The sequence below is a fragment of the Maylandia zebra genome, linkage group LG3 (genome assembly GCF_041146795.1).
Source record: "Maylandia zebra isolate NMK-2024a linkage group LG3, Mzebra_GT3a, whole genome shotgun sequence".
NCBI lineage: Eukaryota > Metazoa > Chordata > Actinopteri > Cichliformes > Cichlidae > Maylandia > Maylandia zebra.
Window position 1 is genome coordinate 40,176,558 of NC_135169.1, and position 72,089 is coordinate 40,248,646.

Genomic DNA, 72,089 nt, shown 5'->3' on the forward strand with positions numbered 1-72,089 from the left:
TCCTTCTGGGATCTCTCTTTCTCTCCCATTGCTCCCAGTAGCCAATCAGTCCTGGACAAATGAGCAGGATCAATCTTTCCACTAACCCTTGAACTGTCACTTAAACTGCTTCTGTCTGTGGAACATTGTATGATAGCTGTTCTAGAAATAAAATGGGTGAAATACCTGCCCAGCACCAGACAACAAAGAATGTTAGCATCTACACTCATGTGGAAAAAAGAAAAAGCTTAAAAGCAGAATTTTGTTGATCTGAAGCATTCAGGTGTGTGTTAACACAATGCCACAATCTTCCCAAGAGTGGACGTCCCAGCAAATTCACTCCAAGGTCAGACTGTGCACTGCTCCAAGAAACTGCTAAATCCCAAGAGCTATATGTCATTATACAGACCTCAGATAACATGTTAAATGTTAAAGTTCATGGCAGCACAATTAGTAACAGACTCAATAAGTATGGCTTGCTTGGAGAGATTTTTCTCTCTAAAAAAACATGGTAGCAAAGATTATGTTTGCAAAATTGCAGCTGCACAAACCACAAGACCCCTGGAACAATGTCCCTGGGACAGACATACAAACATGGAGATGTTTGACCATAATGCACACCACCATATTTAGTGAAAACCAAACACAGCGTATGAGCATAAATGCCTATCGAGCATGGTGGTGGGAGGGTAATGATTTGGTTGTTTTGTAGCCACGGGATATGGGAATCTTGCAGTCACCGAGTTGACCATGAACTCCTGAAGATTTGAGGCCATCTGTCCAACAGCTAACGTAGGACAACATAATGATCCTAAAAACAGCAGTAAATGTACAACAGAATGTTTGGGGGAAACAAAAAGGAAATATGCTGTTGTCCAGTTAAAGTCCAGACTTCAGCCTGATTGATATACTGTGGTGGGTCCTCTAGAGAAACTGTACATAAATGAATACCCACAAATATCAATGACATGAACCAACACTGTAAAGAAGAGCGGGTCAAAATTCCCCCACAACAGTGTGAGATACTGATAAAGTCATACAGAAGATGGCTACTACAAGTTATTGCTGCTAAGATGGTTATACAAGTTATTGAATTGTGGTGTACTTAGTTTTTCACAGACCTGCATAAAGTCCTGTGAAAACTAGGCATCTGTTTGCTAGCACATCTGGCTTTGATTTAGAAGCTGATGAAATTCAGTGTATTGTGTTTCTATAGGCTCATACTCAAAATGTAAGTGGCTGTCTAGAAATGTTGCCGTACTGTAAGCAGGTGGTCATGTTTATCGCTACATCAAAGATCAGTTAAAAAGCAGTTTTCTTAGAGATTCTTGACAAGAACCATTTTTTATACCCTGTCACACATGCAACATGGCAGCTACTTCCTCAGCTTTTCAACAAACAACACTACATTATTTATTATCATCGTGACAGGCAACTCCTTGATCATCTCCCTTAAAAGTGTGGTGTGAAAATGCTGATAAAATAAGATGCTGACAAAGTGATTTAGATGCAAATACAAGCCACGTCAGTGTAACTTGGCTTTAAAAATTATGACAAATATTCAAACGCCTGTACCCACAGTATTTTTACTTACCTTAAAAGGTAACATTATTAGCTTAACTCTCTCATCTTCTCCAGGGAGATACTAGCTGTGTCCCAAAACCTAGGCCGCATCCTTCGGAGGATCGAGAAGGCTGGAAGTGCAAGGCTGTGAAATGGGGCGGTCTAGGCTTCAGATTTCAGCCAAACCGATTTACTCCGGAACAAATAAAACACCAAAAAAAGCCAAACAATAACATTTTTCAGTTATCTGAGTAACTTATATATCATGTTTAACCTGAGCAGTGAAAGACCGCGGGGGTCTGAAAATGATTAAGCCGGGAGTCTGCTGTTCTCGCCGCTGTTCTAGTGACCCTTGAACCCCCAGCTCACTATGGATCTGGTGGGTAACAGACGTCTCTGAAAACGTCTGAGCACTTGTGCAAATATGTGACGTCTTGATAAACCAAGCAGATATTTGAAGTTTACACAGCTACTTTTCCCCCTGAAAATATGTTAAAAGTTTATTTTGTAACACACAAAGAGTAATAAGAGTAATATTAAAACTTAGTAGCAGCCGCCATTGTCGGAAACTGGAATTGGCTAGGCTGCACTATGAATTCTGGGATATGGTGGGCCACGAAGGATACACCCGACCCATCCTTCAAATCTGGGGAAAAGGAGGATGCATTTGCCGGCCAGATTCGGAGCAGTCTACGAATTGGTACAACATTCGTCGCATCGCTGTGACGTAATCGGTCTAAAAAAGTGGGCTCCGGAGGATGCAGCCTACGTTTTGGGACACAGCTACTGTATGCTAGTCATGTCTCAGCTAGCACACAGCTACATTAGAGCCATAAATACTTAATAAATTTCCAATGTATTGGGTTCTTTTTTTAAAGGTCACATTTCAAAATCAACTGTACTTTTTGTTTAGTGCTAATTCACATACATATTAAATATGGTCAACCAAGAAGCAAAGCTAAACATGCTAAAAAAATTTACTATCAACAAGTTAGCATGCTAACTAGCCTCCTCACACAGCTGTTAGCATGGCTACTATTCATTTTAAGGTTCTTCAAGAAACAAATTGGGTTTAAATTCTTATAATCTGAGTTATAATAGAAGAAATATGTGAAAATCTTTCTTAAGACAAAGGCTAAAACTATTACCCAAGAGTTATCAACCTAAAGTTGAACACTTAAATTCAGTTTTAAAGGCAACATTATATAATGTGTCACAGTCGGATAGAGTCTGTATGACATGCCTTCATAACAGCAGTGAATGTAGTCAAACCACCTGTAGAGTTGTTCAAAGAAGACTTGCAATTTAACACAGTGAAAAGCATGCTGTGACGGTGTCAATCAAATACAATAATAGGTGAAGACTCAAATATAAAGACATTTGGTGAAAGGAGCAGTTTGGTCATATATAAATTAACCAAAGTTTTTTTTTTCCCTCTTCGAAACAGAGCAACGCTAGCCTTTAAAGACTGAATGGACATTTAATACATCATTCATTCAACGTTATAGCTGCTCACCTCACCTGCTGTGACTCACAGTGCATTCAGAAGCCCTTCAGTGCTATATAATGAAACCGAGAGCAGTACTCACTGTGAAATATGAGCTTTAAGGCCCTAATTTCAGCTGTCAGATTCCCTGAGGTCAGATATTGAGGACTTGTCTGTCTGTTACCTTCTCTCACAGCTTTTTCACATAATGCAGGTTGTAATTTCCTTTTAGTGTAGCGTTACAGAAAGCTGAAAAGACGGTGGAGGCAATAAATTGTCGGTAATAAGCTAGCAGGTCGGGTTAGCAATCAACGACTTATACCTGTTAGGATGCCTGGGTCGTTGACCCAGGGTTTTTGAGTTTACGATATTATTTATACTGTCTAGTTTTTGGTTTCTTTGAGTTCTGTCTTATGGCTTATGTCTATGTCTTCTTTAGTTGCTCTGTCTCCCTTATCACCTGCATCCCCTTGTCTAGTTCGCGTCTATGTGTATCCTAAGTTCCTATATCCCCGTGTTCAGTCAGTGTTTGTGTCTGCCCTGGTCCCACGTCTCTGTTCCCTCTGTAGTGCCTGCATGTGAGTCTGTTATGTGTTTCCTGTTTTACTTTGAAGGTCTCTGTCTTATCTCAGTGTGTTCAGTTTACGCTTCCTTTTGTCTCGTCAGTTCTGATTTGCCCCAGCTGTGTTTCCCTCCTGTTATTCATTCCCTGATTGCTCCTTCTGTGTATTTAAGCCCAGTGTTTCTCTGTGTCTGTGTCACGATCTACCGTTTTCTTAGCTGTGTGTTCTGTCATTTCTCTAGTTTAAGTTTGTTTTGAGTTTTTTTAGTTTTGTTATATTTTGAGTATTAAATTAAAGCCTTTTTTGAGTTCACGTCTGTCTCCGGAGTCTGCACCTTGGGTCCTATTCCTGCCTGCACACAGCCACACCTAACAGAAGATCGCGACCAGAACATGGACCCCGCAGACTGTTCCAACTCGGATTTTGAGGCTGAGATGAAGGGGTTGGTTGATTTGCTGGACCGCACCGCTCAGGCCGATAGCTTGCAGGCTATGGCTGTGAGACTGAGCGCGGTCGAGGCAATGATTACAACCAACCCCCGGCTTCATCAGTTCTCCGTGGACACATATCTGAGCCACACCATAGCCGCGTGGAGGGAGCATGTCAGAGCCAGTGAGCAGGCTATCTCTCTCTCCGCACCAACGCAGCAGCAGCAGACGGAGCTCGCTGTAAAGCAACTGCGTTTGCCACAGCAGGACAGTGTTTCTGGTGGAGGTTCTGGAGAACTGCTCCTGTGTGGTGAGCCAGAGGATCTGCAGCCCAGTCAGCTGGAGGCTTCGCGTCTCGGTTCGCCTGCTCCCCCTTCCCGGAGTAAACAGCGTTCACGCCACTGCCACTCCAGAACGACTGAGCATACTCCAGTTTTGGGAGAAAGTGACTGCTTAGTGTTCCGGCCAGCCCCTGTGGCTGCTGTTATGTCTAGGACTCCTTTTGTTTCTCTGGCAGATTCTCAGCCTATGACTTTTTCCGTGCCTCAGCTGGCAAAAAGAACAGCCACCTGTCTCCGCTGGAGGGTCCGAGGGGCCCGTTCAGCCACCTGTCTCCGCTGGAGGGTCCGAGGGGCCCGTTCAGCCACCTGTCTCCGCTGGAGGGTCCGAGGGGCCCGTTCAGCCACCTGTCTCCGCTGGAGGGTCCGAGGGGCCCGTTCAGCCTCTTGCCTCGTCAGCTGGGGGTCCGGGAGGACCCAGCCAGCACGTCCCAGTGTCTGCTGATGGTTTTGGCGAAGCCGTTCAGCCACCACCGGCTCCACCGCCTGGTCCGGCCTCTGCTGCTCCGCCTGGTCCGGCCTCCGAGTGTTCAGCTTCGTCTGCTCCTGAGGTCTCCATGCTGTCTGTTCCTGCACATCTTGTCCGTCCTGCTCGTCCTGCACGTCCTGTCCGGCCTGCTCGTCCTGCACGTCCTGTCCGGCCTGCACGTTCTGTCCGGCCGATGACTGGACGTCATTGCCATCATGGACAGCCCCCTGACCTACGCCGCCGTCGGTGCCTCCCGCCCGGCCGGCCTCCTGAACTGTTTTCTGGGCTCTTTGACCATCAGCCTCCGGGCCGCCCCCCTGACCTACCCGGGTTTGGACTGTTGTGCCGTCAGCCTCCGGGCCGGCCCCCTGAACTTTTTTGAGACTATTGCTTGGGCCTCTGCGCCTTTCGTGAGCTCTTTTGTTTGTTTGCTTTTGGACTTTGCCTGGGCCTTGGTGCTGTTGTTTTGGACTTTGTTTCTGTGTTTTGTTCTGTTGCTTTCCGGGCTCCAGTGTTTGCACTTTTTTGTTTTGTTGTTTCTGGCTCCTTGTTTTGTTTCGAGCCCTCCATCCTGTTTCCCCTGCCGCCCACCCTGGTTGGGTTGTTTTTGTTTTTTTTGATTTTGATGTTTTGGTTTGGGCTGTCTGGAAGCCAGCCCTTAAGGGGGGGGTACTGTTAGGATGCCTGGGTCGTTGACCCAGGGTTTTTGAGTTTACGATATTTATACTGTCTAGTTTTTGGTTTGAGTTCTGTCTTATGGCTTATGTCTATGTCTTCTTTAGTTGCTCTGTCTCCCTTATCACCTGCATCCCCTTGTCTAGTTCGCGTCTATGTGTATCCTAAGTTCCTATATCCCCGTGTTCAGTCAGTGTTTGTGTCTGCCCTGGTCCCACGTCTCTGTTCCCTCTGTAGTGCCTGCATGTGAGTCTGTTATGTGTTTCCTGTTTTACTTTGAAGGTCTCTGTCTTATCTCAGTGTGTTCAGTTTACGCTTCCTTTTGTCTCGTCAGTTCTGATTTGCCCCAGCTGTGTTTCCCTCCTGTTATTCATTCCCTGATTGCTCCTTCTGTGTATTTAAGCCCAGTGTTTCTCTGTGTCTGTGTCACGATCTACCGTTTTCTTAGCTGTGTGTTCTGGCATTTCTCTAGTTTAAGTTTGTTTTGAGTTTTTTTAGTTTTGTTATATTTTGAGTATTAAATTAAAGCCTTTTTTGAGTTCACGTCTGTCTCCGGAGTCTGCACCTTGGGTCCTATTCCTGCCTGCACACAGCCACACCTAACAATACCAAGTAATGGCACAGATGCCAACGCTCACACATTTAAGATACTTGATGACTAATCACGTTCACTCATATCACAACTGTTGGTTATTGCACATTGAAATTCTGAAATAATATACTCTAATCTTTCATAGCACGTAAAGCTCTTTATTGATTATACTGTACTTGCAATATACCACCATTGTCTTGTAAACTCGTTTTTCTTACTTTAGTATTGCATGTCTGACCCGGATCTGTGCTGAGTACCAGAGAAAAGCAAGGGTTGCAGTTCAGCAGTCATTTAAAAAAAAAAAAAAACTCTTTTCATTTGATTTTATTTTTGTCTCGATTGGCTTGACATTTGCCACGGACATTCATGCTCTCAAGTGGCAGAGGGTGATTGATTTTTGGGTGACCCTATGACTTCCCTTCTGACTAAAGCCTCCAAGACACAAAACGACCTCTCAAAGTGTCTTAAAATCTTCAAAAGTAGCCCCGAGACCGGCATTAAATTCCATCTGCACATTCACATTCCCAACAGGACCAGGCTTATTGATTTCCTACGATTCATGTGACCTTTGCTCGACGACAATATCAGGCCAAACTTTCAATTTTCAGTTTACTGACCCTGAGGAACCACTGATACAAGACTAGAAATACCTACTGTAAGGCCGCTATCAAGACAACCTTCTAGTTTTAAAACTCTTAAATCTTCTAGTCTTTTCCTTTTGTTTTGCCATTTACTAGCACTGACCCAACACGCACTCCCACAGTGGTCAAGAAGCTGTATTATAGAGTGCTGCACAAGTACTTAGTGAATTATTCAGGCTAGACCTTTTAATATGAAAAATAAAAGTACGACTTTCAGATCTTTCCGTGAGCTTTTTTATACCATTTGGGAAAATTTTGTTCCAAAGGCTATTTGAATGTTGATGGATTTATTGGCAATAAATCAAGACAGTCAGACAATACCAGCATTCACTCTGCCAATATGATTCAGACACTGAATTTGTGATTCCTTCAGGTTGTTTTTTTTTTATTACACCATATGACTTCATATAGCAAGTGTGTTTCCAACAAAACATAATATCTAGAAAGCTGTACTTTTCATGAAAATGTGTAGTTTTCGTGCAGTGTAGAGGAAGTAACTGATTTTTTAAAATGTTGTTGTATTGCGGAATCACAGCGCCCTTGAATAATCACTCGTCGGATTAATCTCCACAGTCAATTGCAATCAGGCTGTGTGAACGTAAGTGGTGCAAAGTACTGTGTATTAGCTTTCCGCACACTATTCACACAACATATATGTTGGTAATAGTGTTAATCATGTTAACATGGATATTAAGTGTGCCAGTCCCTTTGTTACTGTTAGCACAGTCACATATAGTCACATAGAAAGACTTTGGTCCCAACAGAACTGGGAGTTTATTGTTATATGTGTAAGGTGCAGAGTTAGATTGTTGTACTAGAAATTACACCAACTCTAATATTGGACACATATGAGTATCAAATTTGAAATACTGACACATTTTACTTTCTTATATTCATATTTTTGAACACTTGGAAATTTAAATCATAATAAATTGTATAAAATGTAGAACTGAACAACTAACTTGAACTTTCCTTTGCTCAGAAAATGTGAAATAATAATAATTTCTTTCAGCAGTCTTCAGGAATAGTTCTCCAGGCTTCTTGAATGACATTCAAAGCTCTTCTTTGGCTCCCTTTTGTTCTGTTCCCTGTCAAGAGGATCCCACATGACTTTAATAACGTTGAGATCCAGGCTCTGAGGAGGCCAATCCATGACTGATAATGTTCCACTGTGTGTTTTTCTATCCAGGTATAATATTAATGCAACGGCAGTGTGTTTGGGATCATTGTCATGTTAAAAAATGAAGTCAGTCAGTCGTTTCCAGATGGTATTGCATGGTGGATCCAAATCTGACTGTACATTTCTGTGTAATTATGTTTCCAATTCATTGTTTCTGTAAATAATATTTGAATCCCTGAACATTACTGACTGAAATGCAGCTCCAACCCATCATAGTGCCTCTGTTGACAATGATTTGAACCCAAAATTTCAAATGTGGATTAATTGCTCCATGAGACTTGTTGGCACTGATTTTCAGTCCAGTTGCTGTGTAATTTGGCATATCTCAGGCTTGTCTCCCTGTTTCCCTTTCTTAAGAAAGGCTTCTTGACAGCCACTCTTCCACTGAGACTATTTCTGATGAGGCTTCAGTAACAGTAAACGGATCAACTGAAGGTCCAGTAGCATCTCTCATGTCCTGTGTCAACTCTTTGCTGTCTTTTTCCCACCTTTTTCTTAAGGACATTGCTTTCACATACTGTTCATTTGCAACAGATAACGTTTTAGGTCTGCTACTTTTTCTTCTATACTTCACTTGCCCAGTTTCTGAGGTGCTGTGCCGAAATATGCCAAGTTTTCAGCTAATATCTCTTTGAATGAGTAAAAAGCAGCCCGTGACCAAAGATAAACTTTGACAGACCTTCAGAAACCCTGGAGAACTACTGCTCAAGAGCAATAAAACCTGACTCCTTGGAAGCAAAATATAAGGACATAAGGGATGATTTGTGACTTTTGCAAAGCTTTGTACATCAAATGCTGAATTGGTCCAAAAAACAGTTAAATGCAGCTAAAATAATCCTTTTTCAGAGTATTGAGAAAAGAGATCTGAATCCATTTATGACAGATTTAACTAGGCTGTCTCAAACAATGACTAATGCTGAAGGCCTGTGACAGGCAGGTATAAAAATATAAAATGCTGAAGCTGCTTAACACTGAGCTAAGATGTTTTTTTCCACCTCTCTTCCTTTCTATCTTGTTTCAATCTCTTGTCTTTCTCAGCATTTGGCTGAGTCAGACCTCCCACATAAAAGTGGCTTATTGTCAGAGTAAGAGGGGAGTTACAGGGTGGATAAGCAGGGAGGTGGAAGTAAAGATATAAATGGTGAAGGGATTTAGTCAGTATCAGCTCCCTGAAAGCAGCTTGTATCCCTCTCCCCGTTGGTGAAATGACTTCTTACAGACTGACCCTGTTCTTTCCTGCTCTCCTCTGAGGTCTTGATCCATAAAAATAAAAGCAATTCTGGAGAGGGCAGAAATAGTATTAAGAGGCTTTCTTGACCAGCCAGTGCCTAATAGTTGCTTTTCCTTTGCAACAATGTGGAAAACAATGCAAATTACAGCACTGCTACATTTCTGTTGTGCTGCTAGATCTGAGTCACAATTAACAGATGACAAGTTCTTTTCTCGTGTCTACTAAATGTTCTGCATTTTGAGTTAAAATCACATCATCTTGTGAAGTAATAAAAGCACAGAGTATACTGTTCATTACACTTAAATGCATATTAGACAAATATCTAGCTTTTCCATGAACTTGTGTGGGTGGCAGCATGAAGTATTCATGCATAAGTGTGTGGGTGAGCTGTATGTGGTTAACAAGCTAGCAGTGCATGGGAGTCATATTTAATTAGAAGCATAAACTGCCCTGTTGATTGGACTCTCACACAAATGCTTTGGATTGACTGAAAACCGTTCCAACAATTCGCTGAATTGTTTATAATTAGTGCAGCATATAAAAAAAATGCAGAGAAAACATGAATTATTAAAACAAATACATCCCCGGGCTCCAGCCATGGTAGGCATGGGCCTCACGGTAACTTCAATATATCTAATATGAATGAGCGCAATATTACTCTTCCTTTATAGTGTATTTTATGCATTTTAGAGACTGTGTGTTTGCTCAAGGGCACTTAAACAAATACACTTCTGCACCTGTGATTCACGTTCGGTTCGCTGAGGTCAGGTGTTCCTCAAAAGTAATAATTTTAAGGGCCAAGTTTAACTGCCTCAGACAAAATCGCTGGGCTGTGTGTGTTTGTCTCCCAGACCAACTTTTTTCAGGTAATAACCTTCTGTGAAGGTTTTGCTGTGATTTATCTGTAATTTCCTGTTGTTTGCCCCATGAAAGCAGTTGGAAAGCTGTTTTCTGCTGTCTTTTCTCCACTTAAATGTCGGTTTATAGGCAGGGTAGGTTAACCCCTCATGCCCCTCTGTCTCTCTTGTTACAGCATCTATTAAGTCGGGTAGCACTTTGGCAGGAGAAGGCATAGACTGGTAAAGAGGGCCAGCTCCATCCTGGCCAGCCCCTAGACTCCATAGAGGTGATGGGTGAGAGGATACTAGCCAAGATAATGTCCATTACAGACATTACCTCTCACCCTCTCCCAAATGCCACCCAGCGAAGGCTCTGATCTGGCTCACTGGACAGCTTTGGAAAATTTGAGGGAGGCCATAACTTTTTTACTTTAAAATGTATTTTGAAAAGTTTTACAGCTCTTCCTAGTGATAAAGAAATCCCTTGTTTTCATTAATAATACACCAAACTAACAAATAAGCAAATAAATAACAGAAAGATTCATGTTTTTAAAAAATCTATATAAATTTCTGGGTTTTTTCTAACAGTAATTTAAACAAGATCCTTTTCTATTAAATAACCCCCCCCCAAAAAAAAGTGTTATAATCACAGTTTAATCTGAGAAATTAGATAATTTTACACATTTATTTCTTACAATTTATGCACAAATAGTTATTTCATTTACAGGAGCAGGATTTCTCTGTTCTGCAGACAAACTTAATTGTACTGTTGAAATTGCACTTCTTTTTAAGTGTGCATTTAAAGTTTATGTGAGTTTGCTTTGTTTTTGGGACTTTAGCTCTGGCCCTACACGGCAGCCAGGCCTTCTTCCATGTATGTAGGGCCTAGTTGTCAGGGCAGCCAGCAAGCGGCGCCTCAGCCCCAGCTGAACTGTCGGTGCGGCTATCGCTGGAAGTGTCCACATAGGATCGAGTTACTCTACGCCCCATCTTTAAGCCCCAGTCAGTGCGCCGTTAGCCGCAGGACAACAGAGGATAGCTCAAGATCCTGGCCGCCGGGAAAGCAGAGCGTCCACACTCATGTAAGTGACTCTCTTTAAACGGGATTCGCTTAAGGAAACGTTACTGAAGTCTTCGGTGTGTACTAACTTCAGCTTTTCTCAAGCTAGACACCCCCTTTGTTAGCTTTAATGTCGCTAATTAGAGGAAAACATTGTGAGACGTCTTCTGTAGCGGTTGGTCACATAATCACACCAGACTGCCTTTAAATAGATCCAAGAGGCTTTTTTTTTCAAGTAAAAGTGTTTATATATACTGCAAGAAGCCAGCTTGGGCGATTTTCTGTGGCCATACAGAGCCCTGATAGTGTGTAACTTCTTTCCCGTCCCCGCGTCGGGAAGCCTGTTGCTTTCTTGCTAGATGAGATGGGGAAAGAGGAGGAGGAGGAGGGGTTGAGAAAATCGGATTGTCCCGAGTGCCTTGTCGACTGTATTCAAAACACCACCGAACCTGGGCAGGATATACCAGCTTTAAACAAATACGACGTACTAAACGCTTTATTAAGCAAGAAATAACACGGGTATAGTGCTAATTTCTTTGATTTTTGGTGGGTAGGAACTCCGCGATAAAATAACTGCGTTTTCTTATTAGCTAACTATACTCGCCACAAACCTCACTAATGATTATTTTCGCAAGGAAATGCTACCCGCGGAGCTAAACGACTTTTTTGGAGGCTGATATCTAGTGTGTAATAGCGGCTAATGAGCTCCTCCGGCCTTCTGTGATTCATTACATACCACTATAGTGTGTGCATCCTTAAGCGATTCACTTAAGGAATGGTAAAGCTACTTTCAGACACTGAACCACATATGTCATTGAAAAAAACCCACATATAGTATACTACTGTTGCCACAAGTGACTGTAAGGTGCGTGTGAAGGCAGATTTATTACATAAATACACCACTACATGAGTGAAATACACGGCTAACATACTAGCTCATCACTCAGCATAAAAGGTAGGACACATGCAGTAATGAGTGAAGCAAATGCATAAACAAACCAGAGCTGTGGTGATCCTTTTGCCACAGATACTGCAGCTATTCTGAGAGTCTATACAGGGCTTTTAATTGTCTGAGCAATCTCCTTTAATCGTGTAACGTCTCCCTGAGTCATATCATGCTTGCTTACAAAGCCACTCTCTGCAGCCAAGTGCCATGTTCCCTGCATGGGCTCTGTTAGCAAGCACCCCTTAAAAGAATTAGGTAAATATAAACAACATGATCACCTTCATCATGCATTACTGTTAGCTTTTAAAGCTTTAAAGGTACTGAGAGTCTTTATGAGCTTATTGGCACTGTCTTTTTTTTTTTTTTACACAGTAGAGGAGTCACTGCTCCTTCTCTTGCCTTTCTGATCTGATTGCATGCACTTTGAAGGTAACAGTTTTTTTTCCAAGGCAGCATTTGGAGTCAGTTTCACAAAGATATATTGTTTTGACAGATTCGATAGAACAAATAGCCAGACTTCACATAGATGTTTGAATCCACCCATTGTGCAAAATGAGACTTTGATTTCAAGCACAATGGTACAATGAAATATTGGTAAATTAAGACTTTTTCCAGGTAAAATAGTCAGAAAATATGTGTCTGAAAGGAACAGTGAGCAGGATGACACCAGTCAATAGCAAGGGTGATTTACTGAAGCAGCTTTTAGGGAATTTAAAATAATAACTATAAATTCCTGAGCTGATTACTTCATAATCAGGTATCCCTTTAGGTATTTTTTTGTGCAGAATATAAGCGCTTTTTTCCTCTTTTGCTGTGTGTTACCATAGACATTATAAAAGCCAGTGGTAACCATCATAATGTTGTTGTTCAATGATAATGAAAAGGCAAATGACAATTAAACACACCAGCACTGTCACTAAAACCTGACATTAATGTTGCCATAAGACCAGCTCACTGTGCTATAATATCAATCTACGATTGATTGGGGTCAGTTTGACAATTACATGTAATCTGTCTGCATAACTATTACATTTACACTCAGCAGCCTTCCGGCTCTACGGGAATATAACCAGAATACAAACAACTGGCAGCCAGTGGAGTTGAGTCCTCTCGCGTTGTGCTCATTGACAAAGACTCAATCTATCTGTAAATTAGACAGCAATTATTTGCAAACCTTTGACAATCTCCCTGAGAGCGATTGCAGTCATTCCAAGTCAGTCTGCAACTATTTGCAGAAAGGTTACCTCGTATCAGGTGACCTGTGCTATCACCTTACCTTACCCTCAAGCTCTGGACAATCACAAGTTTGGTCGAGCCAGTGTAAAGTAAGTTTGCACACTTACCATTATCTCAGATTGGTGTTGCACGAGATGATCCATCTTGTTTGTAGTAGTACCCAACGAATTTTAATTTAGCTAATAAAAATGTATTTTTTGGTGTCGCAGAACTAATACAATATCACCACCTAAATTAGTGCGATACTGTGCTCTATCTGCTCGCCCACCCCCCACTCCTAATATTGACCAACAGTTTAAACACTCATTTATGAGCTAAGTAACACTGCAAATAAAAAGTCAGTGTAAACTTGTAATTTATAAGGAAAAAAATGAACAACAATTAAATACGAAAATTGTCATGTTAGCAGGGTGTTGTGTTAGTTTTAAGGCAGCTTATAAGATTGTTGTATGAGAGGATAATTAATTATCATTGTTGTATGAAGTGAGGTGATATTTATCTGATAAAAGCAAAATGGATACTCAAGCTTCATCTAATACCGGCTGTATGAAATTTCAGTAATGTAAATTACTTGGTATTTATTCATCAATAAGAGCATTAGTGGAATACAAGGGAACTAAGAAGCTTGAGTAGAAGCGCTTTTCTGGCAGCCGGTTTGTCGAGAGACTCGACAAACTGGGACAGTTATTCAGCACAATGGTGCTCTGATGCACACAGTGAAGCATTCTTCAGAGATAAATATGGACCTAACAGAAATGAAATAAATCTAGTTTCTTTTTAATGTTAATCTTTTGAACAGAAAATGTGTAAGTTGGGAGGAGAACCCAGGAGGAGCATGAGCCATTTTTCTTGCTCTGAGAGCTTTGTGGAAGTTAAAAATAAAAGGAAACAGCGTGAATTAGTGGTCTAATATTTAGTTCTCTGATTGCTCACAAAAAGACATTAAATACTGAATTTGTCATTTTCAGGCCTTGATGAAGGGAACACTACACATTCATCCGACGCTCTAAAAATGATAGAAACAATGGGTAAGTGTTTGGTTTTTTAATTGTTTTATGCCAGGCATCTATAAAATATTCATGATTTCATCCATGATTGAACCAGCTTTAGGGTTGAGTGTGGTCATGATAGCAGACTGCTGAATCCAGTACCAGTACTCGGTTTAATTAAGATTCAACACTGCCATAATCAAAAAAAAAGAAAATCTTCTTTTAAAAATGAGCAGTTTTTGCACGGGGGTTTGGGTGTCCGTCTCTGCTGGCTGTGCTTTGCACATTTGGCTTAAGCTGAGAGTTTTCTCAACCAGCGTAAGAGGCCCTGGATTCAGTTCAATGTCCATGGGCTGCCAATGTTGCCATATCTGATAATGTTGCCATAAATTTGATTGTTTGTTTGTGCCCATAGAGATTTATTTGCCCAACTGTCAAGCATGACGCCAAATTGGTGCTGCCAGCTTCTTTCTTTAAAACAGCAATCTGTGGTCACTCTCAGGACGCGAATGTTGACTGTGTGTTTGTCAGCTGCAAATGATGAACTGTGATGAATACGTGTGCTCCAGGCACTGCTCTGCTGGAAAAACTGATAACACTAATTCTAAATTAGCTTAAGCATCGTTTCTGCGTTATTATTAAAAAACAAAATCAGAGTTTTCATATAGCTCCAGATCTTTAATAAGTCCATTTTGGCTGAAAATACAGATTTATTGGTTGGGTTTCACAAAAAAAGAAGCTTGTTTTAACGTATTTCAACTCTTTATCACTCTACAGTTAAACATTTAGTCAGCTCATTATTCCTGCCATTGGTAAATGTATCTGTGACTCCTTAGGCTTTGCTCAAGGACCACCTTTTCTTCTGCAAACTCACACATAGTTAGGTCCTTAGGTTTCTGGACAGTGACGCATTATTTGTGATTTTGCCTCTGTACACAGTCACAGTGGATTTCTAATTAAATTAGTCAAGATGTGACTGAAGTGCAGACTTTTAACTTTAATTCAAGGGGTTTTGCAACAGTTTTGCATTAACTGTTTAGGAATTACCGTCATTTTTATACATAGCACCCCATTTTCAGACGTTCAAATGTAGTTGGACATTTGACTGACAAGTAGTTTCATTGGCAGGTGAGGTCGATTCCCTCATTACTCATTTATGAGGGAAGTAATGAGTCCAAATGTTGAACTTTATGCCAGCATTAGCAGTTCAATAGAACTCTCAATCTGAGGTTTTAAAGAGACAATGATGCAAATGAGGGACGCTATCATTAAGCTGAAAAACCCAAATAAACCTGTCAGAGAGTTCGTCAGTCTGGTGCATTCAACATCGAAAGAAAACTAAAGTGGGTAGTTACAGAATTACTTCAACGACTAATCAAAACAACTTTGCAACAACATATATCCAAGTCAAGACTACACTCCAGGATGTAGGCATATCATACAATCAAGAGACGCCTTCATGCAACAAGGTACAAACTCCTGGTTACCCCCAACACCAGGAAGGACAGATTAGACTTTGACTAGACCAGAAATAATCGAAAAGAGCCGGCACAGTTTTGAAAAAAGTCTTTTGAGAGATGAAACCAAGGTTAACTTAGACCAGAATTATGGGAAGAGAGAAGCATGAGAGAAGGCAAGGAACAGTTCACGATCCAAAGCATACGTGAAGCCAATGTTATTCTATGGGTATGTAAGGCTACAGGTAGACCTAGGTCACACGTGTTTATTGTTGATGTGGATGCTGGTAAAAGCAGCAGGATACATTCTGAAGTATAAAGAGCTATACACTTCTCAGATTCAGCCAAATGCAAAACTGGTTGGATGGTGTTTCAGAGTGTAAATGGAAAATGACCCAAAGAATACTACAGAATCAATTCAATGAACATGTAAGGGAACTAGTGTTCAACAGAGCATGCTTTTCAGTTACTAAAGACAAAACTAATTGCAGCAAAGGGCTTCAAACAAGCAGCACATGAAGGTGACTGCAGTAAACACCTAGCAGCATCTACACAGGCGAAAAACAGCATTAACTTATGCTAATGGGTTCTTACAGTCCTTATATTAAAAATTATGTTAGCTTGACTGCAATTCGTAAACAGTTAATGCAATACTTTTGTGGAAAAGTGTCTTTGTTCAGACACTTATGGACCTAACTGTCCATGCCACATTGATTTAGTATTCCTAATTATCCACATGGAGGGAAGGACAGTGGAAATTTTACATTTGTCTGGACTGAGCCAGTGGTGAGCAGAAAAAAATCTTACAGGGCTCAAGTGTTATTGGCCTATTTACAACTTTTTGTTCAAACAACAAAGCTTTTCAGTGCAAAAAGTGTTTTGGACCTCGTGCACGGCCTATTAGGTGTTAGTCACAGTTGGTGAGCTTCTGAAATTGCTTCATTTTTGCTCAGATGACGTCTGGCTGGCCCATCCTTACTAACAAGCCACTCTGGAGTTACTCGGTTGTAGGGCTTATAGAGGATCCAGCAAACAAAGCGTGGAGGTCCCAGTCCTTTTATCTTTTCCTCCTGATAACCATTCATTCTACGCTCCTGTGTAACCCACCATTTGACCCTAAAGTCAAGAAAAGGAAACATTGCTATTCCAAAAACAAGCAGTGCATTGAAAATTGAGTTTTTTTCTTCTGTGCAAAAGCTTGTGGCTACATGATTTTGATATAGGCCTGTTGAGAGTCAACCGGCCTTAACTAAGCCTAGCCTATACATTTACAAGTCATTGAGTTATTGTTAAACATAAATATGTTAAAGTCATGTTTCAAATGGTTGTGGAGGCTTTTTTTTAAAAGAATCCTCTCAATAATTAAATCAGGATGCCTAAATGAATAAATGAGGTAATATCCAAACACTCTTCCCACCCTCGCTATCTTCACCCATGAACTGATGAAGTCTTTGTCCTCGCCACCTCTCTCCACCTCTGTCACTCCCACACCTCCGGCTGCCTGCATCGTCGCCTTCACTCTGGCGCTGTCACTGAAACATGCGACGGTTTGCAGACACGCAGCGTGCCTTGCAGGCGGTGGAGCGACTCCAGGCCAAACTCAAGGAGCGGGGAGAAGTGCCCACTGAGGAGAAGCTCAGCCTGCTCAAGTCAGTGCTCCAGAGCCCCCTCTTCCATCAGATCCTGGCCTTGCAGAAGTCTGTCCAGCATCTCAGAGATCAGGTAAACCCCAAACCTTTTTGCTTAAAGGTTTTATATTTCCTCCAATTTGGCTCTCATTTCTTATGCCATGTTTTTCTTAGACTGTGTGTCTTAAGGATAGAGATTATATGATGTCACAGATGGTTAAAAACACTTTCTACTTACTTTAAATGTAATATTTATACATTAATATAACTTATCAATAGTTGTCTCAAAATGGCTTCACACTGGCGACAGTTGTGGCAGGACTCATTTTGGATACTGCCGTTAGTTACATGTCGTACACTGTGTGCACTAAATGCCTTCTTGAGTGTTGAAGTTGTGTATGCAGTGGAAGTGATGCTGGAGTTATTGGGCTGACTGGTGTGTTTTGAGAATATTTGGCTTCTGACCACTGAAATTATGCTAAATTCTAATATTTAACACATAAACTCCAGACAGCAACCATTTAAGGGATGGTCAGTGCCTTAAACACGTATTTATTGTAATTCTATGTTGAGTGTTTTCCGTCATCACGTCTCATTTTGAAGATTAGCTCCTCATACGGCCTCCTGTGCTTTTACTTCCCTCCTTTGTTCTTTTCCCAATCTCATTAGCGTTTGATTGACTTCACCTTTTGCACCTTGACCAGCCTGCTGTTGTGGCTAAAGTGTCTGTTCTTACAGGTCAGCTATTGTCTATTTCTACATGTCTGTGGGACAATCTGAATTCGTTCACTCTGACCGGCCTGTAACAGTATTCAGTGAACCTGCAGTGGGATTTTGTCAGTGGTTTTTTCAGCATCATGACAAAAAAAGAAGGAATTTCTAAGATAAAACTGGAACTCCTGCTTTAGCTCTACCTCAGCTAGGCTGGAATGTTTCTGATATCCTTATTCAGGTTTTTATCTCTCCCTGCTTCCTTGGTGACCTCACTGATTCTACTTCTGGCTTATGTCAAGACATCCTCCCCTCACCCTTTCAATCCCCATTCCCAGTAGTGTTTGCCGCTATGGCCAAATTGCTGTCAGGGTCCACACAAGCCAGATATAATATGGGTACATGAGCAGAGATACTTTTTTCTGGCTGATTCTCCCCATTGAGAATTAAACATCTGAGTGGAAGGAAAGCGCTCTCAAGTCACAGAGGAAAGGGGCCAGGGTAAGCGTTTCAGAGAAAGAGACGAAAGTATGCGAGCTATGCACTGGGAGGAAGGGATGTTCGCTTTTTTACCCCTTGTGGAATTTAGATTTAAAAAGCCCCGTGGCATTTTTGTGCGCCAGCGATTTGACTTATTTCAAGAATAGGTACCTTCTTTTGTGTGTGTGTGTGTGTGTGTGCAGATTCCTCTGTTTTATAATAGAAAACTTAAGAAGCAGCCATTCAACTTAAAGTTCGTTCAAACCAAAGGATGGACCTTTTCTGTGTTATAACAATAGTAATATTTTTGAGAAATGAATAGATAAAAAAGCAACAACTATAAGTGTGTTATGTTTCTTTGGGGCTTTCAGACCCAAGCTGTGTTTGTGTGGCCGTGTAAATCAGAACCAATTTGGGGAGATGGTTTGTTTTTGTGTTTTGAGGCTGACACGCAAACACACACACACAGTCACTGCCCATCTTCTGGCTCTGCTAGTTAGGCCTTGCTTAGCCCACGTCGCTATGGCGACAAGGCCCTACTCTCCAATGAGAAAGAGGCCGCTGCCACTGTGTGAAGTGGGGCAGAAACAATTTCTTAAATGTTCAAGAACCAAACTGGAACTTTAATCCTCTTAGCTGGGCCCCAGCTAACAAAGCTCATGCATGAGCACGGCAACTTAGCAGCATGCTACGCTAACTTAGCCGGGCCCACGGGGTTTTGTTTGCTGTGTGCGGCACTAATGCATCCTGTCCAATGGAGTTTTGTTTCTGAGTGCTAATCTGGGACTGTATTTAAAGGAAGCGTGATGTACAGTACATGTTCTCGAAGCTCTGAAAGTCGCACAGTCCAACTTCCTAATGCAAATTTCACAAGTTCACAAGGACAGCTTTAGCCTGGCAGCGCCATATGCCAAATGGAGTGTTTATAGAATTATTGCCGTGCATTACGTCCGTCCTTTTGAATCCAATTCGGAAAGTCATAAACATTACACCCTTTGGCTAATGAAATCGGGAAAACACTGTTTTATGTAGTTGTCGCCTTCATGTAATTCATCTGTCACACAAGTAAAGTCATTGCAGTAATTAAGAGCCGAGCATATTAAAGCATCCAGATGGCCAGCGATGCTTCTCCCTGGCCCCGATAAAAATATTGTATTTGGAGCCTCATCACTGTTGGAACATCAGCTAAGAGCTATTATCTCCTGAAGGATTAGAGTGCCATAGATGCAGCTAATCATGGAGGGATAACAAACTGTCTGCCATCTCGGTGGTTTTTTTAGACACTCAGATCCAGAGTTTTGGTGTCTAAAATTTAATTTGCAAGATCTTTATGTTCAGAGTACAAATGAGGCATAATGGGCCTTTTTTTGTTTTGTCCCTTAAAACTTTTAATTGTCTTTGGTTGGATTAAAGCCAGCAACTGCTGCTGTGTACAGGATCGCTTTGGAGATTTTCTGAGCTGTTATGCCCCATTCAAACTGAAAGCCCAGCAGTTTTGGATTTGATTCAATAGCATTCATGTGTTTGAATGTGGACCTATTATGCTTTTCTTTATGTTTTGTCTATATACTACAGCACTGTATGCCAGCCAATCAGGAGAAAGATGGGTAAACTTTTATATATGTAGTGTTTCATGTTCACTTTAAAGGAATGTAGAAGGAAGATCCAAAATCCAGGAGTAAACATAGAAGTGTCAGGGAGGTATCTGTAGTTTTCACATTTCTGTTTTATCATTTCAGGGGAGTGTCCCTTTATCACGAGGGAGTGATCTCACAGCAGCCAAGCCCAATGGCAGCCATGTTTCCTGCTCAGACACCCCAGCTCCCACGCACGCCAATGGGAAGACGTCATCCGAAGAATTTGAACATATTATCCACTCCATGGCGCAGGTACAAACAGCTAGAAGGGAGGCAGTTATTGTAATGCGTGCTAACATTTTGTTAATTTATTGTCGGTTTAAGCTAGATGGCATATATTGACAAAGCGTGTGGAATCTGCATGTCGTCCCCGTGACTGTGTGGGTACTCAGGCTCTCTCCCACAGTCCAAAGTGTCTCTCTGTGTGACTGCCCAGGGTGTACCTTGTGTTTCGCCCTACGACAGCTGGGATAGGCTTATGAATAGAATAGAACTGGATATGCAGAAGAAAAGGGATGCGCATAAGCTAAAATAATGCTATTGTGGCAAGTCTATTTTGAAACCCCAGTAGACTTTTTTTGTCAATCTTTTAACATTTTACTGATTTTTTACACAAAAATAGGCAAGATTACTTTTTAATAAGTCCTATAACTCAAACCAAACATTCAAAGAGAGTCAAAAAAAGAAGAAAACTCTGCAGTGCTCCTCTCTCTTGAGGCACTTCAAATAGACTTCTAAAGGCTGCCTGTAGCTTTGATGCTTTAGTGAATCAGCACAAGGCCAATGTGTGTGTATATATATATATATATATATATATATATATATATATATATGTAATACAAGGTTTGTGTGTGTATTACGCAGGGACGTTATGTGACGCATGTGGATCTGCAGAAGCCAGTGTCCGGAGGTCTTGGCTTCAGCGTGGTGGGCCTAAAGAGCGAGAACCGCGGAGAGCTCGGCATCTTCATCCAGGAAATTCAACCAGGAAGTGTCGCTCACTGGTATGCAGGAAAAACATGCTGCTATGCAGTCTTCCAGACATTCTTTCAGCATCTGGTTAATTGTTGATTTCTAATTTGAAATTTCTAGGACTTTGTTTCAGACAGTCAGGTGGGTGCGTTTACAGATTGTCTTGGGAGATTAGAGATACTTTTATACTTGCCAGGAAATACCAGAGTAAAGCTGTTGTGAGCTGTTGCAACACATGTTGCGTCACACCAATCCTAAAAGAGTGGAAGCTGCATTTTTCATGTTTCAGATATAAACACCCTTAAATGTATTCACCCAAAGACAAATTCAAAGTTACAGGTACAAAGATTAAAGCTATAATGTGGTATCTGGTGACTATAAGGGTTCTCATTCTGTGTCCTTGCCTCTGCTGCATGCTTCTTCCCCGTTACAGCGATGGGAAACTCAAAGAAGCCGACCAGATATTGGCCATTAATGGCCAGCCTCTGGACAAGACAGTGACCCACCAGCAGGCTATAGGCATCCTGCAGAGTGCTTCAGACAGGGTGCAGCTCACAGTGGCCAGAGGGCCAATACCTCAGCTGGCCAGTCCTGCAGTGTCCCGCACGCCCTCTGCTGCCAGCACATTATCAGCCAACTCCAGCGCGGTAATGAGTACACTGACACACCAGTGGGGCCTCTGCAAGGAGCGTGTTGTGATCTGACACAGTTTCCATGTGGGGACTTAAGAAACTACATGCACTTTGCTCTTTGCTCTGCAATCCCCATCCAGCACCACGACACAGAAAACAAACATACCTGTTAAGTGATGTACATTTTTCCTAATAAGACACTGGGTAACATTGTGTTTCACTTCTGTTACTGTCTCAGTGGCAACATGTGGAGACGATTGAGCTTGTCAACGATGGCACCGGTCTTGGCTTTGGTATTGTTGGAGGAAAAACCACCGGGGTTATAGTCAAAACTATACTTCCTGGAGGCATTGCTGATCAGGTGACTCTTTAGCTGTGTCTGTCACTTCTTTAGGACATGTCTTTTTTCATCGCTCACAGCCAATGACACTTTCAGTGTTCTAGACAGATGACTCCTGTCAGTTATGTGTAATGAGTAATTGCAGGAAAGCACAGAATTACCTGTCACTTAGGAGTGACAATGCCATAATGAGCGCAGAGTTAATATAGAAATCATTTCTTGCCACAGGATGGCCGCCTGCGCAGCGGGGACCACATCCTGAGAATCGGAGACACCGACCTGCTCGGCATGGGCAGCGACCAGGTGGCCCAGGTCCTGAGGCAGTGCGGGAACAGGGTGAAGCTGGTTGTTACCAGAGGTCCTTTGGAAGAGACTCCCTCTGCTTCTGTCATGCCTGTGGTGCTCCCCACTGTCAGCGAACAGCAGGTAAGGGCATCTGTTCCTCTGTAAACCCAAATACCTCTTTTAAATTTTTTTTTACATCACAGAGACGCGTGTCTCATTCAAATTGATTTTATGACTCGCACTATCCTCGCAATAAAGCGTTTTCTGGAGAACCCGTCATCCTGATGGTAATTGCCTGCCATGCAAGACACACCATACACAGTTATATATATAAAAAACTTCACACATAAACTTCAGGTCCTTCATATCCAGTTTTATCTTTTCTTCCTGCTTGACAAGCCAGTACAAATGCAATTAAAGAAAATTGCAGGTTGCATCACCTGTGACTCACACTTTGCTTTACGTTCCCAGAAAAAGAAGGAAAAAAAAAGCTCAGAGCCTCCTACAAACAGCAATTTCATGGCCATTTTCAGCACTCGCTTCTATTTTGACTTGATTGAATGATTAGTGACTCACAATGTGAATGACAAACATCATATCCCTGTGATCACACACAGTAACTGTGAGTCTTATTTTTGGCTGACAGGTACTGAGCGCTCATTAATCAAAGTTAAACAATGTATTTTGATGTGCCGCAATTTTCCTTTCTTCTGTTCCAAAGTAAAACATCGCTTTCATTTGGTTTCTGCTGTGATGCTGACTCATTTCTCTGCGTCTACACGCAGGGCTACGAGGAAGAGGATGCTGAGGCATTTGATGTGAGCCTTACTAAGAACACCCAAGGACTCGGGATCACTATTGCTGGTTATGTTGGAGATAAGAATTCAGGTGAAAAACTGATTTTTTTTAAAAATAATATGGAGATTTTATATTTCTATTATATATGCCAGTTTTTAAATTGTGTTGATAGGCCACGTAAAACCAGAGTAGAAACCAGGTAGAAACAGGAGCAGTGATACGCCTGCTGCTGTCAGGCCTGCAGGTATCAGGCTGTGACGTTCTCCTTTATAGTGGAGTGGTACAAATAATTTGTGTGGCATCTTATTGAATGCCGAACACCTGATCGTTCTGTAAATAGTTTGAAATTTCTGATTATATTCAGGGATCTGTAATTTGTAAAGTTAGTAAAAAGTGCCCTCCGTTTATTGAAACACAAATTGAAACACATTTAATGTCTTCACCCATTTATGTGTCTCAACTGTTCTGATTCCTCAGAGCCCTCTGGTATCTTTGTTAAGAGCATAACAAAAGACAGCACTGTAGACCAAGATGGCCGTATTCACATTGGAGACCAGATTATAGCAGTAAGTACACTAATTATGCTCTTTTGGTTACGGCTGGCTTCTGTTTTCAGCAGAACGAGATCAAACATGCAGCAAATGTTTCATATTATCATTGATTGTGATCAAATTTACACATTTAGGCAATGGAGGGAAATTATGAGATGCATGAATTTGAATAATTCCCAATTATGCTTTTTATTTGTTCTTCTTGCGACTCTGAATATAAAAGAGTTTTGAAACAGGACACCGAGCAGTTGAGTCTGTAATTTCATTACTGTAGGTCATTAACAGTGAAGCCATGAGTGGATGTTTTTACATGTTTTCTTGAAGAAGTTCTGACTTACTTGTGTGCTGGTGTGTGAGGATGGACTTGCTTTGGGAGTTCACCTAAACGCTCATGATTGTGAGGGATTTAAAACTATCTACTTCCTACCTGCCCTGAATGACCTAAATGAATGAAGTCGTGGATTAGACGACACTCGGGTGCAGAAATCAGTCTTTAGTTAATGCCATTGCAGTTCATCTCTTTCCAGCAAGAACATAGATGGCGCTTCAGCACACTCATATTGTGCAAGCAAGCCGTTCTGCCTCTCCTTTAATCCACCGGCTCACGAGAGATCGCCCTCTGCAGGTCGACGGCGTGAACATCCAGGAATACACCAATCAACAGGCAGTTGAAGTGCTGAGACACACGGGCCAGACGGTCCACCTTAAGCTGATCCGGCGGGGCTTCAGGCCCGATGAGATCCCCCCTGTCACAGCCCCCGTTGTCACCGTCCTCCCCCCTTCCACCACCATCCCCACAACCACCACCGTCATGAAGGAGCTGGAGCTGGAGAGAAAGAAAGCTGAGGAGGCTGCTGAAGGTAGGATGGATTAAGTGAGAGAAATTTAATGAGGATAGATTAAAAAAAAAAATCCCTTACTTCTCATCATCCTGTCAAAAAAGGTGTCATTTGATGTGTAAATTTGGCTCAGACAGGAGCTTCATGATGCAGTGAGGAGTCATTTCCATGTGACTCCAAAAGGAAATTTCAGACACTTTTATGGTGTTGTAAACAGATGCAAACAGAACTTACTACTGCCACACACAAATGTTGTTGGCTGGAGTTATGGCCTAAAACAACATCATATGCATAGAGTGAGGAAGCTGAAGCCTGAACACAGGATCATTCAGTTGCAGAGAAATCGACTTTTTCATATTGCGAGTAACCATTTTACACCAATTCCTAATATTGAAAAATAATTGCTTATTGCAGGTTAAAAGGTTCCTCCTCATAATAGCAGCAGAATACTCCCACGTTACAGCCCCGTCGCTCCTAATTAGAGGTTGAAATATGCTAATTAACGCTGCTGACAAATGCCAAGAGGACAAAAACTATTTTCTCAGATATGGCAATATAGTTACGTGTACGGAATCCAAAACTTAGCATCATGTTGGTTGAGAGTTGAAGTAGATCAACTTTCAGAATAGTAAAATAGTGCACAATGCATAACATCCCAACCAAGGAGAAACCTGCATTTATCTTCGTTCTTGTGTGTTTTTCTAATACCTTTGCATTTATGTAATATTGGCATTAAATAAGAAGAAACTTATTTAATGCCAGGACCTCTGGGCTGTTGCAGAAGAAAGTCAAGCAACTTGCACAAGTTGTTTAGTGTCGGCAGTAATAGATGGAGACTGAAAGTGATTATTTTTAGCACTAGGAAGTTGAAACATGAAGAAAACCAGAAAGGGAAGAAGGGTAGAGTAGTTTTTGGCTGCTTTGAAAACCCTGAGTATAGGAGAAACAGGAGTGTGTGTGTGTATGTGCACAGTGTGCTTTTTGCTCAATTATTAAATGAATGAAACAACAGAAAGAAATCGAACCATTAACTTAAACTGTTGTCACATCCTTCCATAACAATCTGCTGAGTCGTATTTGTATGCTGGAACTTAAAAGACTTTAATATAAAATTCACTTCATGGCAAGTATTCATTTCATGGGTGACCAGTTCTGTGCCTTGCGGAACCCCAAAGACAAAAATGAGTCCCAGGCTCATTAAACGTGTATTAAAAGTCCTGGTATTTTTATGGATTAGCAAACATTAGCAAAGGCGCTTTATGTGTTTTTGATATAAAGGGAAAAGAGAGAAGGTCCTCTTTCAAAGCAAGAGTGATTAGGCACTAACAGATTCTGTGTCAGTGTTGAGGGTTTTTTGTGCTGTGCGTGTGCTGCTGGTGGAAGGTCGATGGCTCCTTTGTGCGTCTCACTGTCCGTTGTGTGTTTACCGTCTCCACAGATGAAAAGCAGCTCCACACAAAGAGTGAAGGATCTGATGTCAGCCCTGCCACGGATCAGCTAACAGAAGACAAACATGGTAGGAGGCTGAGATGCTTTTTCCGTGTGCTTTAGCAGTGATATTGGGCCCAAATCTGACAGATAAGGGCTTCTATTGACAGGACCGCACCGACTAGCAGCACACAATGTGAGGACATGCTGAGACGGCTGCTGTTGCTAGGTTCAGACATTTAAATGGTAGCAGATAAGGGTTTATTTGATCTTCCACGACACATTTTCAAGTACTTTGCTTATACTTGGAAGTTTATGGTGCAGTGCCACCTGTGAATGGCTTATGACAACACCGTCTTAATTTTTGTGTGTTATTGCATAACATATTGTGTTTTTGAAGAACCGAGCTTAACACCTTTTGAAGAGGAGGAGTTAATGAAGAAGTGGCAGGAAATTCTGGGCCCAAGTAATGAAGTTGTGGTAAGTTTACTGTTTAGATTCATAGCAGATATTGTAAAAAATAACAGTGACCTGGGTCATCAAACAAAAGGGTCTGAATCATTGACAGACTTCACATAAAGAGATGTGATTTACTGTTACCCTGACAGGTGGCTCAGGTGGAGAAGTTTACCGAGAACAGCGGTCTGGGCATCAGTCTAGAAGCCAACAGCGGACATCATTACATCCGATCTGTCCTTCCTGAGGGACCGGTCGGTCGCTGTGGCAAGCTGTTCAGTGGAGATGAGCTTCTTGAGGTATAATACTCGAAAATTACATTTGTTATTAGTATTTACAGAAGGTTGGTTGGTTGGTTCATGGAGCTCAGTTTTAGTGCAGTACATATTGTCATACAGCAACTCTGGAAGTACTTACATTGATTATAATGGTCTTTGTGGTGTTTCCTTTGTAGTTATAACACAGTGCCTGACAACTGCTGTATATGCCAATAAGGGATGTATGGGCTTCACTTATTAGGAATGATTCCTACCTAAAAATTCACCAACAGAGGATAAGCTTCTGATACAACTTCACCTAATTCAAGGATGCTTGGGGAAGAGGGTGAAGTCTGAGGAGGTTACGCTCCATATATTTCCCCAAATATAGTTCCCCCAAAGAAAGTAATAAAAATCACTCCACATAGAGCTGAAAGCTGGATTAATCAGTGGTGTATCAGCTGTTTAAGTATGTTTCCAAATGAGTTATTTGGAGTTATGGTAAATAAATTCCTGGTTTTACATTTGTTTTTGCTACTTTTAGGTCTTTGTTTTGTATTCATGGCTTGCCTTTTAGCTGTTCCGGTTTATTCTCACCACTCTCATTTCCATCTCTGGCAGGAGGCCGTTTCAGTACAAAGGTCTAAAAACCTCCTGTTTTCTGCAAGAGTGGCGCCAACCTGCAGATTAATGCTAATGTTGCTATGTTGCTCCCTTTCTGCTGGGCAACTGTTGCCACAATAACTTAAGTCAGTGGTTTGCAAACTGTGCAGCGTAGTAGGCTACTGGGAAAATATGGGGTGAATCAATGTTAAATGAATCTGATTTAGCTGGAGAAAATAAACAGGGATTTGCTACTGCAGCTGTGTTAAGCTTTTTTAAAATGAACTGGATTCTTTCGTATGGTTAATGATCCCTTCTCTCTTTTTGAGGAGGGTTGAGGTGCCAAAATAAGTTTGAGAACTGCAAACGTAGGTTGAAAAGGTGTCAGTACTGAGTTTACAACTTTTTCCACTTCCCACACATAAATAAAATAAATAAGTAAATAAATAAATATAAGAAGTGCTTCTTGGGATTACTAAAATTATTCTTTGGCATTTTGCCTTTTTTTTTTAGGAGGAATAGTAAGAAAATGTCCACAAAGATCTGCAGCAGAGATCCGTTTAGCTAAGGCTCAGCTGCTGAGAGGCACTTTATCCCACGTGACATGTACTGTAACCACTTGGTCCTGATTTTAAATTCATATTATGATTAGTTTTAAGTTTTAACCTTTCCTTTCTTAGGTCAATGGCATTTCCTTGATTGGTGAGAGCCACAAAGAAGTAGTGAGAATCTTGAAGGAGCTTCCGCTCCACGTGTACGTGACATGCTGCAGGCCGGCCCCCGACCTTCAGCCTGAGGTGGATGCTGAGCAGAGAGAATCAGAGGCTTTGTCCACAACATCGAAATTGAAGGTACCTGCACTCATGATGCTGCAGTCCGTTTAATACTTAATACTACGAAAAACATCCAAGTAAAAGGGTACAAACTTGCAGTCTGCACTTACAGGACACTTTATTAGGTACACCTAGCTAGTACTGGGTTGGACCTCCTTTTGCCTGCAGAGCTGCTTTATTTCTTCATGGCACAGATTCAACAAGGTTCTGATGCTCTGTTTGAACAGCACATCGTGTTGACCCTGTCCACATACCTAAATGCATTGAGTTTCTGCCATGTGATTGGCTGGTTAGATATCTGTGTTAACACTCAGATAATCAGTTGTCCGGTGTATATTACTAAGAAAGTACTGTTGCAGACGATGCATATGCAGGCCTCCTTTTGAAAGCATTACCACATCATAGAATATGTTTTCCTGCCTGTGCATATAAAGCAATTTGAGAATGATGCTCTTTAAGTCTTCCTTCTCTGTTCTAACCCATCAACCATTATTAGCTTGCTGTCAATTGCTCTATCGGGTTTCCACACTGCCATCCATGATGGATTAAGACTTAGTGATAAGCAGGGAAGGCTGAGTGTTTATTAAGACCAATTCTAGCAATACCTCAGCAGTAGCCAGCAACATTTGCTAGAGATATGAGACATCAAAAGCAGCTTTCCTTTGGGTAAGGGGGTTTTCATCTCTCTCGCCTTATCTGTGATAATGTACTAAGGCCCGAGCATCCCAAAGATATTTCCCTTTCATCTGCTGCCAGAAACCTGAGCCAGAAACAGAACTAGAGGGGAGCAGCCTATGGGTTGAGAGTCAAAGCGACGAAGGCATGGGGTTACATAGTGATTTTGGGTTTTTCCTTTCTGTGCAGAATCAAATAGACCTCAGCGGTGTAGTGGTTGCTGAACACCCAGAGGTGAATACAATAGCGGCGACACAGGGCAACGTGAGCGAGGAGGCGATAGGATCCCCTTTGGCTATGTGGGAGTTGGAGATCCAGAATATCGAGCTCGAAAAAGGAGAAGGGGGATTGGGATTCAGCATTTTGGATTACCAGGTGGGATTATGTTCTAGGGTTTAATGGAAATGTAACAAATATCAATATTCAGGTAACAGATCCTTTTTTAACATGTTTAGATGATGAGTTTTTTTCTTTAGTTTTTTAAACGTGTCTACATTGTGCGTATTTCTGTATTATAGGATATTTAAACGTGGCCATATTCACAATATGGGCTACTTTTATTAGATGGAAAAAGCTCGGTGGTGTGTGTGTGTCTGAGTGTGTATTCATATCTTTGTGGAGGCCAAAAATTGGAAGTTTATTTGTGGGGACCAGGATTATGGTCGCCTCAAGTTTGAAGGCATTTTTGAGACTCAAAATGTGGTTTCAGTGACAATATGTTAGGTTTAGGCTAAGGGTTAGGCATTCATTTTTCATGGTTAGGGTTGGGGTAAGGGGCTAGAGAAAGCATTATGTCAATTAGATGTCCCCACAAGAAATGAATACCCCACGTGTGTGTGTGGGAGTGGTTAAGAAAACGACCTGATTTCGATGTGATCTCCATATGAGGCTGTGATAATTTACTCATTGACTTGTGCTGGCTTAACATCACCACAGGACCCACTGGACCCGGCCAAAACGGTGATTGTGATTCGCTCTCTGGTTCCCAATGGTGTCGCAGAGAAGGATGGCAGGCTGTTGCCAGGAGACCGACTCATGTACGTTAACAGCAGCAACCTGGAGAACGCCAGCCTGGAGGATGCCGTCCAGGCCCTTAAGGGGGCCAAGCTCGGCAAGGTCCAGATCGGAGTCGCCAAACCACTGCCTGTAAGAATTGTTATTAGAAAGCATTTGCTTTTCCCCCCTCTACTTTAAATCGCTTTGAAAATCAAAGTTCAAATGTGTTTTGCGTGATTGTAGTATTAAGTGTACGTGTACCTGTCAGAGTTACTGAGATTTACTCTGTGCTTTTGTGAATTTTCTGCAGTATTTGTCAGGGATCTGTCCCTCTACGTATGCAGGGTTTTAAATCCAGCAGTCCATATATCACACAAGTTAGTCTCCAGTCATGACAGCTCAGCTTACAAGGGCTTGAATTTTTCATGCAGGAAACAGTGTGGAGGTAGGCTGCATGGTTTAGCATTCCACCCACTATTCTTTCAGGGGAGGTGACCAGCCTAAAATGCCCTGGACCCTTTGTTTTATATTATTATGTTATCGAATTCTCCAGTAGCACATCCCCTCTTGTACATTTAAACATACAAGGGCACCTGTCAAGATATTAGGTCCGTCCAACGGCATATTCATTGCTCCAGGCAGCTGTGCTCCTTGTACAGGATGTTTCTCTCCCTGCAAAAACAGCTTGCATTCTTTCAGCTGTAGAGCCGCAGTTCTCTTGTATTGAATCTGTTGTTGGATTACTCAGCGAGACCTCTGGGCTGCCAGGGTTAGCTGGATTACAGAGCTGCTGGAAGCCTCTGTGGAGTTATCCTGCTCTGCTGCAGGACGTGGAATGGACTTCTGAGAAGTATTTTGTTGTGTTGCCTCTCAAAATTGAGTCTTACTAGTGTAATCCTGCAATATGCCATCTTGGTTTTCATACATTTCTAGGGTGCACGCTACTCACAGTAAATTGCAAAAGTTCTTTTGCTTTCCATAGAATGCATGTAAAAAACATGAAATTCAGAACGTCGAGATGATTGAACTCTATAGTTAAATAACAGCATCCTCAAAAATGTAACATCGCTTTCCATCATCATTCCATGTTAATTTATTTGCTCTAGGTTTTGGTTAATGTAGTGTAATTCCATAAAGCCGGGGACACTGAAAGAATTTCTCCACTTTCTTAGGGAATATGTGGATATTCCCACTCTCCACACCCATATGGTGAGCAGGAAATAACTTCATCACCCACCATCCAATCATTTGACTTCAACAGTATTTTGGTTGAAGAAGGAGAGGAAGAAGGACTGACTGAGGGCATCCTTTACCGAGCAGAGCCTGCATTGGTTAGTTAGCTTCTGGGAAAACTGAAAAAAATCAATCAATCAATCACAGCTCATGAAAAGGGAAACACAACTTATACTTTTGCTTCCTTCTCGTAATTTTGAAGCGTACCATGCTTGTAATCATGCAACAGTTAGCTTATATGAATGGTATTCTAATAAATACACGCAGTCGATTGAGGGTTTTATTGTTAAGGCTTCATTAGCTGTAGCTACATCAATTCTGATTGACTTGCATTACATTCCTACAATAGCATGATTAGTGATTCTTCCTAAGTGTCCCAGCTATTTGTATTTTGATCCATTACGGCAGATTGATACCAGTGATGCAGACCTGCCTGATGAAAAGATGTTAGGTCATTCTTACTCCGGGATCGAGGACGACACTTTCCAAGCTTCCATGATCGCTCTCCATGGTAGCACCTGTAGCACAGACCTGGATTACCTACACTCATCCACACCTAAGGTAAGGACCTTTATTTATAAAATGTAACTGAAATGAGAAGCACAGCTTGATATTGTTTTCCTCATTTCATTAAATGTTACCGCACCATCTCGTGCCCTTTGTCACAATGAGCTTTACAGCATGTAGTCATTATTCTTTGGGGTTTTTTGCTATGGAGGGCCAAAATGTCATGAGACATGTTTTCTGTTCTTTGTTAGGGCAGTAACTACATTACTGAACTCGGTGTTATATCCACAGCCCCAAGAACTGAAACTCTCCAAATGGATATTAAATTATAAGGAAAATAACCCCGCAAAAAAAGAGTAAGGAGCAGACAAACTATTTTCCTAAGGGTATCTGTGTGTTTCCAGTTTTCCCAAAGGCCACAGCCGACCTTATTTGTAGGGCCTCGCTGCGTAATTTATCGTATAATAGGGCGGCCCAGAGGGACGAACGTGGGGCAGGACGACTCGTGGCAATTTATAGTACTGGGGGATTTCACAAAATACATTTCAGCTGTTTGTACCAAGCCCGACAGCTCAGCCTCAGCGTGATCATGTGCTCCAGAGGAAAGCAACAAGTCTCTTGATAAATTTACATCAGTGACCGTAAGAAATGCACCAGCTTTTCCGGACTGTGAGGCTGGATGTTTTTTTTAACCTTTCACTCCGTGCCTGTTTCCTGAACAACAATGTAAAGTTCACCACATTGTAACTCGCCTCAAGAATGTCTCTGCCTTTAAGTTAGTGAGTTCTCTGTTTACCTGACTATCAGCTTGTTCGTTTGGATGGGGAATGATTTGTAACTTTAATTAGAAAATTGGGACATTCTGCATTCATTTTCTTCAGCATATATCTTATCTCTTTGGCACGTGTTGGTTACAAGTAACGCGTTACTGTAATCTGATTACTTTTTTCAAGTAACGAGTAAAGTAAGGGATTACTATTGCAAAAACGGTAATTAGATTACAGTTACTTTCCCGTAGGAACGCTGCGTTACTAAAACCGTGATTTTTTGCGAGAATGTCTCACGACAGTGACGTAAGCGAGTGCGCCGTTAGTGACAACAGCTGTGTGCAGATCAACAGTGGATCACATATCGATTGTGGGAGAGAGTATGAGCGTGCAGCGTTTAAAGCGTGGAAGTACTGACCTTACTTTGAGTTTGATTCCACAAAAAGTGACAAAAACATTAGCGTCCATCGTGCGTGGGAAGAAAACTTCTTTTTACAGCGAAAAAAACCCCTAAACTTCCAAGCAAGCACCGAGTGGCAACGACGTAATGGGAAACTCAGAGAAACTCGCGGATTCTTCCACTGACCGCGGCACACCTGCACCAGTGTAAACCTCCGCCTACCTCAGTCCTGCTTTACAGGTGAAAATAGAGCAACAGGACCGCTGAGTCTTTGACTTTATTTATTTTCTGCTGTGTTTTACTTGCATCTATTTGAAAGAGTGAGTGTAAACACAAAAAATATTTTATTTTATGTGCTGGAATGTGCAGAAAATAGGTTTAAATGTTAAACTAATTTATTCAAGTCAGAGAATGTTGCATATAATTAAATTTTTGCTTGATGCATAAAGTTAAAAGATTAAAACTGATAAAACAAGTTAAAAAAAGAGACTTTTCCATTTGATTACATTTTGTATGATGGATTATGTAGAAAAAGTAGAATTGGGCTGAAAGATCTATCACTTTATCACCTCTTCAGGTTGTAAATCGTGTTTTAAAAAAGTAACTAAGTAATTAATTACTTTTGAAAATAAGTAATCAGTAAAGTAATGGGATTACTTTTTTGGGGAAGTGATCAGTAATTAGTTACTGATTACTTTTTTCAAGTAACTTGACCAACACTGTTAACGACATCAGGTGAACTAGAGGGGCAACAATGAGACAACCTCCACAACAGGAATGCTTTTGCATTTGATTAGGGTCAGTGTCACAAGAGCTAGCATGAGGCAATACCTGGACCCTACAGAGGTTGCACAGGTAGTTCAACTCATCCAGGGTGGCACATCAATATGTGCCACTGTCTCCCAGCACAGAGCATGGAGTAGATTTCAGGAGACAGGTAGTTTCTCTAGGAGAGAATTGATACCATTGATTGCTCCCCATGCTTGCCCGACCTAAATCAAAAGAACACCTCTGGGACATTATGTTTCTGCCCATCCAGCAGAAACATAATGGTTGCAGGTTGCATCTCAGGAGCTTGTCCAGGAGCTCAGTGATGCCCTGGTCCAGACCTGGAACCATCCATCGTCTCATTTGGAGCCATACAAGCACATGAGGGTCATACAAACGTCTGAGTACCATTTGGAGTTGGAGTGCAATGAAATTTCAGCCAAATGGACTCGCCTGCCGCATCATTATTTGACGTTGATTTTCAGAGTCTCTTTGATTTCTTCCCTCTGTAGTTGATCATTTTCATTTCCATCAAACGAGGTGGAATCCTTTCATCCCTAACACATTATCCAGTCCAAATCAGTGTAGCTATCCAGCAGGTTTCCCCACATAGATCTCATGTGTTTTCAAAGTGTTCCTGTGCATTTTTTGAGCAGTATATTTATAAATTTGAAACAGTTTGGTCCTGTCTATTCTGACTGAGGTGTGTATATAGTGATTCTTACTGAACTATTAGTTTGTAGTACTGCTTTGCATGCCAAAAAATTACTTATTTAATATTTTGTACATCCATGAGGGGGTTCTGACCTCAAGCTTTGAAACAACTGGTGTAATAAATGACCCCTAATAATAACAACAGTTTAATCCCTAACTTTGGAAGCTGCCTTTAGTAAAACCATCTCACTTTCCTCCATTTGTCAAAGCCCAGTTCAGTGCTGTCTTATTTCAAATTACACTTCATATTTCCTGTTTTAAGTACATGTTTAAGTCTCATGTTTTATATATTTGCACATTTGCATTTTTTTTAACTTCTGTTCAGACTCCCAGAAGGATTTTTTGCTGAGAACCATTACTATTCAGCCTGGTTCTAATAAAGTCTTAAACGCTGTTATAATAAAACTGCATAATGCACTCGGCTCTCAAGATCTTCAGTAATTTATGCCACTTTCTACTGGCCTCCGATGGCTTTTCTGTGGCTCATTACAAGGAGGGCACGGCAGCGATGGAGGGAGATGAATTGTCCCTGTTGGGCAGTTGTCTAACTAACAGAGTGGGAATGTTCACTCAATCTGCTCTACTTTGTTTTACTCCAGCTTACAGCACGACTGAACTTGCTGGAGGAGCATCCCTGCTTTGCAGACAATAGTCAAGTCTTCTCTCCGGAGGAGTCGGCCTCTTACGCTCCTCCGAGTCTGACCAGCCACATCCCGGCTTTTAATGCTATTCTGAGCAGCTCCGACCAGTACCTGGGACAGCTCCCGAGCAAAGAAGACCCAGAGGACGGCACAAATTCATACAGCCCGTTTGCTGAAATTGGGAGCAGATCGAATGTGCTGGAGGAACCTGTGGAGAGCCTTAACTATCAGAAGGAGCCTGCTATCTCTTTCGGAGAGATTGTAGACATAAGAGTTTTGATGAAGGTAAGAATTTAACAAGTCTAAATTTTTGCTCGCGATAAGATCAGGAGATAAGATTAAAATGGATATTCTATGCTGTGCACATGTGACAAGGTGCGTTATAACAGCGAGGAAATAATCCTCCATCATTTCTCTTTTAAAGTCTCTCCACTCAGAGGCTGCCTTCAAACGCGAGATAAAAAAGGTTCTAAGCTGATTTGTTTAAAATGATTTTCACAGTCAAATCGCTGCCTTTTTCTCCAGAGACCCTGCTTTGTTTTGGAATCCGGCCTTATTAATATATTTATTTACTGTCATGACTAAGTGTGCTGAATTATCACCTTAAAGGACGAGGAGGCTGGTGCGAAAGAATCTGCAGAAGACGGAGACAAAGCAACGTTGACCTCAGGGAGCAATTTTGAAAGGACTATCACAGTCGTCAAGGGCAACTCCAGCCTGGGTTTGTGCTCATTTCTTTACAATCGTTAATTTGTTCTTTTTATTTGTTTTCTTCTCATTTTCCACAGAAGTGTTAATGAGGTTTCAGGATTGAAAGGTGCATTTGGCCTTTACTTTTATCTCCTGTTTTCTAAATCCAGTTTTATGGAAAAATGATAGAAGCAATTTTTGACTGTTTTCCACTCAGAAAGTCTAATCCCATCGCCATACTCATTATTTGCATTTCAAAACCTGCCCAAGGGGCTGCTACTGGCTCCAAGAATATTAAGTATGAACTTCTAAAACAAATAGGTGTTATGAAGTTACAGTTTAAAATCTTCAATTCCTCAGTGAAAATCGTCTCTTATTTTGCTCGTTTGTGCTCTTTCAAGGTTTTTATTGGGTGGAGAATATTCGGCATATTTTGCTCTCAATTTGCAGCTTACTTAGACCGAATTCATTCTTAAATAGAGCACACTAATCGTATTTTTAAACAGTTTGTAAATGAACTCTCACACATCAAGCTGTTGCAAAAGGGAGTTTAAAATGTAGTCGAAGGCTTTAGCCGGAGTGTCTCCCATCTGGATAAAAAGAATGATGGACAGTATGTGCAGATGAAGACGAGCCTTCAGAGATATTATGTCACACTCCATTGAGACAGATGTGAAAATTAAATTTATCAACATGTTGACAGTTTCTAGAATGAATGGATTTTCTTGTAGAAGAGAATCAAAAATATAGTCTAACTGTGTTCCTGAGGTAACTAAATGTTGGGATATTTTCTCTCACTGATGTTTTACAGAGCCAAGAGTAGGCACAGTATAAAAACACAAAGTGTAAAAATGGCTCAGAGTGTGCCAAGAAAATATCCCCACACCATTAAACCACAAAAAAGGCCGATACAAGGCAACATGCATCCATGCTTTCGTGTTCTTTATACTAAACTGTGACCCTACCATCCGAATGAGACTCCTTGGTGAGCTGGCGTGAACTGTAGCCTCCGTTTCCTTTTGTTAGCTAACAGGAGTGGCAGCTAATGGTGTGGTCTTCTGCCTCAAGGTCCGATGTGCTGTTGGTCTTGGTTATGATGAGTGGTAGTTTGAGTTACTGTTGCCTTTAGCTCAAAGCCATCTGGCCATTCTCCTCTGACCTCTGACATCAACAAGGCGTTTTCTTTGGATATTTTCCCTTGTTAAAGCTAGTTGTGTGGGAAAATCCCAGCAGATCAACAGTTTCTGAAATACTCAAGTCACTTAAATCAAACAGTTGCTCATCTTCTTCAAAGGGATGACAGTGAGCGCCTTGAAAGACGGTTTGGGGATGTTGATCCGCAGCATAATCCACGGAGGATCCATTAGCCGGGATGGACGTCTCGGAGTTGGCGATCTCATCCTGGCTATCAACGGAGAGCCCACTGCCAACCTGACCAACGCCCAGGCCCGCGCCATGCTCAGGAGGCACTCTCTCATTGGGCCAGATATGGGGTAAAGGCTATAATCTATATACACGTTTATGCGAAACAATAGCATGCATTATGATTTCAATGAGACCATTATTGTGGCCAAAAATAACAGATTGCGGTTTGCAGTAATTCATTTGACTTAAATGTGAAGCTTATGCCTGTATCATTTTAAATTCAAGCGGTTAGTTTTCATTTAGCCCATATGCACATAATTAGTAATGTCTGGCATTACCGAGTGCATGAAATGATTATTAGCTCCTCTCAGCTATTTCTATGTAAGCCGCGTGGTAGAGTCCGTTTAAATGAGCCTATAAATGCAGAATACAGCAGGCTCAGTAGTTACTGACAGATTATTTTTTTAAAGAAATGAGCACTACTAAAGTTACACTGTTGGCCTGAAACCCTGCCCTGTGAAGGACTTGCCTTACAGGTAAATCGAATGTTGTATTTGACAAGTTCTGCTTGCTGAACTAAACTTGGCAGTTTGTTAGCTTCGGTGCATAAAAAAGCCAACTCTTCACATTCTAGATCTGCTTGTGCACCCGAGGACGATCTGTGCCCATTTTATGTGTGAGTATGACTAACTTCCATGCTGGTGGTCTTTCTGCAACAACAACAACAACAACAACAAACTCTCTTTCTTTCCATCTGCTGCCGACCTTCATGACAGTCTATTAGAGTTTTATCCAGACAGTTACTTACAGCAGAGTGCCAAAGCAACAGCGAAATATGACTATAGCTGCTAAAGATGCTGTTTTTAATGTCCGTCAGATACACCGAGTAGCATTTAAATAATAATACTGTGAAGCTGCGCACCAGCTTTAACAAATGTTTTAATTTTTATTCCTGTGACAACAGATCTGGATAAATCTTGATTGACTACCACTTTTTTTTTAGCACCTAACCTGCTGTACGTCTTCTTCTTGCTTCCATTGTGACTAACATGTTTAAACACCATAACGCACTGTTTTTCCTGTTTTCCCCTCCACTCATCATTCCTTTATAAGCTCTGCCACGTCTCTCACCGCCTGTTGTGATGTTCTTAATGAACTGACTCATCCGTTTCATTATTTCATTCATTTTCCTCTGTCTGCATGCCATGTATTTTTTTAAAAAAACACACACACAAATCAAAATCAACCCATCTGCTGAAGATCTGTTAGCTTCACTCAGATGTGCTAATGCGCCCCTGAGAATCAGCCTCACTCTGAATTGTTGTGAAACGTCAGTTTGTCAGCTTTCTTTTGTTTCATTTCCTAAAGGGAGTTTGTTTGTGTTAATAATAGAGCCATCAAATTTGTTCCACGTCGGTCACGCAGTAGGTGATGCAGGACTTCGAAAGCGTCTCAACCTCGTCACAGGGAAGTTTTTTGCAAATAGACTGAGGTCAGTTTTGCTGCAGTCTCGTTCGTGAAGTAAAATCTGATGCAGGGACAACGGCTTCTAAATGTAAATGAGCAGGTTTAAAAGTAGCTGTTTTGTTTAATGAAAAGGTGGCGGCGGGGGGTAGCTGTAACGATTTGGTTCCAGTTTGCACTTGACTGCGTGTTCTCCTCTATTTTTGTTAAATTACTTTGTGCTTTTGCAATGAATGGGGGCATAATTGCCAATAACGGTGAGTAATAGGGTTTATAAATATGGAGGCCAGGTTGTTGTGTAGTTTGTGAATATCCACTCATTCATGTGTGTGTGTGCTTATGTTTATGTGTGTGGTGGGGGGGGTTCAGCATTACGTATGTCCCAGCTGAGTATCTGGAGGAGTACAAGGCCAGCCTGGAGCAGCCTAAAGACGACATCTTCACTGACGCAGCTCCAGTGGCAGCTCCAGCGCTGAAGTACGTCCCCCTGCCACAGTGATACTTGTTATGCAATTTGCAGGCAAACCTAAAGGTGAACAGACAAATGTTTATATGCGGAGCCTCTTTTCTATTTTTAGAGAAATTCCCAACCTCCCCGAGCGCGAAGACGGAGAAGGAGAAGAAAGCGCATCTTATAACATCTGGAACCAACCGAGGAAGTGTGTGAACACAGACACATACACATGTGTACCTGACCTTTTGATTCAATTTTGTACACGTATCAAATGTCACAAGGTTTAAAGTGAAAACTCTTGCAATCCCTTATTGGTACCTTCCTCAGAGTGGAGCTTTTCCGAGAGCCGGGCAAGTCCCTGGGGATCAGTATCGTCGGTGGCCGAGGGATGGGCAGCCGGCTGAGCTCTGGAGAGGTGATGCGGGGCATTTTTATCAAGCACATCCTGGAGGACAGTCCTGCTGGACAGAACGGGACTCTGAAGACTGGGGATCGAATTGTAGAGGTAAAGGGACTTTTTGTGTCACAGAACAATCGATGTAATTTATTCGTTTGGACTAAAGTGCTCAAATGTTTGAAATAAATGGCTAGAATTTTTTTTTTTTATGCTTCCTTCAGGTGGACGGAGTAAACCTAAGAGATGCTAGTCATGAGGAGGCAGTGGAGGCCATACGGAGGGCAGGGAACCCTGTCTCCTTCCTGGTCCAGAGTATTATCCAGAGGCCCAGGGTAAGTCTGTATATTAGCGTCTGCTTCCCAGTAACTACCTCGTAATGTAAAGGTCACAATATCCTCACTCTGCAGCTTCTTTTTTGTTACCTCGTGTAAAACTTTTGTGTTTCAGCACAGGCCGTTTAGGGCACTTTCAAAAAGCTAACAGGTACCGTATACGACCCCTTTATTGTCCTGGGTTGTCTGTACGTTGAAAGTAAATGTGAACTCTTTTATGGAGCGACAGCAAACCCTGCCTGGCATATTAAATGTATTAGCGTGTTTTAACCTTTAAGAGCAGCGCTGAAACAGTGTATCAACAACACCGTTTGTTGCTTGAAAGTGCCCTCAGGCCTTTAAAGCATGACTAAATCGTTTCCTGCTGAGGCTGCTACTGGCGTGGCTCCAGTGTCAGATCTCCCTGCTTTCATCACCTTTCACACATTAGGAGATAGTCCCTCATGCTTTCCTAAACATTCTGGTTACTCATTAAGCATACAACAAACCATAATCTTATGTAAAACAGGGGAAGGACACGAGGAGGGCAAGAATGATATTAAAGCTGCTATGATCAGTGTTTTTGGAACAATGGCATAAGGGCCATTGACCGAACCTGACTTTGCAGTTCCCCTGAGCTCTGCGTGGATTTGTAGCATCATTTGATTTATTCTTTTGGTTTTCCAAACAGTAACTGTAGTATTTTGGGTAAGAGGTTCTCGGCCTTGTTGTCTTATTATTTTTGATATGTTTTTTAGCAGTTAGCTCGACAGTACTAAAGTTATTATCTAAAAAGTTAACACTGTTTAGAATAAACCTTTTAGCTTTTAGTTGCTAAAAGCTAGCTAACTGTCATGGTTGTTAGCTAAAGAAATACTGAAATACAGTGTGCACTTGATACTAGCATGAGCTAGGCTAACAAAAACATTAGCAGGCTAATTCAGTAGCCTGCTAATATTTAATTGTTTAATGTTTAATTAGTGGCTGATTGTAACTTCAAAACAATACAATAAAAAAGAGACACGTAATTAGTTACCTTTTAACTATATGTCTTATTTGGTCAAAGTTACAGTACTGTGCAAAAGTCTTGAGCTTTTTTTATTAAAGACTTAAAAAACTGACCTTCAGAATCTTCAGACTTTTTTTACGTGTTAAGCGACTTAACTTTGACCTATGAATTATTCAAATTAAAGACAAAGTAAGTAAAGGAAAGAACTGATGTTGTATCTACACGTGACAGACAACCTAGCAAATACAAATATAAATTCTTTATACTTTACACACGTTGTTACAAGCAGTCTGTCACAAAAACATACATTTTTAACAAAAAATGCCAACGAGATATTAACTGAAAGCTTGGCATATCTCAGCGTGTTGTGCAGTTTGTCCATTTTTTAGGAAACTTGAAAAGTGAAGAACTAAAGAAATACAAGGACAAAGCTACCTGTGTCTGAAAGTGTCTGAAAGTCAGCTTTTAAGAAGTAGGAAAAAATTAGGAAAAAACCTGAGAGATGCATCTGACCATTCACTTGATCCATCTACTGTTCACTGATGCCTCATCAGAAATGGTGTCAGTAGACGGGTGGCTGTCAATAATTCAAGGGAAACTGGGAGAAAAGGCTGAGTGTAATGCCAAATTACACAATCAGTGGCAACAGCGCAAATTTGAAGTTCTCAGTACAAATCATCTTAAATAAATAAATGGAGGAGGTCAAGAGAGAAGGACAACAGTATCTACAGGCATCTGTAAAACACACAGTGGAGACTCTGTCATGGCTTCGGGATAAATTTCAGTCAGTGGTGTGGGGATCTTGACAAAACTGATGGAATTATGACCGCAGAAAAGTACCATCAGATTTTGATCCACCATGCAATGCCATCTGGAAAGCATCTGCCTGAGAACAGCTTCATTTTTCAACAAGACAATGATTCTGGACACACTGCCAACGCAGTAAAAGCATACCTGGATTTAGAAACACACAATGAAACTCTATCAGTCATGAATTGGCCTCCCCAGAGATCAGACCTCAACATTATTGAAGCAGTGTGGGATCATCTTGAAAGAGAACAGAACAAACAGGCCGAAACATCCAAAGAAGAGCTTTGAATGTAATTCCTGATGATTACTTCAGGAAATGATTCACTCTGTTTACTCATTTTCTATTTTTGCTAGCAAAATGTAGGAAACATTTACACAGTACTGTATACCAAACTAGTTCTTTAAAGTACTCAGAACAGTTTTAAGTAGTTACTACAATATGAGCTGCCTCAACCTACATCTCTGTTCCTCTACATGGCGTTCTCAGCCTGAGTCAGTTTATTGCCCAGTTTCATCGCCCGCAGTAAAGAAACTCACCACCGCTTTCACACACATGCCACCTCGCACATGTCAGGTAATCTGTCTTTCTCTTTTTGTCTCCCTCATTTTTATTGCTTAAGCTATCCATCACACTTTATCTTAGTTGCATTATCTGCACTCCCTACTCTTTCCCTTTGTCTCTCAGACTGGTGGCTGAGTCTTTCTTTTTATGTCCGTCTTTGACTTTGAAATAAACACGATGTGCGCATTAATGGAAATAAAGCAGAATTCTAAATTCCCTCCAGGAGAAAAAGAACTGAATCATTTGTTTAATGTCAGCGACCCCAAATGCTGCTTTTAACCAAGCGCTAAAATCAATGTGGCCACTATTTTAGACACATCTGTGCTGAAGGTGAGCTTTGGTGACATTTATTGCACATGCACACTAGATTCTAACCACGGGGCTTATTAAAATTTAATTGATACCTCATATAAAGATGGTCATTATCAACTCTACAATATCAGGGTTGCCAGCTTTTTGTGGGAATAGCACAGCTGGCACTTTTTATCTTTATATCAGCCGAAAAATCTTTTGTGCTGTATTGTAGGGCATACTGATAGACGAACGTCAGCCACCGCCTTTTTAGTTTTGTCTTGTTTTGAGCTCTCGAGTTAAGGATTTTGGTCCTCTTTGGCCATTTCTTTTATAAAATCGGGGTGATATGCATTTAAGAACTGAGGATATATTACCACACCCATATATCTGTGTATTTTACTCTAAATGGGCCAACATTGTGTTGTATTACGCTAGCAATTAAGTATAAACCCATCACTAAAATAGGTACTGCACTATTAAATCCAATGCACAGGGAGGTCATTTCATCATAGACTTCTAAACAACTGGACTGCTTTCGATAGCCAGAGATGTCGCCCCCTGTTGGCCATTAAAAAGAATACATTAGGCTGCCTCCATTTTTGTATACAGTCTATGCTAAAAACATATAAAACCTAGACGGAAAAAAAAGTCTGCACGTAAAAAGCCGAGGGCATATTGAAGGCATAAAAACATTTTCGTTTTAGTTTTTCATCCAGTTGCTTTTTCGTTTTCTTATTAGTTTAATTATTAAAAAGGTTGCAGCCGTGTATATATATTTTTCCTCAGAAATGGCCTTAAATATAAACTAGCCGATGAATAATTAAGTTGTCGCCATTGCTGTTAATGTGTTCAGGAACACATCCAGTGATACAAGGAGACATTATTAGCAAGGCTCATTAGTCAAACTTGCTGAAGAATCTGTTTAAATCGACCTCGTGGATGGTAATATATGTGGATTTGAGTTATGATGGGTGAAAGTCTGTATATATTTAAAAAATTAGATTTTTCCAGGGGATTTAAGTTGGCAACCCTGAAAGTATAAGAGAAAATAATAAGGGCATTAATTGTGGCTCTGCGGCTGCAGGAAGACGTTCTTCTAATTCACTCCAGAGTCACTGGGGTCAGCGCTGAGTGCGGCTAAAGTGAAATCCACGACAATAAACCGAATCATGAGATAAATACCATTTTTAATGGATGATATATCTGAGCAGTGGAGTCCGAGCAGTAGTAGCTGTTTTAAAATGCAGCCACCGAGGGCCACCTAAGAGAGCACAGTAACTACATCTGTGCTGTTTCCCTTGAAGTTTCAAATCACTCTGTTGTAAGCAGTGAATAATCTCAAGGTAGCCCGGAGGAGTCTTTGAAACATTTACGCTTTCAGAGAGCGAGAGGCTTTCTTCAGTTCCTCCACGTGAAGGAAATATCCGTCTTCGAGGAACCCGTTAGTTAAACGTTAATGATTTCAATCTCTCTCTGTCTCCTCAGTTACCTTTGATTAAATTTTGTCAGAAAGGCTCAGACATCATCTCTAATGTTTGTCAGCTTGTCGGTCTTGTGTTGCTTTTAGAAGCCACCCCTGCCCTTCCTTCAGCTAAATAGCCACAGCGGGTCGAGCCTTCGCTGCACTCGTCAAACCTCCCTGCCTCAGGTTAGAAACCTAGCCTGCGTCTGCTGTGTCTCCTCGCGTTTGTGTGGGCGTGTCTTTCGTTTGGACCTGCGTGCAACTTGATTGGACCTGTTCGACACGGATACTATTTTCCAACCTGTGCACGATGCCTGTTTTTAAATTTACCTCTGATAGCAGGTGTTTATATTCATTTTCTGTCTCTGTAACTTTGCTTTCTTTCCCATCTGTTGCACCCGCAGAAAGTGAAAACGATAGTTGAGGCTTTTACTGTAAGTGCTTTTTCTTCTTCTTCTCCTTTTCTTTTTAATTTTTCTCCTGTCATCAGCTTTGAAAGGCGATTTATTCAAATTACCCCTCCAACATCGTCCCGAGTGCCTCGTTGCCAATGTAAAAAAGACAACTTGATTAGACGGTCGGCAGTCAACACAAATACTGTTGTGTGAAGAATTATAAACTGCAAGTTTCTGGCAAACAAAGAAGAAAACATTTCAAGCTTGATCATTCAAGAAGTTGTCGAGCTTGGACGGGCGCGCGGTGCTGGGCACGCTTTCCTCACTCGACACATCAGTGTTTTGGCATGTCCGAGTGTTTGTGTGCTTTCAGTTCTCGGCTTTGCCAAGCTTCAAGTTAGCAGAAGCAGTGAAAGTTTTGCCTTTATTTGAGAAATGCGGATTTCCAAAACAGATGGTTTATCATAACACAGCATACCGAGCACAGCTTTAGTCATTCCGAACACTTAAGACTTAGCGTGGACCCATTAATATTTATGGGATTACTGCCCGTGCGTCGCACCGCACTGTGATACAGTATCTTTCACTATCTGGTGACATTGAAGTGGATGTTATGAATTTGCTGTCCATACGTGACGTAAATTAATTTCAAAGTCCTTTTTTGTTGTTGCTATCTGGTGCAGAGTAGTGATTTACCTTCATGTCTGTCTTAAATGCAACAGTCATCGATAACAGACTCGAGTGAGGAGAGAGCTGCTGCAGCCGCAACAAGGGACAACAAGGACAAGGTTGGTACTTCTAATTACCGAGCACGCAGAGCGCCTATCAGTGTTGTTGTGTTTGTTGTCAGATTTCAGTAGGTGTCGCTCACGGCGTTAAAATAGATTCAGTAAAAAAAAAACAACTTTCACCATAAACTCGAGATATGTTGTCGACGCAACGCTGGCACACGCCTTTGACTTGACCTGTCAGAACGATGCTGTCTGTTAAAGTTGCCCTTTTTGTCTTCTCCGTAGGAAGGTGACAGTCACAGTAGACTTTTCCTCCGCCTCTCCCCAACTAACCCTTTCACTCCTACCCCGTTTAAGGTTCGTGGGTCTCTGTGTTGTGCTTTCCACCTTCCATTTCCGTGTATGCTTGCACGAATATGTCAGCGTGTCACACGGCAGCCCGTGAATCGGAGATGTCCTGACGTGCTATACATGCATATGCGTGGCCTAACGCCTCCACCGTCCGACTTCCTGTGTGTGTGTTTCTTTTTGTGGAATCGTGAACATCTTTCTTCCTTTACTTTAGTTTTTGCCTTTTTGCTTTTAGTCCGTTTTCGGAAGCGTAACAGAATCAAAACTCTGGTTTTAAATGGATGATTTTGAGTTTCGAGCATTATATTTAAGATCAACAATGAATGAAGTGATCAGAAGTCAGAGTTGTTACAGGTAAGTGCGCTTATGAATTACTGATGGGTGAATATTTTAAATTTAGAGATGATCATTAAATTAATAATTATATAGTAGAGATCAAAATTTACTGTAACACCAGTCGTCCACTTAAAAAAAAAAAAAAGAATGTGCAGCGACTAAGCCCATCATCGGGAGAAGTAATCACAAGGCCACAGAGGGACACATCACATGGACGGTGAAGAAGAACTGTAGTGATGACAGCAAGGTTCAGTTTCGACGCGAGGTTTTATGTTCGGGGTCAAACGGGAGCAGAGGGGGGTCAGTTTGGAGGACGGGGCTTCATGGTTTGGTGCTTGAGTAATGTCTATGAGAAGCTTCTACGCCAACAGAGTCAGCCAAGACTTTCTATGGAGGCCGGTGCCTCTTGTCACCCCGTGAAACAGAAGCACTTGTTGAATGTGAGAGCATTAAAATAATGCATGATGGCTAGCCTGGAATCCTGATCCTGAACCTAGCTGTGGCTATGAAAGTCAAGCAGTGGCTAAACTGTGGACAAGACCAAGATCAAACCAGAGCAGTGTGGGAAATTGATAACAATCGTTGTGTTGTGTTAGTTAGTAGTGTTACAGTCATTTAGAGAAAAGGCCCCCCCCTACAAGAGACCTGCTGGTATACTGGCCCAGCGTATTAGCCAGTATTAGCTATTTGCTAACTCCATCGCTCTTGTTCATGGATTTTGTTACATTTATTAGAAGAAGCAGTGACTTAAATACAGGACATTTAGGCATGTAAGGTGTTCTCTAATTTTGATCTCTGCTTTTCATTAAATTAAAAAGAAAAAGTAGCAAAAATACACATGTTGGTGCGAGCTGGAGTAGTGCTGCTATCCCAGTGGTGATCAGAGCTCATAGAATCAATAACTTCCAGCTAACGTACATGTAAAAGGAAACCAAGCATATGGCTTCTTGTTGATTGCATCGGCGCCTTCCTCTCGCTGTGAACCTGACAGCCAATTGATTTAAACATTAATGGAGAGATGAAACCTTCTTTATCTTCTTTACCTTTCACTCATCAACTGTTTTCTGCCTCCATCTGTGGCGCGACAGCTGGCGAAGCGTGAAGCGGCAAAGGCATCTCCCACCAGCGCTGTCCTCACCCTGCCAGTGGTGCCTCATGTGGGAGAGACTGATACAGACACGCTGACAGAGATTCCTGGCAGTCCTGCTGAGACTGCTGAGGAGAAAAAGGAGGAGGGGGAGGAGCCCGAGGACGAGTACGGATATAATTGGAGTGAGTTTAGTTTGTCTGGTTTTTATTGTGTTTTTTGCAGTAGGGTGTTTAATTTTGCAGTGAAATATCACAAGGTTGTAAATGTTTGATGTAAATGTAATCCTGCATCACATACAGCAGGAATATTTTAACCCAGTTTGTAGTGGGAGGAAGTAAAAATATATGCTTACATACTACACTATGTAGTAACAGCAAATGGCCACAAGAGGTCCTCCAAGTTACATGTCTGCCCATAAAGTCTCCTGCATGGCATAAACGTGCACTGATTCACATGCTTGAGCTGGTTGTGCCTCAGCAAAAACCTGAAGGACTCAGTGTCCCAATTAGGCCATTATCATCCTGCAGACACTCTGATGTCAACTGTAGGATGAACTCACTGCTCCAGAGAGAAAGATGGCGAGCAATCAGCATAAAGAACAGCCTCCAAACACCTGGGATTGTGGAGTATATGTGTATATGTGCCCTTGTGTGTGTGTGTGTGTGTGTGTGAGAGCGAGATAGACAGAGCCCATCCTGCAGGAATAAGATTGATGAGGTTGAGCCCGTGGAGGTGAGTTGTGGAGATTAGTACAGGACTGATGGTTCAACAGTGGCAGGGAGCCCAGAACAACAGGAGCCCACTGGTCTGAACAGTGGCTATCTAACACACCAGAGACAGGAGAGGTGGAGAGACAAAGAAAAGAGACTGGAACCAGAACAAAAGAGCCAAGATTGAGACAAAAATGGGAGAGGGTGAAGCTGAAATAGAAAATTCTGCTGACAAACTTCTACCTTTTACTTTTGGTTCCTCTGCAATTTACACATTTCAAATATCTGCTCTTCTTTCGGGAAACGTTACACGGAGCGATGGGGCTCGAGACCAGTCTGGCGCTATTTTACTTGTATTGTCAGCTTACATCTGTCTGCCGCGACTTCGCCTGCCTCTTTCAGAGAACATAATCCAGCGTTATGGCAGCCTCCCAGGTGTCCTCCACATGATTGAGCTGGAGAAAGGCAAAACAGGCCTGGGCCTCAGCCTGGCAGGGAACAGGGACCGCTCACGCATGAGCGTGTTCGTGGTGGGAATAGACCCCAGCGGGGCGGCCGGCAGGGACGGACGTATGGTTGTTGGGGATGAGCTGCTGGAGGTGAGATGCGTATAAAATTAGTTTCACTGTTCATTTGCTTTTTTTTTTTTTTTTTAAAAAGTCTCAAATTCTGTAAATGCTTTTCTGAGCAATAAACTTTATGTTGTGCTACAGATCAACGGACAAGTTCTGTACGGCCACAGTCATCAGAACGCGTCCTCCATCATCAAGAGCGCTCCATCCAAAGTCAAAATCATCTTTGTCAGGTATCAACAGTTATTTTCATCACTATTAAAGCTCCTGTGAAACTATGCATGCAGTTATTGAGCCTCAGGAAAGTTATTGTAATGTTAGTGAAAAGCCAATAGATGGAGCTATTGTCATTCAACAGAAGGATGCAGCACAGGTTGAATATAATGGCCTCTGTTCTGTAATGCTTAATAACACAGTCTCTCACATGCACATACCAAACGTATACATGCATTCATAAAGTATAGTTTAACTTGAAATATTTTGTAATCAATAAATATTAATAAAAACTATATTAAACCCATCACACCAGCTGGCACTTGGCTGATGATTGTGAAGGTTTTCAGATTTAGTGGTACACTCACTAAAATATACAACATTTCTACAGCATACAGATGATATTTATTTAGATATTTATTTTATTTAGTTACCAAAAGAGATAAAGAGCAAAAGTTGAACGTTAGTGACAAATATAAATAACAGACTTCCAAAGTAAATCCATAATCTATATTTTAATTTAATATTTAGTGGTCAAAAAGTGTAAAATGTGCAAAATAGCTTGCTTAAAGCATGGCTAATACGTCATACTGTTAGCTAGTAATATGGGCATAGACAGTCTAAGCTTGCCAGCTAAAAATATGAGATATACTTAGCTTGAATTATTAATAAAAACCAAAAAAAAAACAATGAAAGTTATCAAACAAATGTGAATTAAAATAGTAGTTTATATTGTTAATTTAGATATCTACATGCAGACACGATGGAAAAATGTATTTGCGAGGAAATGCGTTTTAAATAGTTAGTTAAAAATATAGTGACAGTGACTGTAAATATAGCTGGAGTACGAAGCTAGAATTAGGGCTAAAGGGAGAAATGCAAATGTAGTGCAGTTCTTATCAGAGAGTGTATCCCTCCATAGTGTAGGGGTTGATGTCTAGCAAGCAAAAGCTGCCAGGATGCGATACCGATACCTTTGGGGCCTAGAAAGGCATCTACTGTAACAAAATCAAGTACGTAGATCTACGTGCTGTACTGACCCCTGCTTGTGAATAAGAGAGCAGCTACAGAGTTGAGATAGTTGACATGATGTTGTTAGGCTGTGTGAATATTTACTAAATAAAATCTACTTTTTGCATGTTAATCTAGAAGTTTTCACATTTTGGGAAACATAAAATAAAGATTAAGTATGTCTCCATTTACCCCATCTCCTCCTTAACGGGTGGGCCAATGAAACGGCACAAAACGTTGCAAATGCAGCGCTTATTAACATGAAAATGATTTCGATTTTTATATGTATTATGATTACTTTATCATCCCCCTGCGATTGCGATGTTACATTCTCCGTTTGTGTTGGCGTTATGTCTCAAATTCATCGTATGACACCAAAGGGTAGAATTACAAATTTGAAAAAGCACCGTGGAAGTTGAAAGTAGTCAAATGTAAAAGGTGTTGGTGCAGGAGTTGTTGAGTCGGTCAGCTTTGGGAGTCAAACACATGTAGTTAGCATGTAATACGGATACATTAGCTCACATATCCCTACAGAGTTTGACGTATTTGACCTTTGACCTACTTTTGGCCCTCTTCCGGATCACAGTACTTAGCCTCCCACTTGACTCACATCCTTTTCCTGAAAGATACGCTGTGATCAGCTGGCGTAAATCACAGCTCTGCTGTCACAAAGCTGAGAAGCGACGATTTACGTGAGTTCTGACTGTGTGAAACAGGAACACCGAAGCGCTCGACCAGATGGCGGTGGGACCAGTGAGGGAGCACGAGGGAGACGCTGTGGAGCCCCACGCTGAGGTACAACTCTGCTTATGGGCACGCATAGAAAACACACGATGCACACATGCAGAAGCCCTGGAACAGACACGACTCCTACAGCTACTACACAGCCACGTTGGTGCTTCGTAATGAGATTTTAAACGTGTAAACAGAACCATTACTTTTACATCTGGGCGTGTAATTTGGCTTTTAGTCTGTCTCGTGCTCGGCACGCATGCATGTGAAGTTTCTTTGTGTGGTCCCGTGCCTGTGTGTGACTCCCAGTAAAACAAACCACAAGCAGTAATGTAGACGCATCCGGCACTGTACTCCCACCAGCTAAAATTTAGCTGATTTATTTACTTCATGGTGTGCTCACTACTCCTGCTCCTTCACAGCCAGAAGAAGCTGCTGCTAATGGCGACGCCGATACTTCGAACTACGTTCATCACATCGTAAATCTGAAGGTGAGAGGCGCAGGATGACCCGCGGACATCGCAAAACACACAGCGTTACAGGCAGTAACGGGGAGAAAGTCTCAGGAACAGTGCGGTAATGAGGGAGGTGTATACTCTTACGCACACACACTAAATAAGCCAGCGGGGCACGTCAGAGACAGACAGATCGGGAGCACACCACTCAAGTTTGACAGGATGCCAAAACGCTGAGAAAAGACAGAAAATTTTGAGGGAAAAGAAGGTGAAGTAAACAAAACAGACGTTCCAATGGGAGTTAAAGGCTCGGTTCACTGAAATATTAAATAAGGAATGGATCCCGACTCCTTGTGGGGTCCACGTCCTAGCTCGCAGAAAGCAGGCAGTTTTCCAAAGGTCATTGTCTGATCCTCTGAGCAGCAGCGATAAAATTGCATCCAGTTGCACAACACGAGCGGAAGCAGAGATCTCAACATTAGACATCTCACCACCTCAACAAATAAAGGAAACTTTCTACAAGATCAGTTACAACACGGATCAAGTGGGAACATGCTTTTCAGGCAGATTCAGGTGAAGTTGGCCTTTGAAGAGCGCTAAAACAAACTGCAAAAGAGACAGGAGAGAGGAAAAACTATGCAATCCCTACAATTGTTGAATCATTCATGCGGTAGAGGTGGCAACAGTGTAGCACATAGGCAGCTCATTAATATGAAGACAAATGCCCTGAAAGGCCTCTCTGGGAGCAAAAGATCAGAAGTGTGAAGGATGTGAGCTGAAGCTGGGGCTGATTCATCTCTGGAGGCGACTTGATTTCTTGAACTGGTACAGTACGGCTCCATTACCCAGCACGTGTTAAAGAAAAGGGTTTGTCAGCGTGGGTATTGCGTGTGCGGTGGTGCAATTTCAAACGTTTTTTATCACTAATGAGCGTTTCTCTTCATCAGGAGGACGGAGGACTCGGCATCACTTTTGTTGAGGGCGACACAGAGGCCGGGGTTGAGATTGAGAGTATATCTGAAGTGCAGGGACACACCGGCAAAGTATGTCATGCCTAATGAGACCTTCTGTACCGTGGACGTTTAGCTGCCTTTGCTAATCAAAGCTGTTTATGCGCTGTGAGCAGGAGGGGTGCATGAAACCTGGGGACACACTCTTAGCTGTGAACGGCGAGTCTGTGCTCGGATACACTGTTGAAAAGGTAAGGGCGTTACTCTGGAAATAACCTTTCATGTCTGTGCTGTTTATTAGTAGCCACAAGGTGAAAGGTGTGATTGGTATTCTTGTTTTTTTAGGTCTCATCACTGCTGAGAAAAGCCACAGGTCCTGTGAAGCTAACCTTTGCTACAAAGGAGATCCCCTCTTCTTTCTCCTGTGTCCAGTCGATCTGCCAGGACGCAAGCTTTTCAGATGGAGTCCTCGCTAGCGTACCCAGCATGCCTAGCATCTTCCCAAGTCAGCCAGAGGCGGAAGCAGCCACCAGTGAGTTCGTTTTACTTGGTTTTAATTTTCTAGAACTGTATTGTCAGTTTTGTCAGGTGAAAAGAACAGACATGCTTCTCCGTTTTAGGTCTTAGTCGCTCATCCACCCCTTCCGCTCTGGCCTCTGACCCGACGACCTGCCCCATCATCCCCGGCTGTGAAACAACCATCGACATCTCCAAGGGCCGCACAGGCCTGGGCCTCAGCATCGTGGGAGGCTGTGACACTCTGCTGGTAGGAAACCAGACAAATAGCAGTAGCAATCAGCTAATGAGGGGGAAAACGTGAGCTGGTCTCCCTGATGTGCTTAGATTTAGTCAATAATAATAATAAAACGTGACTCTTTTCCACAGTTTGTTTTCGTCTTGTCTTCCTGGGTCTGTCGGGTGTTTCTTCCTGTGGAAAGGGAGTTTTTCCTTCCCACTGTCGCCCAGTGCCTGCTCGCAGGAGGGTCCTCATATTGTTGAGGTTTTCTCTGTATTATTGTATCCACTACAAAGCGCCTTGAGGCAACTTCTGTTGTGATTTGACACTTTATATAAATAAACTTTTATTGATTTGAATAATAACAAACAGTAAATCTGCAGGTTTAGCTGTGCGTTCCCAGCCACAATGCCACCCACTTAGATTCTTTGCTGGTAGCATAACTCATAAGCCACGGAGGCTCAGGAATGTAGGAAACGATGCTGTCACGGCCTTCGTCTCCTCCTCCTCTTCTTCTCGTTGCCCCTGCCATCCTCCCCTCGTCCCATCTATTCTGTCTGCTCAGTCAGGCTTGGGGGAGCAGCTCTTTGTCTGGCCTCAGCCGTGGCGGACAACGTCCTGCCCCTGGAATGCAACCTCAGGAGCACAGGAACACACACATTCACAGAAGCAGTAATCCAAATTTATGTCTGTTTGCCAACAAACACACACAAAAAAATTTGCTGTGTACACATACTTTAAAAAGTCAACAAATACTCTTTCCCCTCCCGGCCCAATCTGTTTTGTATCCATTTAATATCCTCCAAATAAATGCTAAATGTCTCCCTTCCATCTTTTTTTTTTTGTTTTGTTTTGTGTGTTTTTATTTTGTCCTAATTAACTCACTTTTTCCACTGTCTCTCTCTTTATCTCCAGGGGGCCATCATTATCCACGAAGTTTATGAAGAAGGGGCGGCCTCCAAAGATGGGAGGTTATGGGCAGGAGACCAAATCTTAGAGGTGAGCTGCAGCATAATGAGCGTAACTATATTTCGATGAGACATGCCCGAAGAGTCTCAGCATGAACGCTTGGATTTTTAAAGTCTGACAATACGATATATGTTGAGCAACAGCATAGATATATATTAACAGCAATAAGAACCTCTAAAAGCACCGCTTTTTGCTTTTAGCAAGATAATATACCGCAGACCGAGGCGATTATGAGTGAAAAGTGAAAGAAAACCTGTACAAATCCCGTGTGCATTATGCGCCTTGACAAGTTAAGCACCCGAGCTCTTACTTGGGTTTGCCCTCCGTCTGACCCCGTGCTTTGTCACGGAGAGAGGGCAGGGGTGGAGCCCGGGAGTTGAGTTATTGTAGCTCAATCACTAGATCTGAATTGAAACACACGCCCTTATGACTTAATAGCTCTCCACTATTCCCTCCTGTCCCTGAGCCAGGCTGCTGTGTTTAGAAAATAAGGTCAGCGAGGGAAAGTGAAAAGAGCAGTTTCCCACTCTGCAGTCATGCCATTAGATACTATGGGGAAAAAATAAAATCCACTGCGTGTGCACGGTGAAAGATAATATGGTATTTTCCCTCCTATAAATGTGGTTTGAAAAAAGAAAAGAAGAAAAGCTGGGCATCGCTCTTAGACTGACCACTGGAGCATCTCACAGGGGTTTGTGGGAAGGTTTCCCTGCTGTACTTTAAGTCAAGCATCAGCCTGTGATTTCAAAGGAATGACCTAGTTTCCTTATATCTAAAGCAGAAACGGTTTAAAGGAAACTTTGTGCAATAAATGAGGCTGTTAGAACTTTTTATATATAATCCTCCGCTGCAGTTAACTTATACACTGGAACAGAAGATAAGGCCTCTGCTACTTTAACCAAATATGGCCGAGCGAGTAGCTGGATCAAAACCTACGCACGCATTCTCTCATCACAGGTGAACGGCATCGACCTGCGAGCGGCCAGTCACGACGAAGCCATCAACGTGCTGCGGCAGACGCCGCACAGGGTCCGGCTGGCGGTCTACAGGGACGAGGCCCAGTACAAGGAGGAAGACCTGTGGGACTCCTTCACCGTGGAGCTGCACAAGAATCCCGGCCAGGGCCTGGGACTGAGCATTGTCGGGAGGAGGTGGGAACGTTGTTAGAATCAGCTCTGCTGCTGAGAGCGTCAGGCGACGAGCCTTTACATATAACAATAGCAGAGTAGTGACTCCACTAGGTGCTTTCTGGCTCACAGTAGGTGTTAGCGTGTTGGAAAATACATAGAAGCAAACAAGGAATTGAAAACATTCTAGATTTTTGAAATGTAATTATCAGCCTACTTTATAATTATATTGTTTTGACCTTTTTTAATGCAGATCGCGGGATCAGAGGTAACCTTTTGTATTTTATCTGTTTTTATACTCCATAGTTGGGAGAGTGAGGTCATTGCTTTTACTTCTATCATGTTTCTGTCCATGCAGCCATCAGTTAAACCAGTTTTACGTACCAACAAAAGTCATTGTGTTTGGTGTAAGCACGCAGATTAAGTAAAATCCCTTCTTTCCCACACGACATGTCTGTTACAAAGACATGAAATCATTATGTTTTTTTCAGCAGGAAATCAAAAAGAGATCATAATTTTTTTATGTGTAGCTTGAACAGATCGTGGCTAAATGAAGGTTTTTTTTCTGCGTGACTGCATTTTCATATGAGTCAGCAGAACAGGTTTGTATTTCAGTCATTCTCCTCGGTACTAGTGGCGGTTCTCGCCTCGCTGTGTTACCAGAGACGGAGCTGAAAGCACTTGTTGCGTCAGCGTGAAAATCCCGCTATTGTTGCTAGCACTCGATCAGCAAAGACAGATTTACAAAGTTATCACTGGGATAAGAGCAGGCAGGTTGCGGAGCGTCTATAAGCCCTCTGGATTTCTGCGTGCCTGTAAATGTTTTATGCTGACAGATTCGGTCCCGTGGTCGAAGTTTGTGAGGAGACAGGGGTCAGGGTTAAATATCCCAAGCTAGTGTCAAAGGTTAAACAGTTTGGACAGTTTTTAACACAGTTGTAACATTTCGGCCTCTGTCACAGTGGTTTTGCTACACACGTGGCAAGAAAAAGGCTAAAATGCTCAAAAGGATGGAAAAGACAGGAGCCCAGACGACCTACGAGAAAGGAAAATATGCAAGCTAGCAGTTAGTGGTGAGCAGTTGTGACAGCCAAGTATCTCTGGCACCGAGGACTGAGTGGGATCAAGTTGCCTTGCTTCACAGCTACTGCTTGTGCTAGTTCTTATCCACGTGGAGATTGGCACCTCAGATATGCAAAGTCCACGGCTCAGATGTGCTTCTGACCAAAGAAGAAAAGGCAGAGGCTTAAGATAAGTCATCTTTTCTTCCTGCACGTTATATTCTCGCTCACAGCGAGCGCAGAATTTGACTCTGTTGACCGTGAACCGAAGCCTCCAACAGCACAATACTGTCAAAGTGATCGCTGGTTAATATTCTGTTATACAAGCCACACTCAGGCAGCTCCATTGGAAAAGCCTGAAATTGCCAGATCAATACTGTACCAGCAATAACAAGTTAAAAAACAGAGCTCTGGAAAATTGTAGGATTAAGGTCAGCAATTTGAGAAAGGGGGCTTAGCGATCCTCAGCAGAGTGCTGCACGCGGTCACAGACGTGTCGTGCCTACTGCCGCGTCTCAGTCTTCCCGTCTCTCCGAGCAGGAACGACACAGGGGTGTTTGTGTCCGACATCGTGAAAGGAGGTTTGGTGGAGGCTGACGGTCGGCTGATGCAGGGCGACCAGATACTGTCGGTCAACGGTGAGGACGTCCGGTCAGCCACTCAGGAGGCCGTGGCTGCGCTGCTGAAGGTAGTCCCGCCCCGCATGCGCAATCGTCAAATGTGTGCAGGACAATTAAAGACGAATAACCGTACAATAATGCCTGTGTGTTGTGTTGCAGTGCTGCGTGGGATCTATCAAAATGGAAGTGGGGCGGTTTAAGGCGGGGCCCTTCCACTCGGAAAGAAGGCTGTCTCAAAGCAGCCAGGTAATGTAGCTGATGAGATAGTGGTTAAAATAGAAGTAGCTTATTTTTAACCCAATCATGCAAAATTACACTAGTAAAAAAATAAAGGCAGAAAATGAACGCTTTGGAGCTGAATAGAAATTCCTCTTATCTAATGCCTGACAAGAAAGCGCTCTGAATGCTTTTGTTTCAGATGAGTGAGACAGGAAGCGCCAAGGTGGTCTCTCAGCCATGTTCAGATCCTGGTGACCCTGACAGGCTTAGTACAAGCCAAGAATGTAAGTACGGCAAGACTGTAAGTGTAAACAAGCAGATCGAAATCCACTGCGAATGTCGGTCAAATTGCGGGAAAAGAAAAGACGAGTCATCAGAGCGACGCGTTTGTTTCAGACCCGGAGCATCAGGAAGTCAGAACAGTGGAGTTCACTAAAGGCCCCGCTGATTCTTTGGGCATCAGCATAGCGGGCGGAGTGGGCAGCCCCCTGGGCGACATCCCCATCTTCATCGCCATGATGAATCCCGTCGGACTGGCTGCTCAGACCCAGAATCTCAAGGTATGAGACCTTTTCTTGGCCACCTCCCTCTCAAATCTTTGGCTCTCATCAGAAATTATGCATATCTCCAATTCTTGTGTGGGATTTAATGCGAATCTCATTTATTTACTCCCACTCGCTCAGTGTATGTATTCTCAGCGGCTCCCAGAGGCCGCGAGCCCTTAACCTTTAGCTGTGACCTTCACAGAAAAACTGACAATTGAAACTGTGTTAGACTGAGGCTGGAGGAGGACAATAGCCATTTGCTAACGTGGATAATAAATCTCCCACTCCTGTATTAAGGCCATTAAGCCCACAGAAAGACTCATTGAAATGAATAGGGTGAATCCTGAATGGTATATTCATGCCGTTTTATCATTTCAGCCTGAAAGAGAAAAGAGAGCGTGGCGTAATGAAATTACTCAGCTGAACCGTGAATTTACGTTTTTTATGCGGTCTAATAATGAAAGCACAGAAATCAGCAGTGACAGATGCGAGTTTCAGGCGGTGGGCACCGCTTTTATGACGCTGACATGCAGCAGGCTGCTCGAAACATCCAAACTGTTCTTTGGAAAGTGTGAAAAGTTTCTGCTGCACTGCACATCTGCACTGTTTCCCCCCCAAAATGTTCTAAACTCTCACTTTTTCAGATCGGCGACCGAATCGTCAGCATATGTGGAACCTCTGCTGAAGGCATGAGCCACTCTCAGGCCGTCGCCCTGCTCAAGAACGCGACAGGAACGATACAGCTGCAGGTCTCCTATAAACGTCTTCTCTCACCTCCTGTGTTTCTACCAGATAAATCGGCAGATAAGCTGCAGCTTGTGTCGTATTCTTCCCTTTATCTCTGTTCAAAGTGTTCAGCTGAGCACAGACGAGACAAAGGGTGGCGGTCACAGGCTTTGAAGCACCATAAAGCGCCCTCATCCAGCACTACCATCATGCTATCAGTCTTTATCTGGGCAGTAAATCAACGCCAGTATTACTATAACAGAGCTGTGTTCTGTGTCTGTGTGTTAACGCACCTCCAGGTGGTTGCAGGTGGCGACACCACCGTGACGGGTCCCCCTCAGGAGCAGGTCGGTGGGGCTCTCACGCCCAGCTGCATCTTCCAGGACGACCTCAGGTATGATGTTCTTAGACGCAGGGGCGCTCAGAGGAGGAGAACTACAGGTTGTTGCTTTGGTTTTCCTTTAAATGCCTTCTACCTTTTCCCTCAGCCCTCCTCAGTATAAGACCATCACTCTTGATAGAGGACCAGACGGGCTGGGTTTCAGTATAGTCGGAGGGTACGGCAGCCCCCACGGAGACCTGCCCATATATGTGAAAACTGTTTTTGGAAAGGTGAGAGGCGTTTATCTGTGCCACTGTTTATCTTTGCAGAACCGACAGCCTCTGTTATTGATGGTGTGCACACGTGTGTGTGTGTTTAGGGCGCAGCTGCAGAGGACGGGCGCCTGAAGCGAGGAGACCAGATCATGGCCGTCAACGGGCAGACTCTGGAGGGGGTTTCCCACGAAGAGGCCGTCAGCATTCTGAAGAGGACCAAAGGAACCGTCACGCTCACCGTGCTGTCATAGACCGCCCCCACCTCCACACGCACTATACCCACTCCTTATCCTCTGCTCACAACAGCATTCTCTTCACCTCCGCGCACCTTTTCTGCAAACTCGCAGCAGCAGCGAGGCGCTCGTCTGTGAAAGCACCCGCACACTGAAACACAAACAGTGTGATCATGAAGAAGCTTACGCCACTGTGATGTTTGAAGGCCTGTTACAAGCACGTGTTGTGCTGAAGGCTTTACTTAGTCGTAATGGGAATCTCAACGAGGCTGTAAATAGTATTAGAAACATTCCACCACTCTGGATTTGAAGTATTCACTGGACACTTTGGATTGTGTTTAGTGCTGTCAGCGTTAATCCCGTTAAAATTACTTTATCGCCATAACGCGGGAAATCTCCGTGAGCGAGATTTCCCGCGGATCCCCACGAGCTAACCACATTAGCGCGGTTAGCTCGTTAACACGTTAGCGCTATCCAGCCCCACACACTGGGGGATACGCGCTAATTCGCTAACGGTGATTTGCCGCGTTAATGGCGTTAACGTCATTTTAACGAGATTAACGCTGGCAGCACTAATTGTATTCCTGTATTATTATTATTATTACTTTGTTAACAGTCTGAGGGGTGACCCCGGACTCAGTTCAGAGCACAGAATTAAAGAAGTACCCTCGAGACAATTAGGAGATTATAGCAGGATTTAGCTAACGCCTGCATTAGCTTAAAACAGCGTTATTTGTCCGTTGCGTTGCACTGCTGTCGGCACACGCCCGTTTCCGCCACAAAAACCCCCAAAAAGCAAGTATCCATAAATTTCAAGTTATTTTCTTGAAATTTCGACCTATTAACTCGAAATTTCAAAAAAAAGCATCCATGACTCGAAATTTCGAGTTATTTTCTTGAAATTTCGAGTCATGGATGCTTTTTTTGTTTTCCGTTAGTGGCGGAAACGGGCTTCCATACGCTGCTGAGACCGCTCTTAATCAAATGTATCGTGAAGTCACTGTAGTTTTTAGTTCTGAAGCGGCGAGAAGTCGGATATCGGAAACGTGAAGCGTGTTGACTTTGAAGGGAAAGATGTGAAAGTGCGGCTTGAGTGTGTCTGTGTGTGAGTGTATGTGAGAGCCGTTCACTGAAATATAGTGCTGCTAAAGCTGATGTGTAAGGTGTTATGTCACAGTATTTTTTAAGTATTATTGTTCACTTCCTGCAAGTGCACAGAAAAGTAAACTGACTGCTATTTAGGTTTGTATGAATGAGTGGTTAAAGAGTCCTTTATGACCTTGTTGTTTACCCGAAACAGAGTCATCCATTCTGTAGTTTTCGACGTCATTGGACAGGTGTTGTGCAGCGTAGCGTGTTCTCTGTCTGTTCTCTGTCTTATATCCCCGTAAATGCATTTTCAAGAGCTGTCAAAAGTGACAGTATTGCATTTATTCACACTGAATTAAATAAAAGTGACCTTTGGATTCAATCAGCGTCCCAATTTTTCTTCATCTTGCACTTTATTGAACGTGAGATAAGAGTTCAAACGCATTCTGTCATTAAATCCAGCAGGAATAGAAGCTTATCAAGCCATAAACGTGTGTTTATTAAATTAGCTATCGCATTTGAGCGGCGTGCCAACTTTTCAAGTGCGCCAGCTGTTGTTGAAACTGCCACCGAAGGGGTTATTGTGCCGCACTCATCCCGTGCTACAGCGATACATCAGCTATATAAATTTTCTATCTGGGAGAGAAGCGGTGTGCTGTCGCTGCAGGTCATGTTTAAATGAAAGGCGAACAGATCTAAGTCAGGGGATAAAGTAAGTTTAAATGAAAAGCGGCCTACGCATGAACAAAGATTTATGTGGAACAGCATGTATGGTCTTGCTTGAATAGAGTCTCTGTTGTCACTAGGGACCTAATAAAGCCTGGATAGAAAGAGACGAAGCTCTCCATTAAAATATGGCATCCCATCTGTCCACACGCTGACAAGCACAGCTGCTCCACAGCTCATGCACAGCCACAAGTCCTCTGTCTAATGAGGTCTGGGGGCTTTTTTTGGTTTCGGCGGACTCTCAGAGAAGAACATGGCGGGACTTTTCTTGTAGAAGTTCACGCGATCAACCATCGGGTCACTCCTTCACCCAGGCCCTCCCAGGTCAAGACCCAGTGCTTCTACCTGCAGCTGCTCCAAAGCAAACCCCAAGTCAGTCACCCCCTGCTTTCGACAGCTGAGCTTCCTCCCCCCAAAGCACCTGTTGTTTTAACTGCCCCCAGTGGGATTAGTGGTTTCTCCAGCCCTCCTCCAGGTTCAAGAGACCCTGCTTGGTTTACACACAGCTTGTCTGCACAAGCCTTTTAGATGCGGGATCAGGTGTTGCCGCTGTTCACGCTTGACATGAATGTATGGCCAAATGGTGTAACGTTCCACGACAATGGCGCTGAAGCTAAATCTCTCTTTTAAAAACCAAAAACATAAAAAGACTGAAGTATCAACATATCAGACAAATCTTCATTTGATTCTTACATGGGAAAAAAGACTTCTCTCTTGACCTCATAAATACGAATTATAACAGTTACATTATTTGATGTACTGTTGCATACATGTCGACTCCATGACTCATGTGTTTGACCCTGCAGCTTAGATTTGTCGATGCCTTTCGAACATTTCGGCGCTCAGTGTTACTGCCAGCTCCAGCGACGACTGAACATCAAGCAGATAGAAACATAGTTTGTGAGTGGGCTCGGCAGCAGGCATTCCTTATGGGCAGGGAAGGAATCGGCATTACTGGAGGCCCTGGGGCTTCCAATGGCATGTGGGCCCCCGGACCCCACCACCACCATGCAGTTGGATGCATAGATAGTTTTTTTCCCAATTTTTTTGAGAAAAATTAATTTGTCCAAATCTAGTATCACAAAAGGTCCCATGCTAGATATAGTTCTGGAAACATTCATGCCTACATAGCAGTTTGAACAGATAAAGGAAAAATGTTAAAAAGTTAGTAAACAGAGTCTTTTTCTAACAGCTATTACGGGGCTCAGACATCTACGTGAGTTATCTAACTGTAAAGCTATCACTGAGCGCTCACTTAGTTGAAGTGTGAAAAATCTACACACTATGATTTACCATTTTCTGGCTTTGGAAGAACCTCTGAAGCTGCACAAATCAATGGAAAAACTCCTACAGACAGCTGTGGGCAACAAACACATTCATCAGTCTCCACGTGCATCTCTGTGAACTTTACCCTGACTGAGAGTTCTCGAGTGTTTATTAATGTAATTGAGCATTTTAGTTTTTCCTCACACTGCCACATAAAATAAACAAGCTAATTCGTGTTTTAATCTCAGCAAATGTTAGCCTACTTGCTAATACAGGACTTTTCATTGTGATGCGTTGCGACACTTCCATGCAGGTTAAGGGTTTACTCAGAGGGCAAACATAGATGAGCTAGTGGGAAAGCTTTAACTGATGACAGACAAAGCAGCTTTTTATTAGCCATGAAAGTAAAAAAAAAAATGTTATCATTTGTGTCATCTGTGAAGGAATTTGTCCATGAACCTGTGCTAAACATGCTGAGCCTCAAGTAGAATAATCTATGTTTCTGTTCAATGTAATACCGAGTGAACTCCTGGTGTAATGATGCTTTGGTAATACCGGTAGTTAACATGTATGAGAGCGTCAGTAGTGAAGCTGAGTAGATGGAAAAGAAACAGACTCTTAAATACTCCCAAATAAAAAAAACCCCAATGGTAAATGTGTATGTCTTCATAATCTTGTTTGTCTAATAATTTACTCATAAAAGTGGAAACATTCACATGTTATTCTTCCCCTTTTCCTATTCTGGTTTGCATGAAAGGCAAGTACACCCAGGACAGGTCACCAGTCTGTCGCTGTCACATCTACAACTTTAACCCTATAAACAAACACGCTAGGCTAAACAAGGTCCCTCATCTCTAACTACCTCATTGGCTTCATATATAATTTCCCCTCTTTAACCACTGTATTTGGAGAAGTCTCACTATTTTGGAGAGAACTGTGACAAAAGTCGAGCACGATGGCGCCTTTAGGAGCGCAGTGACCTGCCTTCTATTTGCTGCTGTTTGTTTTGGCTCTATGATGCGCGTCAAGGACACCCGAGCTGCTTGTTGATAGTGCACACACATGCTCCTGTCTACTCTCCTTATCTGAAGAGGCGACTTTTAAGAAGGGTATGCGGAAGTCTATGTGACATTAGAACTACACAAAGGGAGGACCATGCCTACTTGAACAATGCGTCTCCCATTTCTTTCCACCATAAGCGTATCTGTGTGTGACTCGTTTCAACCCCATCTCCTGAACAATCATAATGCCACGGACCCTTCGGCATCATTGAAAAGAGGCTTGCATCTTTAGCTTCATCAGACAACTCCTTTACATGTCTCTATGATGACGCTCTCTTGCGTGGCTTACACAAGCAAAACTAATTAAATTTCCACTGCGGCGCTGGTGTTAAATTGCTTCATGATGAGCACACTGAGTATACAGTACCCCCCCAGCGGTTGTCAAAGCTGAGGCAGTCGTTTGACCTTCCTGGAAAGTGACGCCATTGCCTCGAGTCTTTACTTACCTGTCAGGAAGATCAGCCCATGACACGCTCCCACAATCCCCTGCATTGTTTGAGTCAGCGTGCGTTAGTTGCTCTTTAACAGCCTTTCCTCTTGACACAGTGGTGCAACTGTAGATAACAAGAGCAGGGTGGGGGTGCTCGCTGGCGACAAGTGGAGACACATGTGACAGATGGCTTCGGGAGAGAGTTTATCTGAACTGACGTTTTGAATGGATTGATTCAGCGTAATTAGATTATTAATAAAGATTGGAATGTGAGGAAACGGCTGGTTATGCTCGAAGATCAGGATCGAACTGCATCTTTAAACTTTACTGACGTGGGCCCTAATGATTAATGGCTGAGGCTAAATATTATCTAAGACCAGTAAACAAGTCTTAACAATTCAAACCCACAGTGAGGAGCATTTATGCTGCAAGAATGAACGGGGAAGAAGAAGAAGAAGAAGAAGAAGGAAAGGGCTTTGCTTATGTGGCGTTTTCAGTCTTTGACTCGTATGTTTCACGTCTGACTTTGTCAGGCTTGTTTACGAAAAAGAAAAAAAAGAAGAGGCTTGAATTACCCACTTTAAATTTATACGGTGACAATTATATTCCTCTGAGTAAACATCCAAACAAACAAACACATACTTTCCGTCTTCTCCATCATAACCCCAAATTATGTCAAGGTCCCACTTTGCAAGCAGGAAGCGGAGCGCTGTCATGATTTACAGTGAGGTTTTTCCCTCCTTGCGAGTATAGCTGCAGGTCATTGCACTCCCTCCTGTTCCTTGACTGTTAAAGTAAACCTGCAAGTTAGCCACATTACATCACATGCAGGATGGGCTTTCCACCTTCCCTTTGGTGTGTTTGCACAAAGTGGAGCGTCAGGGTCGTTTACACAGACAACGGCAACGCACGTCGGATGAAGGAGCACCAAGCACTGGCGTTAAATGTTTGGTATTGACCCCCTTTAACTGCTCTTATTACATGTTGGCAATACAAACAGTTCAGGACTCAGCTCTGGCTAGACAGACAAGACGGTGTTAATGAGCCATATTACACAGACTATCTCACGAGTGTGCAGGGGTAATGTGAAGCTACTTCACCCTTGCTTGCCTCAAACACACCTCATGTGTTTCCCCTGGTATGTTTGCATTTCAGTTACAGCCTCGAATTACATCACCGCAGCTGGGGTCTGATAAGAACCGGTGTGTAATCATTGCTTTATGAGCTGTGTCTAAAGTAATGCAGTGACATAGTTGCTGGGAAATGTTTGCTGAGCTCGGGGTGGAAGAATTACCTGTGTTTGCCTATTGGAGGTGTGCATAGGGCTATCTGAGCTTGAAGCAAGGCAAGGCTTTTGAACAGCATGCTTTTTATTGTGCATGCTTGGTATTTCCTCATCAAATACTCATTTAATTTCAGAACACAGCCCTCAATTGTTATGCTTAACCAAACAGCCTACAGCCATGCTACGTGCTACTTTGCCTGTCCAGGTGAAGATGATGTAGCATTGCACAAGAAACAATTCTGCACTTGTTGTTCCTCACTAGATTTCTTTTTATGGCCTTAATTAAGCATTGGGTCTGTGGCTTTTATTTACTTTATTTATTTATGTTACCAAAACTGAAAAAGAGGTATGTGGAAGAGTGCTAAGCGTTTAGCTAAACCTAGCAAACTTAGCTAGCTAGGCTAGAGGGCAATTAGCGCTAAAGCTGGAGTACAGACTTCTTGGAAATTAACCTTGCATAAACTAAGTGTGCAATATATAACTATATAAACAGTATCGGCATTAAAAATACTCCAACACGGGCAAAACTTTAAGCGTGAACGAATTTAAACAGGAGATGCACAAAAGAGCTCTTTCATAGGTGTCACAATTTCTTCGTGTTATTGTATTTTTTTTTGAGTCTGTGGGTACTGACTGGTCTGGACATCATTTTCCAGCTCTGGAGTTTGTCGCTTACTGCAAATCATCCTGTGTGGAAGGTCAAGTGCAAAATTAAATGGATACTTCTTTTTTTTTTATCACAGTTTATCTTTTAAAAGGTCAAAAATATTATTCTAATAAAGAAATCTGCAAACCTACTGGCACCTACTACCTAACGTTCAAGAAATCACTAAAGCCAATCAGCTTCACAGTTTGAGTATCTTTAATATCAGCATAAAGCAATATATCATCGGGAATCAAACATCAGCGGAGCAAAACAGTGTTGCAAAATAACACTGTGTCGCAACATGTCAAAGGTCTCGCAGACACATTGGAATGCACTCGTTCCTCATCTGTTAATGGGGCATAGTATTGACTGACACCTATCTGCACCGCTGGGCTGAGAACGAGAGCATCCTATTGATTTCAATGCATCATGGAAGAGCGAGTGTGATGAAAGCCCATTCATGCCTCCAGGCCTCGCTGCTGTTTGAGCCAGTTTTCCATCTTTGTTCCACAAGCCTGACAGCGCCATTAGGCTGATCGTCAAATCGCATGGCACGCTATAAATAATCCCGCTCAGGCTTCAACTTGCTCGCCTAACTTTGGATTCACGTCGATATGCCTTTACAATCGTGAAGATGACATTATTTAGAGGCATTGTTGTTAGTCCTTCAGGCTATAACAGCTATTTAAAACTGGGCTGCAATGGTTGTGAACTGGAAAGTTTGGTGGAGGGCAACACAACCCATCTGGAGCTATCAACCACAGAAATCTTTATTTTTATCTGGAAGGTTACCAAGTCATTACTTGCATCACACGTCTATTATCTCCCCTTAACCTTCAATTGTCGTTGTACTGTTGTAAAAGGTTAATAAAGTCATAAAATACAGCCTTTGTAGAGTCACAGAGCAGGTCATAGCTTCAAGGCTGATGATGTAAGTTTGCAGTGTTTGCGCTGGAGATGCTGGAAAATACTGGTGAGATATAATGTTGGAATTTTGGAGATATTTAAGTAAGAAAAAGAAAAAGTGAAGAAAGCCCCAAATGTTCTGTGAACTGTGAATTGAATGAAAAGTTTGTCGTCTTATTTCACTATCATCGTTGGAACGATGCTTTCGAAAGTATTGCGCAACATAAGGAAAGAAACAAACGTGGAAATGCAGCTCAAATTCCAAAGGTGACCTGGAACAACATCTTTCCTCTGTATTTTGTCAAAGAGCAACAATAACTTAAGCAGCTCTATGGCCTTTGCTGCTGTGGCTGCTGCTGCACTTAAAAACCAGCTCTTCTGCTTGATTTACAAGGATGCCCCGCAGGGCGAAGAGGCGAGCACTTCCACTTGGCTCCAAATGAGACCACAGCGTGCTGAAAGAAGGCCTCTGTAGTGCTTTAAAGCATGTTTACATGTCCCTAACCAGGTGAATGAATCACTGCAGTTCATGACTTGGTTGAACTGTTTAAAAATTTGTTGCCACTGCGCCTTATATCCCCTCATCCATCCATCCACCCACCTACCCACCCACCACAGATGTCAGATAGTTCTGCCGGTTTTGACTTCCGTAGCAGATTTCAAGCTTAAAATGAGTGTAACCATGTCCTCTAATCATTGTGAAAAATCCCATCAAGGGAATGCGAGGGAACAGCCAAAGGTTCACCTGCGGTTGGACTGCACTGATGGCGAGAGTCTGTCTGGCTGTCACGCTGATGATAAAGAAAGAAAGGGGGCGACGTGGGTTACAAAGTTGCGACACCTCTAAAGATAAGAGCACGTTCTTTAGTCTGGTTCTGCAAAGGCTCCTCAGGAGGGAAATATTTTTAACCGCTCTTAAAGACGTGTGAACCAGGAAACTGTGCGTGTGTGTGCCCAGAAAGGCGATGACACTAGGTGAAATATATATATAATAGATGAACATTTGTTGTTCTTATCCGTGAAGAGGACTCCTTCGGAAAAAAAGGCATGCTGTAAAGCCCTGAATGCTAATGTTAAACGTTAAATAGCTGCCTGTTACAATAACTGCCCTACAGCTACTTACGAGGCTCTCAGAGCTTATTTATTTAGTGGCAGATCCGCTGAACACATGCCTGAGAAAATGTCAGACAGAAAGTGTCATCTGCCTGCGAGGATTTCATCTCACTGAAGCTGCAGGGAATTCAAAAGGAAGAAGGACAAAAAAAACCCCTTTCCATCAGACCTGCGAGAACTTGTTGCTTGCAGTCAGGTGAACAGATTTATGCTCTTCTGATACGCGGAGAGTCCTGCAGGCAAACTAAACGACAGAGGCGCTACCCGTTCATCACGGTTTATTATTATTCCACTGAAATCTGATTCATTTTTGGCTAAGTTTCCGCCTCGCTCCGAGGATCTAGTTAATGGCTTTTCGGAATAAAGGCACACGTTGGCCCAGTCGGTGTTGTTCCTGTCGTGCTCGTCACAGAGTCAGCACATTTCTGTTTGTTGACAGGCGCACAAAACGAGCTGCCAACAGACATGGCTGCAGGGCCGTGCAAACACATAAGACCATTAAGGGGCACTTTCTCATGACTTGACAGATTTCATTGGTAGGAGGGTTGACATTCATTATTGATACGGTGTGTGTGAAGAAACAAAGTGTTCTTACAGACTTTATTTGGAGATGAGCTGCAGATTCTCGACAACACATCATTCTTGAGTTATTCTGCTTTAAGGTGGACTCCTGGGATTATATTCTGGACTCTACTAGAACAGCTTGATACAGCCCCCTCAATTCATCCATTCTCCCTAAACAAGGTGTTTTGGCTCCTCCGCCTTTAATGCCAATCCTCCTTTAAGTCAGCTTTCTTGCCTCTTATAAATAGAGGGTTTACACAGCATGTGGTGTCTGTGTTCACAGACAGTGCTGTTTCCCTCAGTTGGCCATATTAAAGATATCTGATCTTACAGACATGATACTGAGCCAAGAGTACAAAGAAGCTTTAGAGCAGTCTGAAGCTTCGGGCTCTTATCTTTAGTATGTGCAGGCAGTACTGCATCACTAAATACTGCTGCAAAAATAAAAGGAACACTTATAGAACTCGTCAGATCTTAATGGGGGGGGGGGAAACAAATCATGCTGATATGGAAGGGGCATTGTTTTACGAACTAAAGCAGCCGTCCCCAACCTTTTTTGCGGCACAGACCGGTTTATGTCCGACAATATTTTCACGGACCGGCCTTTAAGGTGTCGTGGATTTATTCATAACACACTGGAAAAGACCCAGGGAAACCGAGTTAATGACGATAAAAAAATAACGATAAAAACCCTGAAAACCATAAATTTCACACCTGAACTATAACTCTCGCGGCCCAGTACCAAACGATGGGGTTGGGGACCGCTGAACTAAAGGATGTCACGGAAATGAAACCTATAGAAGGCTGAATTCAAAGACACCCTGAAAATTAAAGCAAAAATAATGATGCGGCAGGCTAGTACATTTTCTCTGAAATTTCATTGCAGCAACTCATAATGGTACTCAGTAGTTTGTATGACCCCCACAGATATGTACACGTCTGACAATGTCGGAGCATGCTTTTAATGAGATGAGGGATGGTGGTCCAGATCTGGATCTGGTCATCACTGAGCTCAACCCAGTGCACCAGCGTAGGATCTGACAATGGGTCCAAGGATTTGATTCCGATACCTAATGCCAATCACGGTTCAGTTGCCAAGCTGGTAGAGGTCTATATGTTCCTCCACGGATATGGCTCCCCAGACCATCCCTGACCAACCACCTAACTGGTCATCCTGAACAGTAACAAGTATGACTCCACGCCTTATCCAGACCATTTCACGTCTGCCACATGTGCTCAAGATGAACCTGCTCTTATCTGCGAAAAGCACAGAGTTCTGGTATTCTATGACAAATGCTAACCAGGCTCCACAAAATGTCAGTGGCCTCCACGTCTTACAGCACTCCTGTTTTGGGGGTTGTTCATTTAATTAACAGCAAAGCAGCTGAAACTAATCAGCAACTCCGTGTGCTACTTATCTAACCACATCAGTATCACAGAAGTCTAAACAACTTGATGCCACAACGTAGAGCTAAAAAAAGCACTATTATAAGCAAAAATCCCACAGCAAACATTTACACTGCTGTAAAATGTTTCCTGAAGCTGGAATGTCAACATCTGTACAACAAAAGAGGATGCCTGTGTGAAAGGCTTGCAGCCACACATCTATCATCCCTCTGTTTTCAGAAGTGGGCTGCAGTGGAATCCATGCTATGTTGCATTGCTTGCCAAGCTGCAGAGATTCCCCATGAATTTATTCTAATGAAGAGCTTGCAAGTAGAAGAAAATTAACTATACTACCATATTACTCATGTGATACCAAACACCTCAATAATGTAGAAGGTTGGCACTTTTTTCATGTATAAGTATAAATATCTGAAGAGGTGTTCCTGAGTGGCCATTAGCAGGATATTTTACAGCTCGATAGTTTTTCAGTCGAGGAAATCTGACTTGCTTTTCCAGCGCTTTTACCCTATCAGCAATGTGCAAGATCATTAGTCTTCATTAGTCTCCGAGCAGAAAGTACAACATCCTCACCTGTGTGGCTACATCAGGCAGGAGCACACTATCTGGTCATCTATCTACATAAGCGGACAAGCTGTCAACGCGCCGCGCAGCAGTGATTCACACGATGATCCAGCACAGAGGAAATCATTAATGCAACCAGCAGCCTGAACACTGTCAGGTCAGCTTTTGCTCTCTCCAGTCACCATATTGTATTTTAAAGCTGGTGTCATCTCAGCTGGTCTGTACTGCACTATTGACTATATGGATTAACCCTAATCCTTCATTTGAGCAAACCCATGAATGCAAACCTGAAATCAGTAATGACAACAAAAAATACAGGAAGTGAACCCTGTTAGTCTTTGTCACTTCTGTAAACCTTCCCAGACAGCAGAAGTCTCCTGAGTCCTATCAGTAACAGCCGGCTAAGAGGCTTTAGCCCCACTCACCCCACCCCAGCACAATGGGGCTGTCTGTAAGGCCAAAGAGGCATCCCAGGAGTCAGCTGAGACAGGTGGCTATCCCCATAGGGTATGTACATGGGGGCTGGGAGGCTGAATGAAGGAGTAATCAGAGACAAAAGCATGGCCTATTTTCAGCAGTGTCAGTTTTCAGCAGCTGAATGTGTGGAGAGGAATGCCAGAAAACACAAGTACAGTATTATTAATAAAGAAAAGTTTTTTTTAACCCACTTTTTATACTTTCAGGTTAAACACATTGACCAGTTCGTAACTTTACTAAAATTAATTGGGGGTGTTTTTTTCCCTTTTATATTTTTCTAATTAAATGACACGCTTCAGTTTTATGAAACAGATTGCAGTGGATCTTATATACAATATCATCACTAATGGTCATTTAATAATACTGCAAAGTATACAAGTACCAAGGCTTGCTTGCTCTTGTTTACTCAGTCAGCAGCAGTAAAAACCACAATCCATTGTGTGCTATTGATGTAGTTTAATTCTTTGTCCTCTTTCAGCTCTGTGAAAAGAGTTTAATACACCAGAGATGTTGATTTAAATGGATTAAACTAAATAGTCCACATATCAAAAACTAAGTAAACATTCATAAAAAAGTATAGTTTAAAGGACAAAGTTAAACATTATCCCAACCGGTACTGTGTATGTTTCATATGAAGCTATTTATCACGTCCACGTGTCTTTACTGAATGTCATGATGGATTGCACCAGTCTAGCTGTCCAATTGGACATTGCTTACATGTGTTTACTCATTTGTACATAAAATATGACTGATTGGCTTAGTCGATTAGTATTTCAAGTGCTCAATAGCAAGTGTTGCCTACTAATAATTATTAACACTAGTACATCCACATATTACAATAATGTTTGGTCTGTAACTACCAACACCCACCCACGTGTGGCAACGTGATGACATCATAATATATCATGTAAAATGTAAGATTTGTGGATATAAATTACATGTCATGAAAATAAATGGATATAATGATTTTACAAGGTCTTACAAGAGCATAAAATCTATTTTATGCCCATTAGGTGGTTGCCAAGCAACATGATGTCCCCTGGTATAGATAAGAACCTTCAGGGCCCAAGTTGTAACTGTGTGCCAGTTTTAAGTGGAATTTATGGTTCAACAGCGAGAGCCTGTATGCAGTGGGAGTCCAGGGACGGAGAGAGCTCCGCTGTCCTTGCAGGCAGTGTACAAAGTATGTGGTACAACCGGTCTGTGGGCCACTCTCACCTGTGCTGTTATTGGTCCGTCAGCCAGCCGTGGAAAAGAGTGACGTTATAATGCACAAAGACCTGAAGCGAAACAGAAAAGTGTTCACTGCAACGTCTGCCTTTGGTTTTGTTTTTTCCTTTCCTTCCTTCCCATCAACCAATTAGCATTCGACTAATGCATAGTTCAGCCATTTAAAGTGATGTGCAATTGAAATTTTGGAGGACTGCAGTGGGTGAAAACCCCTTTCCGCTCGTATGTAGATGGAGGTATTTGCAGGACTCTAAATTGTGTTTTAGTTGGTCAGCTCATTTTCTATATTATAGTAAGATGATGGATGGATATGCATAATAATCCCGTCCCAGTGCCACCGCTTCATCTCTCTTTCTCCAGACCATTCAATTTTGTACAATCTCTGCTATAGCTCAGAACATATCAGACCATGCTTGTGATGTTTTAGGTGATGACAAATGTAGAAAGAGATATTTTGGAAGGCTACAATTTTGGTCAAAATCAAAAAGTCATGCCGAGGAAACCGACTCTTCTCCAGATTTCCACAGTCCCTAAATCTGCTTCTCCTTGGCATGCAAACTTGTGGGTAATTTGAATCTACCAAAATTACATCTCAACAGTGGAGAGCATCCAAATCCTCCTCTAGGAGAAATGACCCTGTGTTTTCATTGAAGCTGTGTATTTGAATGAGGGGGCTTTAAGAGGGTGCCAAGGAAACCTTGCCGGTTTGCACCCTGATCCCTCTTTGGATATTAGAGGTCTTTTACCTCTTAAACCAAAGCACTTGAGTGAAACCTTCATGGTCCCGTTACACCAGCTTTGCAGTGCAGAGGAAGCTTTTAGTGGCAAATTTGGTGGTTTGAACTTGGATGGCCCTCCAGAGAGGTGGGACACTAATGGCATTGTGTGTCTGTCAGTGTGGATTTGTTAGAAAGACTGAGAAGGAGCAGAAACAGGCAGATTTGATGTGATACAAAAAAGCAGATGACAGCTACGAATGCACGAAGATGAGCCACAAACATTACAACATATCTGATGTTGTATAGTTTCAGAAGAAATGGCGATACGATTGTTTTCTTTTACTGTCTAATTTTATAACACGACTCCAGATCACAGCGGCGACTACAGCATCTCCGCAAAGACCATGGGAGAATCCCTCCTTGCAGGACATTGAGCAGAATTTGTACTTTCCCAAGAGGATCACATCTCTTTTGCATGAAGGATGACGGTTTATAGGGGAGCACAGATCCAACAGTGACAAGAAAGCTGCAGTATCTGGTGTAACATGTGCAGAAATGATGACAGAAGAGCACTCACATGGGCAGAACT

At 42.4% G+C, this 72,089-nt stretch overlaps 1 protein-coding gene across 10 annotated transcripts; it reads left to right on the top strand.

The window, feature by feature from the left end:
* Window positions 1-10,910: 10,910 nt before the first annotated feature.
* Window positions 10,911-59,491, top strand: mpdz (multiple PDZ domain crumbs cell polarity complex component). Of its 10 annotated transcripts, XM_012919949.5 has the most exons (51): window positions 10,911-11,066; window positions 14,195-14,254; window positions 17,228-17,394; window positions 20,231-20,380; window positions 20,993-21,132; window positions 21,534-21,747; window positions 21,971-22,093; window positions 22,301-22,498; window positions 23,143-23,245; window positions 23,633-23,721; window positions 24,332-24,566; window positions 25,984-26,061; window positions 26,374-26,453; window positions 26,582-26,728; window positions 27,970-28,140; window positions 28,987-29,172; window positions 29,734-29,943; window positions 30,966-31,124; window positions 31,435-31,587; window positions 34,782-35,108; window positions 35,433-35,544; window positions 36,808-37,006; window positions 37,513-37,554; window positions 38,712-38,819; window positions 38,921-39,001; window positions 39,124-39,301; window positions 39,415-39,525; window positions 41,811-41,897; window positions 44,046-44,075; window positions 44,759-44,824; window positions 45,053-45,124; window positions 46,543-46,726; window positions 47,657-47,853; window positions 47,968-48,059; window positions 49,767-49,845; window positions 50,205-50,273; window positions 51,185-51,280; window positions 51,364-51,438; window positions 51,533-51,719; window positions 51,808-51,953; window positions 52,839-52,922; window positions 53,850-54,043; window positions 54,273-54,287; window positions 55,621-55,768; window positions 55,860-55,946; window positions 56,119-56,203; window positions 56,316-56,479; window positions 57,109-57,213; window positions 57,490-57,584; window positions 57,679-57,802; window positions 57,892-59,491. In XM_012919949.5, exons 2-51 carry the CDS (start codon window positions 14,239-14,241, stop codon window positions 58,036-58,038), a joined length of 6,405 nt encoding a protein of 2,134 aa, XP_012775403.3. In that variant the 5' UTR covers window positions 10,911-11,066; window positions 14,195-14,238; the 3' UTR covers window positions 58,039-59,491. The 10 variants fall into 10 exon arrangements, with proteins under 10 accessions (XP_012775403.3, XP_012775404.3, XP_012775406.3 ...); XM_012919950.5 differs by lacking the exon at window positions 54,273-54,287; XM_012919952.5 differs by lacking the exon at window positions 45,053-45,124.
* The last annotated feature ends 12,598 nt before the right edge of the window (window positions 59,492-72,089 follow it).

Coding starts and splice junctions, on each gene's coding strand:
- mpdz (XM_012919949.5), top strand. Junction 39,302..39,414: donor CTGGGGATCGAATTGTAGAG/GTAAAGGGACTT, acceptor TGCTTCCTTCAG/GTGGACGGAGTAAACCTAAG. Junction 55,769..55,859: donor CCGTGGCTGCGCTGCTGAAG/GTAGTCCCGCCC, acceptor GTTGTGTTGCAG/TGCTGCGTGGGATCTATCAA.